Source organism: Babylonia areolata, chromosome 33 (genome assembly GCF_041734735.1).
Source record: "Babylonia areolata isolate BAREFJ2019XMU chromosome 33, ASM4173473v1, whole genome shotgun sequence".
Taxonomy (NCBI): Eukaryota; Metazoa; Mollusca; class Gastropoda; order Neogastropoda; family Buccinidae; genus Babylonia; species Babylonia areolata.
In genome coordinates, this window is record NC_134908.1 from 4,798,652 (window position 1) to 4,870,740 (window position 72,089).

Below are 72,089 nucleotides of genomic sequence, written 5' to 3' on the forward strand. Positions count from 1 at the left end.
GTGTGTGTGCGCGCGCGCGCGCGTGTCTGTGTATGTATGTGAGTATGTGTGTGTGTGTGCGTGCACGTGTGTGTATGTGTGTGTGTATGTGTGTGTGTGTCCGTACGTATATGTGTGCAAGGGTGGATATGTGTGAGTGTTTGTATGTGTATGTGTGTGTGTGTTTGTGTGTGTGTATGTGTGTGTGAGTTAGTTTGTGGATACGATATTACTTGTGTGATGTATGTAAAGTAGCAGTTTGACACGTTCGGTTAGAGGCCAATGACAAACAGATAGAGCGAAAGTTGATTTATTTATTACTCTGCCCTGATAACAAATCATTCACCGCCCCCTCCCTCCAGTCACGTACTTTCACACCCTGGAATGAGTCATGAAGACACCTCCCAGAGATTGTTCGTCGTTATTCTTGGCAACGCTACTGACTGAGACAGAGAGTGGTGTGATGAAAACAGTGTCAGTCTTGTTTTTCTCTCAGTCGCTCGGGACGAAGGCGTCTTGTTCTCACGTTCACTGGTGTCTGTTTCCAATAAGATAGGAATAACTTGTTCTCTGTCTATAAGAAACTACAAGAAGTGAATGACTTATCTCTTTCTGATAAGATAAGAAATAAATACCTTGTGTGTTTCAGATCTTTAAAACAATTAATTTCTTTAAGACATGAATAATTTGTCTGTTTTCGATTTTTGAAAAGAAGACAAGTTATGAGTGCCGTTATTTCCGATCTTTCAAAGGAAACAAGACATGACTACCTTGTATGTTTCTGATCTTTAAAACAAGACAAGACACAACTACCTCTGTCTGTTTCCTATCTTTAAGACAAGATATGATAGGAATAACATGTCTGTGTCCAATCTTAAAGACATGAAAAAATGGGAATACCATCTACATTTATTTTCACATAAACAGAATATACAGAGGATTTAGCAACACAATACCTCAAAACAAATACATATCAAAACTTCAAGAATATATAAACAGGTAAGTGGCAATATGATGACACAATTCTATGTGTTGGATTCTGAGAGATGAATGTAAACTTATTACTTTTTACAAGTAGATGGGTCTTTCGTCTCACATCCTGACGTGACTCAGAGGTACAGTGTAAACGTTTGGTATGTAATTATCAATATATGTGTCCACTCAATTACAATGTATTAAAGATAGGTTCTTAGCGAGAATAGTGTTACTATTAAAGACACACTCATAATGAAGATACCTTTTTTTCAGGCTACAAAGGGTGCAGATCAGACGTATGTTACGATTTTTTTGGTGTTTTTTTTATCCAAAGATGACAGACTGCCCAACAGTTGTTATACATGTACAGAATAAGTATGTGCTGAATCGCCACGGCACAACGGCTTCTACTCTGAGTCCGAGTCTGAATCTGAGTCTCTCAATGTCTCTGTCTCTGTCTGTCTCTCTCTCTCTCTCTGCTCTGTCTGTCGCTCTCTCTGTGTGTCTCATTCGGTCAGAAACAATCAGTAAACTGCGAAGTTCGTGCATTAAAATCACCACACAATATAACTTTTTCTGTCAATGTATCTTCGTTCCACGCAAGTTCGTGCATTAAAATCACAACACAATGTAACATTTTCTGTCAATGTATCTTCGTTCCACGCACGTTCGTGCATTAAAATCACAACACAATGTAACATCTTCTGTCTTTTATTGTTTGTTTGTTTTTTGTTTGTTGTCATTTTTTTATTGTTCCACACTATCCTCTATCTTGTCCCATATGCTCATGCATCTTCCAAATAACGTCCATCTGTTTCTGAAGGAATACAAATATTTCAGCTTTACGTGTCACTGTCGTTCTTTCTCCAAGGTATCATTAAATCATACAAGAACAAGAGAGGCAAGGCCTTCAAGACTCACTTGTGATACACTTTTAAAAAAATCTAATCGTTAAAATGTGTTTTGTATTTGTTATTATAAAGCTTCGGGTTTAAGAAAAAGAAAAAAAGTCCTAACGGCAGATTCGAACTCCGTGTGTTCGGGTGAGAAGAAACTGTCTTACCCATTACCCTATCGTGGCTCCTTAACAGACGTTCAAAAATATAACATGTAAACATGTTTTTTTTAAGGGTGATAAATCGATTGCAGTATTCGCAGTGAGAACGCTGTTTTTTTTTTTTGTTTTTTTTTTTTTTTAGGAGAAATCAGGGGATGTGTTCAAGTTCTGCAAATGTGCAGGGCTGTCTCAGCATCCATGGAAGATTTTCGTGTTTTTTTGTTGTTGTTTTGTTTTTTTTTTCTTCTTCTTTTTCTTCTTTTTTCTTTCTCTTTTTTTTTCTTCTTTTTTTCGTTTTTTTTTTTCCTTTTTTTTCTTCCGTCATCATTTTTCTCCTTTCTTTCTGTTATCTTTTTTTTCCTCTCTCTTCTTTATTTTCATTTCCTTTTTTTTCCATTTCCTTATAACAGATCTTCCCAATGGCATTATCCATCGTCTTCAATATCATGCAACATGAAAGAAGAAAAAACATAAACACACACACAATGACCCCGCACACAATTACAGTGTCTGAAAGAGAAAACTAGGCTCTCTCTCTCTCTCTCTCTCTCTCTCTCTCTCTCTCTCTCTCTCTCTCTCTGGAGGCACTCTGACTATGCAAGAACAATATGTGTATGTATGTTTGATGTGACCACCTGGTCACTCGTTTTTTTTGTTTTTGTTTTTTTTGTGTGTGTTTTTTGTTTGTTTGTTTTGTATTTTGTTGTTGTTGTTGTTGTGTGTGTATGTGTGTGTGTTGTTTTTTGTATTTGTTTTTAATATATATATAATTATTTTTTTTTATTCCTTCCAGATTTCTAAGGTGTAGCTCTGTTTCGATTATAAGTTGAAGATTCTTACATTTGCCGTATCTAAATTTGGAGATAGCAAACCTTGCAACCAATAAGATAATGTTTACTTGTTTTCTTTTTTAATTTGATAATATATCAGTTTTAGTTGCACCAAATAGTGCTATCTTCTCGTTCATTAGGATCCAAGTGTTATACTTAGTAAGTATAAATTGTTTTACGTTTGTCCAGAAAGTGGTGAGCTTGGGACATGCATAGAAGGCATGTTCAATGTAGTCGGTTTCTTGGCACCAGTGGCATTTGTTAGTATTTGTAACACCCATTTTTTGTAGCATGATGTTCGTTGGGTAGATGTTGTGTATGAATTTGAAATGTAATAACCTCAGTCGAGTTTCATGCGTGCATTCATAGGCTAAGCTGAAATAATCTTGAGTATTGATCTCTAATTTTCGTCTCCAGAATTGCACCGCGCAAATCTCATGGTTTTTTTGAAGGGCAAATATTTTCCTGATTTGTTTATTAGACAGGGTGGTTACGTTTCCTTCTTCAGTTGCTATATTATACGGAATGTCTTTCTTTAGATTATCATATGCTAGCTGAAGTTTCCACGCGCGTGGTAGTGCATTTATGATTGCGTTGTACTCAAATAACAGGTTTGGCTGAGGACCAATTCTTTCCGAAACTTCTTGGTACGTTAAGAGGTTTCCATTTAGCCATAGGTCTTGCACGACGGAGAAACCCGCTTTGCTCCACTTTATGAAGAACAAGGCATTTCCTTTGTATTTTATATGTTTATTGTTCCAAAGAGGTTCCGTTTTTATGTTGTCTGTCAGTCTATTCTTGTTAAAGGACGCTACTGTTTTTAACACATCTCTCCAGAAGACTGATTGTACCTTTTCTAAGTGTTTGATTTCTTTTGGAGCGACATTACAGTTAAAAGCACAGTGTGCGTTCTCAAAAGGTGCAATATTTTGTTTTGCAAGGATGCTCCATTGTGCTTTTTCTTCTTTGAGGAATTCTACTGCCCATTTTACTAAGTACATTTGTTGTTGGTGTTCAACATTTATCATATTTAGGCCTCCGTGTGCTTTGTCGAGACTCAGAACTCCCCGTTTCACTTTCTCAAATGCTCTTTTATTGTTATATTTTTTCTTCCACAGGAATCTATACAAGAGAGTATTTACATAGTTTATTGTCTTTTCTGGGATTGATGCTACTTGTAGCAGAAGAGTGAATTGTGACAGGAGGAGTGTTTTTGCAAGTATAACCTTGCCAAAGAGTGATGGGTTCCTACGTTCCCATCTTTTAATAGTTCTAATTACTGTTTCTATTCTAGCTTTCCAGTTCTCTTCAATTTCCGAAATTTCTCTGTCTGCTGAAAAATATATGCCCAGAATTCTTATTTTATCAGATTTCATAGGTATGCCATTATAGGTTCCAACTTCTTTTTTCCTTGAACCCAACCATATTCCTTCGGATTTATTTTTATTAAGTTTTAGTCCTGAAAATCTTTCAAATTCGTCGATAGTATTTATGGCTATCTGTATATCTTTTTCATTTCTAACTGTTAGCGTAGTGTCATCTGCAAATTGCTATATTTTGGAAATATTGGGTTGCCCGTTGTCGTTGAAGCTTTGATGCGAGAGTTTGATTCTTTCAATTTCTTTGTTGTTTCGAATTCGGATGGCAAGGATTTCTACAGCTATAACAAAAAGGAGGGGACTGAGTGGACATCCTTGTCTTATTCCTCTTTCAGTTGGGAACCAGTCGGATAGCCAGCCACCATTGCGTATACAACTTTCTGTATTTTTCATTGCAGTTGCAATTAAACTTGCGAATTTTGGACCAAAATTAAAAATGTCAAGTGCCTGTTTTATACAATTCTTTGATATCGTGTCGAAGGCTTTTGAGAAGTCTAATGCGATCAGTGCACCTTGCTGGTCAGTTCTATCTAAATATTTTGTGAGATCATCAAAGAACCTCAAATGAAAAGCAATGTTTCTACCCTTTATAAATCCTATCTGATCTTCGTTGATTATTGTTTTGATTACGTTTTGCAGTCGTATAGCCAAAGCTTTGGAAAATATTTTGTAATCTGTGTTGGTAAGAGTAATAGGTCGGTAGTTTGCTAGATTGTTTCTTTCAAGGTGTTTTCCTTTATGTATTAGTGTTATGATTCCTTTTCTCCTTGAAAAGGATAATTCGCCTTGCTCCAGATTATACAATTGAAAAGTGGTATTTTCAGTCGGTCCCAAAATTGTTTATAGAAAGATGGTGTGAGACCATCGCTTCCAGGTGCAGAATCTTTATTTAGCACATTGAGTGCATGGGTGAGTTCCTCCACAGTAATCTCTTTGTCACAGTCTTCTTTTTGTTCTTGTGTCAGGACTGGAAAATCTTGATCAGATAGGAAATGTTCCCGTATGTCTCCCCCAGTTAACGATTTGTCTTCTTTGTATTGATTATCAAAATATTCTTTTATTTCTCCAAGTATCTTTTCCGGACTGTCTGTTGTCGTTTCATCTATTTGAAGGCAAGATATTGTGTTTGATGTTGCCTTTATTTTTTCTAACTGGAGAAAGTATCTGGTGTTTTTCTCACCATGTTCTATCCATTTGACTCTGGATCTGACCTGTGCTCCTCGAGCTTCTCTCAGTTCCTGTATTTCTATGTCTTTCTTCATTTTGTGTATTTTTGTTTGGATTTCTTTATTGTTTGGGTCTTGTGACAATTGGTGTTCTGCTTCGTTTAGCATTTTTAACTTGTCTGTTTTTGATTTTTAAAAAGAAGACAAGTCATGAGTGCCTTTATTTCCGATCTTTCATTGAAGACAAGATATGGCTACCCTGTCTGTTTCCTATCTTTAAGACAAGATATGATAGAAATAACATGTCTATGTCTGATCTTAAAGATATGAGAAGATGGGAATACCATGTCAATTTCCGAGCTTTAAAACGAGACAGGTTATAAATACATTTATTATCATATAAAGAGAACATACAGAGGACTCAGCAAGACAACTCTTCAAAACAAAAATATTTCAGAACTTCAAGAATATATATATATATATATATATATATATATATATATATATATATATATATATATATACATATACATATATATACATATATATATATATATATATATATATGATGGAGTGTCCCGTCGTACCGACGGATGAGTAGGCAGCCAAGCTTATCTATTGGTGTGTGTCCTCATATGGGAGAAGAGTCCGATTCTGGATGCGCAGCACTTCCTACAGGTGTTGCAAAGGAAAACGTCTCGAAAAGTTGAGCCCTGCTTCCTTCGCTCATGCTTCTCCTTAATGGCCAGCATTCTCTTGTTTTCATACGTCTTTATGCCACAAGAGTACAGCATCCTCCAGCGAGAGCGATCAAGAGCATCAATTTTCCAGGAAGCGATGTCTATGTCACAGGCGTTGAGGTTTGTTTTCAAGGTGTCCTTGAAGCGCTTGCAGGGTCTTCCAAGTTCGCGGTGGTCTTCCTTCAGCTGGCCATGCAAAAGCATCTTCGGGATCCTGCTGTCTGTCATGCGGACAACGTGTCCTGACCAGCGTAGTGGCACTGGATCAGCAGGCTTTCGATGCTGGGCAGGCTGCTCCTCTCTAGGACCTGTCTTGCCACTTTATGCCAAGGATCTTTCTGTAGGTTTTGATTTTGGTGCTGAGCCTGATGCCTTTGTTGTTCCACAGCCTGTTGTTGAGTCTGCCAAAGGCGGAGCTGGTCTTGGCGATGCGCAGCATCGCTTCTGCATGAAAGGCTCTGTTGCTGCATATGGTGCTGTTCAGGAGTGTGTTGAAGTGCTCTGCCCAGTGGGCAAGGATGTCTTTCTTGTCTGTCAGGAAGGTGGTCTGGTCCAAGGCTCGGACAGAGGTTGATCTGTGACTCTCGGCCCATACACAGCTCGGAGACCATCATGGAAAGTCTTCGTGTCGTGAGCATCAGCAGCGGACTGAAGCTCTTCGAACTTTCTCTCCCACCAGGTGTTCTTCATCTCACGCAGCCTCTTCTGTATGAGTTGCTTGGTTTCCAAGTACTGGTTCTTCTTCCTATGACAGTATGTATCGGAAATGTGATGCTGATGCAGTGTGTTCAGGAGCTTGGAGATTCCATTCTCTATATAGCTCAATATAAAGCAGCTGCTTGTATGGTTAGAAAGGTCAGAAAAACTAAGAAAACATTTAATGACTGGTTTGATATGGAATGCAGGCAGCAGAAGAAACGGGTCAGAAGACTCCTTAAGAGATTCCAAAGATGTAATACAGAAACCGTTAAGAATCAGTGGAACGAAGACTATGTTAAGGAGAGGAAGGATTATGTTATGCTAAAACGGACAAAGAAACGAGCGTACGAAGAAGAAATTTTAGAAAAATTAAGAAACTGCGTTCGTGACCCTAAGCTGCTCCGGTCAATAAGACCAGTTAAACGGAAAGCACTGGTTTATAATGACATTAGCTCCAAACAGTGGCATAACCACTTTTCTAACATTTTTTAATACAGCTGATAATAGTTCTGACCACGAAGAAGTAATGACGAAGAAGCGGCAGATGTTGAGGAAGAACCTCTATTCAATGACCCAATTCCAGAACAGGAAATCATAACAAGTATGAAAAATCTGAAATCGGGTAAAAGTGCCACCCAGATCATTATTGTCAGCGAAATGCTAAAAATGCAAACGGTAATGTCATGAAATTCCTAGTGACCCTATTCAACAAATTATTTGAAAGTGGAACACTTCCGCCAGCCTGGGCAAATTCCATCGTTGTGCCTGTACATAAAAAGGGAAACACAAACAACCCGGACAATTACAGAGGAGTAGCCTTGATAAATACAGTAATTATTAGTAAAGTGTATACACACATCTGAAAAAAAAATGAACAGAATTGGGAGAAAAAAAACATAGAGGAACAGGCGGGCTTTAGAACAGGTTATAGTACTGTCGACCATAATTATATTTACTTTATACGCTTCAGTCCAAAAGCATCTTTTACATAAGACTAAAATATACGTATCATTCGTAGATTTCAAAAAAGCATTTGACTGTGTTAACAGAAACATCCTGTGGAGTACTCTAAGAAAAAGCGGGGTACATGGAAAGTTTTACATGGCTGTTAAAAGTATTTACGATTCTGTGGTTGTATGTGTTCGTGACAAAGGTATTTATTCATACTGTTTTCAGTGTCCACGAGGGGTTAAACAAGTTGTATGCTAAGCCCACCGCTGTTTTCCTTTTTCATAAATGAATTGGCAGTAGAGTTATCAAAGAAGGGTAGACATGGAATACAAATGATAATTGCAAGATATATATCTGAGGTAATAAATTTACGGAAAACGTCCATCATCGGTCCAAATACTTGTTAATCAATTGAGAATTAGTATGGGTTCTATGAGGAAAAGAAAAGCGTAAATAAAAAGGAAGGGCAACATTTGAATGGTCAATCTCGACATTGTAATTATACGATGTGTTCGTACTGATATGATGGGTTTTGATGTTGAGGTATAAATGATTATTTGATGATTTATATGTACGTTAGTGTGTGTTTTTATTGATATGATTTGTGTTGATGTTACTAGGGGTAAATATGATTCATATGTACTTTGTTTTCTGTGTATTGTCCAAACCTTGGGGACGACGGACTGAACAAAAGGCACAGTGCCCCCCCCCCCCCCCCCCCCCCCCCCCCCGCTCCCCCCCTCTCCCCCGCTCCCCCCTTATCTAGGGTTGTTTTTACAACAAAAACGAGTATAAACAAAGGAGTAGGGATTTTAGCAGCAAAAGACAAACATGCATCCATTGACTGTATAAAATATATAACGAAGCTGAATGATATTTCCAAAGGATGTTTTTTCAAAATATTCGATGCTCAGGTACAACCCATTCTTTTGTACGCTTCTGAGATGTGGAGTCTTAACAGACTTGATAATATTGAGAAAGTTCATTCCTTTGCATGTAAACGTTTTTTGAACATAACACTTAGAGTACCTAACAAGTTTGCATACGGCGAATTAGGACGTTATCCACTGTATATAAATAGTGCAACAAGGTGTATCAAGTACTGGTTAAGGTTCCTGAATAAGAATGTGCACCGATTACCCAGACAGGCATATTTGATGTTGTTTAACTTAGACGAAAGGGGAAAAAAATGCTGGGTGTCTTTAGTAAAAAAAATACTTTATTTAGACTTGGGTTTGGATATGTCTGGTTGCAACAAGGCGTTGGTTGTGAGCAAACATTTTTGTCATTATTTAAGCAAAGAATGAAAGATATATTTATGCAGGAGTGGGACGAGTCAGTAATGTCTAAAGATATATATCATAACTACAGACTGTTTAAAACTGGTTTTCATTGTGAGCAATATTTCGATTATGTGGATAAAAAGTGTTTTAGGGACTGTTTAGTAAAATTACGGCTTGGTTTGCTCCCAATAAATGGATCATTTTTTAGAAGAACATTCAAATGTAATTCAAATTACGCATGTAAACGTTGTAATGTAATCGAAGATGAAAACCATTTTATAAACAATTGTGTCCTTTACAATAACCTGCGGCAAAAAACATCTGAACTCTGAAGGTCAATCGTATGTTCACTTGATGAAGAATGGTTCTGTTTACAGTATTCGTAAATTATGCATTTATATATTTAATGCCCTGAAGATACGACAGGAATTCTGTGACAACAATGATGAAAGTTAGAGTTAATTTACTATGCACGAGAAGCACTTTTGTTCTACAGGTTAAGTTAGTACGTATTTTACATTTTGTTGTGGCTGAGTGATCACCATATTGTGTACTTTTGACCTCTTTCTAGGGGCCGGAGGCCTGGAGATTAAAGTTTTGTTCTTGTTCTTGCTCTTGTTCTCTCTCGCTGTGTCTCACTCGCTTTCACGTACACACACACACACACACACACCACACACACACACACACACACACACACACACACACACACACACACACACACCACACACCACACACACACACACCACACACCACACACACACACACACACACACACACACACACACACACCACACACACCACACACACACCACACACACACACCACACACACACACACACACACACACACACACACACACACACACCACACAACACACACACATACACACACACAAAGTTTTGACTTCAATACATGGTCACGAAAATAACCAAACTACAATGGACAGTGTCACCTTCAAGTCTCACCAGAACGGGCAGTGTACATGTCTTTTCCGAGTCAATCTCAGTGTTGTGTGGACTGGCACACTGCCTCCTGTTTGTGTGCGCTGATATAATCACACATCAGTGGAGTGTGAACAGCATATACATGAATACCTGGGCTGGTCCACTGAACATCAGTGACATGTGTCCAGGTGTAGAGCACTTTCTAAACCAAAGCAACACAAACATCATGGTGTTGCAGGTCAATGCGTCAGATTGTAAATGGAAGTTACCACAACACACAACACAACAGGGAGTGGTGTACGGGGTGTGTGGTGATTTCAACACGTTCTGTAAACTGCATGTAAAGGCGCCACAAGGTATGAAGGTACGTGCTTTTATAGAAAGACGAGTGTACTGGTGTGATTCTAAGCACAGAACAACTACAATATACGTGCCATTCCATTCAGAGTATTCTTTGTTATGCAATCGTCATACCCTTGGGCAAATGTTTGTTGAATCACATTTTGGAAACAGCATAGTGATCACAAACGTCAACAGTTCGATGGGACAAGTTTCTTTTGAAGCAATTAACGATCACCAATTTATTGTAGAATATATACTTGAATATTCCGGCTATTTATCAACACCATACGTAAACGTTTTATATGCAGACATGGATTTTAGTGTGGAATGGAGAGTACCCTCTGGATGGATCATGATGAGTATTCAACAGATATGGAAAGTTGAGAGGTGTGCTGGTCATTCCGATAAACGTTACTGGATAAAACTGTGTTTAAAGCCAAATACAACTCACCAAAGTGTTGAACGTATTTGCTGTTTCGATCTACTATCAGCACGAATCATTCACACATCATACCTAAAGATCCTCCTTCACTACTGGCAAGACTGGCATCCTGGTCTGAAAATATATCTGTCTATGGTGTCTGTTGATAATCAACCTGTAAAGTTAACAAACGGCCTTTACAACTGTTCTGTAAACTACTACACTGACTTCCAACGTCATCTGGACTGCAATCTGAAGTCAGAGTGTGAAGATGGACGGGATGAAACAGAACACTGCCCCTTCAGCAGTCCTGACTGCCAGGGGTTGGTGGCTTCACGTAACAAGTGTTACATGTTAGTCTCCATGGACACACACATTCTTGCCCTGTTGTCCCATTATGAGTGTTTGAAAATACGTGGAAGATTAGCTTCAGCAAAATCCAGAAAGGAACAGGTGAATTTTCAACATCTCTTTAAACAATTCAATAAATTTGAAGCACCTATAGGTTTAATGTGTGGTTGGGACTCTGTGCCGTATGCATATAGAAAGTTTTGTAAATGGTCTGACAACACTGTGGTGTACACCATGACTCACTTCAGTTCAGAGACTCCGTACCTGCCCTCAGCAGGTGCTGGTCAAGTTGTACTGTACAACATGCTGTTAAGTTTCAAGTACTCCTTTTATATAAACTACGCAACAATGCTGATAATTTGTGAAGTACTGTTGAGTAATGATCCATACTCACAAGTGCCACTGGCTCATTTACTCTTACCAGAAGCTACTTTTAGACGTACAAAACAGTCGTTATCAATTTCCACAGACAATCAAATTACACATGTGTTTTTTTCACATTATTCAAGAAGTCTGTGTATGAAAACAATGCATGCACCACCTTGTATACACATGAACATTACGAATGCAAAGCATACTGACATGTTTGTGATGGGAAGGAAAACCACATACATGTACACCATGTTTAGTTGTGATGATGGTATCACAAATGTGCATCACACTCTTGTGTGTGACTTCAGACAGGACTGTCCAGATAGTACCGATGAGTCATTTTGTGAACACCCTTCATGCACTGGTTTTCTCTGTTCTAACAGTCAATGTGTATCGCCCAGTCAACGTTGCAACCAATACGCAGATTGTGTGGACGATTCTGATGAGGTTGGGTGTCCTGATGACTCCAGCTTCCTGGCTGATGTCAAAGAGAAAGACATGAAGCACAGGTTTTATGTGAATCTGGATGGGACAGGTTACTTCACTCAACAGGTGGTGACAGCTGATGACTCTTGTCCTCACAGTCATTATCGCTGCACAGCTGAGTGGTTGTACTGTCTGCCTGTCTACACCCGGTGTAACGGATTTTCTGACTGTGTGTATGGAGAAGACGAACAAGACTGTGAGACAGCAACGTGCCCTGGTTTCTACCAGTGTCAACGGTCCAGAGTTTGTGTGCATGGAGATCATCTGTGTGATGGCTGGGATCAGTGTCCACAGCAGGATGATGAACTCTTGTGTGACAGGATCTGTCCTGAAGGTTGTCTATGTCAAGGTTATGTTTTCCTGTGTAACAAACCATTTCCTCCAGATCTGTATCTTCACTTACGATATGTAGACGCAAAAGGTTCAAATATGTCAATGGATTACTTCAATGAAAACAAATATCTTGTTCGATTGACGCTGTCCAAGTGCTCCCTTCATAATATTTCAATCACAAAGCTTGCAAACCTGAAATATTTAGATCTTGCCAATAACAACCTAAGAACCTTCGATATGACAGTTTTTCTTGAGCTTCGAAACTTAAGAGTTCTTCACTTACAAAACAATCCTTTTCGAACAATGAACGGTCAAGCAAAAAAGGACGTCCATTATGAATTGACACGAGTGGATGTATCAAAAACATATCTGAATATCTTTTTCAATAACTTATCCTTTCATTTGCCTGATGTGCAGTTTTTGAATGTGTCATTCTGTGCTATTGAAACTATCGGACCAGTGGGTTTTAAAAATATGCCACATCTCAAAGAGCTGGATATAAAGGGGAATAGAGTTACTGACTTCCCTTCAGATCTGTTTTCATCCTGTGATCAGCTGGATCATATCTTTTCATCAAACTACAGAATTTGCTGTATGGATTTATTTCCCAAGCACTCTGGTCACATTAAGTGTTTTGCACCACACACTATACTCCCTTCGTGTACAGCACTGCTACCAACTGAACTGTACAGAATTTTCTTCTGGTTGATTGGCGTTTCTGCCATGATAGGCAATATTGTGTGTTTGATGATTTCACACACTGTGAAAAAAATTATTGGAAGCAGTTCCATCAGTGCTGTTGTCCATCTTCAGTTTGCTGATATGTGTATGGGAAGTCACGTCAGCATTATCGTGACAGCAGACAATATATTTTACGGAAGGTACATCCAGATTGAAAAGGCATGGACAAATGGTATAATCTGCAAGCTGGCTGGGTTTCTTTTCTCTCTGTCAAGTACAGTTTCAGAACTGGTTATCTGGTTAATAACTTTGTATCACATTTCTGTACTTTGTTTCCCGAAAGGTGGAAAGAGATTACGTTTTCCATCTACAAGCTGTGTGTGGATTGTTGGTCTTTTGTTGGCAACAATTCCATTTCTTCCCGGACTATCTCACTGGGGCCTCCAGGGTCAGTCTGGTCTCTGTCGTCTGGCTTTATCTGATCGCTATCACTCTGGACATTACTTCAGATGGTTCACAGTTATTGTGACAGTCAATTTTATTTTATGTGTGATGATTGTAGCTGGCCAAACTGTCATCTATAAAGAAACACCAAAGTACAGAACAACTCTCAATCCAGCAGAGACACCATTGCATTCTTCAGTGCATGTTATGAGAAAAGTGGCTGTTACAGATGCTGCTTCCTGGCTGGCGTTCGGACTGGTGACGATGATGAGTTCTCATGGTGTTGCTGGTTTCGATACGATCCATGACACCATGGCTGTGTTCGTGTTGCCTTTCAACTCTGCTCTCAACCCACTTCTCTACATGTGGGCAGTCAACTCACAATGGCGACATCAGCAGCAAGAAGAGAAATTGATTCAGGTGTTAAAAGCAAGGCTTGCCCAAACAAGAAATAAAAAATGATTTTTGTTTTTGCAATGCATATATTGAGAGAGAGAAATAGAGAGAGAGAGATCGAGAGAGAGAGAGAGACAGACAGAGAGAGACAGACACAGAGAGAGACAGACAGAGAGAGAGAGAGAGAGAGAGAGAGACTCAATCAGACTGAGACTCAAACTCAGAATCACTTTTTTTATTCACTTCTTTTATTCACCGCATGTACAAAGGGGACAAAGGAAGAGAGACAGGCAGACAGACAGATAGACAGACAGAGACAGAGAGATACACACACGATGAGCAGTACCTTTATGAGGTCTATCCAAAGAATTAATACATTACTCTGATTCATTTCATTACCATGTTGATTACTGTATATCTGTGCAATATGATGTCGACATCTGAAACGTGTTACTCGGTATGAGCGCGATCTTTCGGACTTTTAGACGTTTGAATGAGATCGGTAGTTTCCCGCTTTTGTTTCCAATATTCAGGGACCTCTTTTAAGCGAAATAGTTTTGATACACTTACATTTCTAGTGCTTACTCAAGAGGTGTGTGCCATCACGCCAGATTAGATGACAAACCTTTTAGTCTGGCTCGTCTGTGTGTGGAAACCAATGGCTCCTGGTGAAGATTTCAGAATTGTGATGGATACATATTGATACATTATATTAAATTATAAACACAAGCAGTTGTCTGTCTGTGTGACATGTTCTGTTCTTGACACTGAGATATGTGTTTGTACAACGTTGTTAAAGCATTTTGACTGTGGTATTAAACACAAAATGTCCGAGAATTCGATTTCTTTTTCACTTCGTGGAGGGAGGGGGGAGCAGGGAGAGACAGTGAGAGAGACAGAGAGAGTGAGACAGATTGACAGACTGACACAAGAAAAGAGAGAAAGAAGATAGAGAGGGAGAGAGAGACTGGGTCACTCAGATCCCTGCTGCCTCTGGCTGACCCGCGTCATTCCCCCGATGACGTCACCTGGCCGCTACGAGGGAAGTCCCCGTCTCCACCCCCGCTGCCACTGTCACGCTGACGCTGACCCAGAGTTGGACAGTGTCCAAGGGGTGAGGAGGGGGCAGAGACAGTCCCGCTGACACCTGTTGTACCGCCCTGCTCCGTGTCCACTGCCACCCCTCTGACCACCTCACTGTCAACGCCACGTGATTCCTCACGTTGATCGGCGGAGACAACCATCTCCGCCCCCACTTGGTTCGGAGCTAGAGCACTGTGTACTGGTGAACTGACAGACACGTCATGTGTTACTACTACACACTCTGCACGCCCACCCCTTACAACTTGTGCATAGGTTCGACTGTCAGGGAGCCTAGGCCCGATCACTAGCTGACCTTTCTGGAAATACGCCCTCTTTCCCTCTCGCCTTGCCTCGTCAACAATATGGGCCTGTGCGTTGGTGAGATCATTTGCAATCCTTACCACTCTTTCCTGCAGCCTCCGTAGTGAGAACACGGCGTGCTCCACGCAGTATGCAGAGAGGAGCAGTGGCACGTGCAGTGCAAGCTGACATACACTGTCAATGACACGCACCTCTCTCTCAGCACATGACATTGTTCCCTTTCTGTTTGACAGTCCTGTCAAATATGTACCATCGGGTGACATCAGCTTGTACACATTCCAACAAAAAGTGTTAAACAGCGACAAGACCATGCCACACAGTACAAAAGCAATGCAAACATCAGTCGATGTCAAATGTGTCTCAGTGTCCATGTCATCTCTCACCTGCAAATGTTCACGTGTTCCCCTACTTGACCCAGACTGTAACCGTCCACAGAAGATACCGATAGCAGCCTTCCACCTGCCTAAATCCACCATTTTCAAACACTTTACCTTTCCACAGAACCCTACTGATCCACAGCACATCAAACAAGTTCCGTTCAGTTCAGCACAACTCCTCACAACATAAAATTCGCTGCGTGCATTCATACGGGCTTCTAGCCTGCCGTCGTCTCAGAGAGAGAGAGAGAGAGAGATGGACAGAGAGAGAGAGAGAGAGAGAGACTGACAGACAAGAGAAGGAGAGAAAGAAGAGGGAGAGACAGAGAGAGGGTGAGACAGAGACACAGAGAGAGAGAGAGAGAGAGAGAGAGAGAGAGAATGCATGATGATGATGTGAAGAGTCACTTCAGTTTGTGTATTAACTTTCGATTAGTTGTGAATGGGATTCCAGCCATTTACGAAGTTCAGTTTCATTAGCTTTCCTTCTCTTTTCAGCCAAAGTGTTGAGCGTGTACATGAAAGGATTCACAGCAGAGTTCAATGGTAAAACGAATACAGCCAGGGCCACATTCACTTCTGCAGGAATGGCAATTCCTGCCAAAGCCAGCGTCCCACACAAACCGATGGGAAACCAGCACATAAAATCAGTTACTGCAATCGTAATCAGTCGCCGAGCTATGGTCATGTCCTGTGATACTTTGGTAGAAGCAGTCTTCAAAGTATTGTCCTGTACTGTCCAATAAATAAATGCCTGACCAGCACAGATAAATAAAAAGAGAATCAAGTTAAGGTAAATCAGAATACCAATAGAATACAGTTTTCCTTTGAAATCTCGTCTTGTAACAGGTAAAGGAATACAAATACCTGTCTGGCTATAGAACTCCCAGTGTGATGTGACTGGAAGTAATGGTACCAAGGCTACAAACCAGCCAACCAGCCAAGTACACATACATGCCACTGATGCTGATGTTCTGCCAAACCTCTTGGCGCTAAAAGGAAAGCGAAGGACAATAAAACGATCCAGTGTAATAAGCCAGATACTAAAGGCAGATACCTCACTAGACAACAGAGACAAAAAGCCAGCTGCCTTACAGTTCGCACTGTTTTTCCATGTATCATCATTGTGGAGGTATTGTCCACGGAACCGTTCATCAGCCACTCCAATGATAGCAATGTAGACACCCATCAGAAAATCAGCCATGGTTAGGCTAACGACAAACACACTGAATCCACTAGAAGACGTCATACTCTTCATAACCATACGAGCACAACAACAAAAGACATTACCAGTCAGAGACAGACAGGCGACCAACCACAGAAACCCACGGTATGCCCACGACTGCAACAGATCTCTACAAGAAGAAATTTCATCTTTGGGGGCAATGCAAGCTGATTCAGCATCGTCAAAGGTGTAGGGAAGTATTTCACTGCAGCAAAGTCTATAGTTTTGTGTAGATATAAAGCGTAGTTTAGAAACAGCTTTAAATATGTCAGGCGGAAATATTTTAACAGGGCTACCATCCATGTAGAGCTCAGTTAACTGTGGTGTGAACTGAAATCCATCTGAACTGACTGTGTGAATGGAAGTGAACGTTAAATTCAGTTTCTGTATGTGACGAAACAGTGACAGGACTTTAGAGTCAAACACTGTCAGCATGGTGTGGGACAGATCCAGCTCTGTGAGTGCACTGTGCTGGTTAACAGGTGAGAGACCAGTGTGGAGTGAGGTAAGGGGATTGCTGGAAAGAGAGAGTGCCTGGAGGTTGTGTAACCCAAAAAGAAAAGTCAGGTTGACATACTGGAGTTTGTTGCTACTGAGGTCAAGGAACCTCATATTTACCAAGTGTGTTAGATGAATGTGGGTTACCGAACAGTGTGCAAAAACCACGGCAATAAGGAGGGTATTGTGACTCACATCAGTCAGTGTCATACCTGAACCCGTTGCATCCAGGTAGCGGAGCTGAGGAAAGAGAGCTGCAGAGAAAGGCTGAGGACACAGAAATGAGTGACCTTGACAAAGACAGTTCACAGGACAGGTAACGTCACATGCTGATTCATCATCATTCATTGGGCAGTGAGGCCAGCCATCACACATGTGGTCACTATGTAAACATATTGTTGAAAGTCTACACCGAAAAAGTCCAGGACATTTCAGTTGTTCACATCCCTCTTCATCCTCGTGGTTACTGCAGTCGTACATCCCATTGCACCGTGTGTAGACAGGCAGGCAGTTATTGACTTCACCAGGACAGCGATAGTGACTGTCGGGACAGGACTCACTGGTATTCATTGAAATGGAGATGAAGTGTCTGATGCCGTCAAAGTCAACAACAGCTGGGTGTGGACTGAATTGTCTTCGGAAGTCTGTGAGTCTAGATGCACGACAGTTCTGTTCATCTGACTCATCCAGACAGTGGAACACTCGATCGCAAACCTTGTCAAAGGATACACACTGACTGTTGGCGCATCTGAATGCACTGATACAAGCAGGGTATTCACAAAAGGATTCATCACTCTTATCCTTGCAGTCATTTATAAATTCACATACCAGAGTGTATGATATCATTGTGGAATCATGTTCACACACAAATAAGCGGTCTTCAGAAAGCTGACGATCTGTTGAGTCAGATGCTTTAACCTGAGGTAATTCACCAGAAAAAGTGCAAAGCGTTGTGTATTCTTCGCCACACACTGTATGCTGGTTAGAATCACACAGATAAAAAGAATGAGTCAACTGTCCATCAGGGCATACATGCCACTGTCCCAAAACGTTTATGCTGGTCAAAAAAATTACCTGTGTGTTATAAAGATCTATCTGTGTCTTGGCTCGTGTAAATTCACAAAATGCCCCCTTTTCAAATATGATGGGAGCCATATCACAATCAGAAAGCGTAAAACAAGAATCTTCGCGATGTAAACATACAGGTTTTGGTATTGCAGGAAACACATTACCATCACATATATCAATGCGATGGTGAACGACTGTTCCATCTTTGTGAATCACAGAGTGTGCATAGATGTTTACCACTGACCTGCTTCCCATGGACAAACCTGTCAACCAGAACATGTTTGAAAGAATCTTACTTGTTTTTGTCCCGTTGTGAATATTATACCAGTCAAAAACGCACTTCGGCATACCCAGCCAGCCTCCAATGGATCTGCAGTAATCATCAGCAAACTCGTCCCTTTTCGTTTTTTCACTCACAGTTCCACGCAGGCTGTCAACAATTTTATAACATCGGTCACAGATCGATAAAAGTCCATTGCAATGATCGTCATTGTAGGGACAGGGGCGTGTTTCATTCTGTCCATCTTCACACTCTGTTTTAACATTACATAACACATCATGACAGAAGCTTACATGATTCTTTATTCACCAGTTCCATAGACAATGACGTGGCTTATGAGACACTTCGTCATTATCAAAAGAGAGAATGAACATAGACTTACAACTCCTTTTTTTTGGTGTAAACCTACAGCAAAGGGTGATCCTTAGTTTAGCAACAGATGCCTTCTGTCCATTGTGGTCTGGACCCTGAACTCGTCATTCTGTGTTGTATTGTACTGTATTGTATTGTGTTGTGCTGTGTTGTATTCTTTTGTATTGTATTCTATTGTGGTTATATAGCTCAGGTCAGGGGCATAGCCCTTGCTACTGGTACCATGTAACCCAGTACTACCTGCCCCATGTGAAGTCACCCAACGACGGACCAGGTGGAGAAGGAACCCTTTCCCAACGGCTGCAAAGGCGGAAGAGAATAACCAAAGCGCAGGGCGAGCTCTTGTCCTTGGCTGGAAGTCCTCCTAGGAGACTGAACTCTGAAGAAAAAACCTGCACCTGCCGAGGCCGTCCTACACGTGGCAGTATCTGCACCTGTGGGACTGTGAGCGTCGGTAGGCGAGAGAGTGGGGAAGGGACTGCACAACTCCTCTTCACTAAAAAAAAATAAGTCACCTGTGCTGGTCAGACAGCCAGGCTAATGTCGGAACGTCGAGCTAGCCCATCAACACCCAGCTTTCCCAAACCCTGTGGCGATGGAGAAGTGGTAACGGGGACAGGCAGAGGATGCTGCTGGCAGTTCCTAGTCACGACTCTGCATGCAGGTGGCTGTGGGGTGATGGTCGTCCGCTGTAGACTGGGGCAGATGCGGCGCCCGTATCCTCCCACAGTGTCAGAGCAGCCCTTTTTAGGGACAGCACTGCTCTCCCACATGGGGAAGGGGAGATAAAAGGATCCCTAAACAAAGCCTGCCTCACCTAGTACCTAGTAGGAAACTGCACCTACTTGGACATCCAACACTAGCGGTCGAAAACAACAGAAGAAAAGAAACAGGAGTCATGCCCTGATTCTGGGTGCCTGGAATGTTCGCACCCTTTTAGACAGAGATGACAGACCAGAAAGGCACACAGCGCTCATTGCTAGAATGCTTGATTGCTACCACGTGGACATAACAGCCCTGAGCGAAACCAGGTTTGCGGGTGAAACCCAGCTGGAGGAAGTTGGAGGGGGCTACACTTTCTACTGCATTAGGGAGCCAGATGGCACCCCAAGAAATTCAGGCGTGGGCTTTCCCATACGAACTAAACTTGCACGACAGCTTGACAGCCTTCCACGTGGGATAAACGATAGGCTGATGACCCTGCGTCTGAAGCTGTCCGAGGATCACTTCTCCACAGTCATCAGCTGCTATGCCCCGACGATGACCAACCCTGATGACGTCAAAGAATCTTTCTATGACTATGCGATTGCCTGGCAGAGGGACAGATGTGATGTTTCCATTACACGCTGCATGAGAGGAGCAGTCTGATGGTCGAACTATTGCCTGGTGCGCAGCAAGATGAACATCAGACTTGCATGCAAGCTCCAACCAGCAAGGTAGAAACCCCCAAAGAAGCTGAACACCTACCGCCTCCCTATCACCAAGGACGTGCTGCAGCAGCAAATCCAAGCAGCTCTCCAAGAAATTCCTGCATCGACCGATGTAGAAGAGGTATGGAGCACCTTTAGAGAGGCTGTGAACACAGCAGCAGCTGACACACTCGGCTTTGTACAGAGGAGCCTTAAAGACTGGTTTGACGAGAACGACTCTGGAATCTCCAAGCTCCTGGACACACTGCATATACGGCATCAGGATCACATTTCCGATAACGACTGCCAGAGGAAGAAGGACCAGTTCTTGCAAACCAGGCAACTCTTCAGAGAAAGATTTGTGAACGCCTCATCACTTTCTGGATTATGCCCCAAACTGCCATAAAAATAACAAAATCAGTCGGAATTCACAGTTAAAAATAATAAACCACGAGAGTTAATACCCTTGATGAAACGTAAAAATTTCCAGCCTTGACTTTTCTCAAGATTAAGTCCTTTTCCCTTCAAACGACGTTTAGAAATACTTGAACACTCAATTTTCATATCAACTTTAAAAATATAAAACTAGAATGAATATAAAAGATAAATTGAATGGACCGTGTCATACATTCCCGGCGGGTGTAACTAAACTTGTACATCTATCTGGATCCAGAGAAAACGGCTAAATGTTGCAGTGTGATTGCGGCGATAGCCACGTCTCCTTTACCGCGGACTTAAAAAGAATTCTTAATTGCCCTTAAAGATTTTTTGAATGCCCAAGATACACCAGAATAATATGATTTAAACAGCGTTCTCACTGCGAATACCGCAGTCAATTTATCGCCCTTAAAAAAGCATGTTTAAATGTTAAATTTTTGAACGTCAGTTAAGGCGCCACGATAGTGTATTGAGTAAGACAGTTTCTCCTCACCTGAACAAGTGGGGTTCGAATCTGCCTTCGGGGCTTTTTTTTTTTTTCTTTCTTTCTTTCTTTTTTCTTTTTTTTCTTTTTTTTTTTTAACTCGAAGCTTTATAATAACAAATACAGAACACATTTTAATTATTAGATGTATTTTCTAAAGTGTATCACAAGTGAGTCTTGAGGGCTTTGCCTCTCTTCTCTATCTGCGTTCCACGCTAGTTCGTGCATTAAAATCACAACACAATATAGCAATTTCTGTCAATGTATCTTCGTTCCACGCTAGTTCGTTAATTAAAATCACAACACAATATAACAATTTCGGTCAATGTATCTTCGTTCCACGTTAGTTCGTGCATAAAAACCACAACACGCTGTATAATACTTCTGTCAATGTTTTTTTGTTTTTGTTTTTTGTTGTTTTTCCACGCTATCCTCTATCTTGTCCTATATGCTCATGCTGTTGTCTCTTCCAAATGACGTCCAAATCTTTGTGAAGGAATACAAAATTATGTGTTTTCTTAGATGTTCGCTGTGTGTGTGTGTGTGTGTGTGTGTGTGTGTGTGTGTGCGCGCGCGCGCGCGCGTGTCTGTGTATGTATGTGAGTATGTGTGTGTGTGTGTGCACGTGTGTGTATGTGTGTGTGTATGTGTGTGTGTGTCCGTACGTATATGTGTGCAAGGGTGGATATGTGTGAGTGTTTGTATGTGTATGTGTGTGTGTGTTTGTGTGTGTGTATGTGTGTGTGAGTTAGTTTGTGGATACGATATTACTTGTGTGATGTATGTAAAGTAGCAGTTTGACACGTTCGGTTAGAGGCCAATGACAAACAGATAGAGCGAAAGTTGATTTATTTATTACTCTGCCCTGATAAAAAATTCACCGCCCCCTCCCTCCAGTCACGTACTTTCACACCCTGGAATGAGTCATAAAGACACCTCCCAGAGATTGTTCGTCGTTATTCTTCGCAGCGCTACTGACTGAGACAGAGAGTGGTGTGATGAAAACAGTGTCAGTCTTGTTTTTCTCTCAGTCGCTCGGGACGAAGGCGTCTTGTTCTCACGTTCACTGGTGTCTGTTTCCAATATGATAGGAATTACTTGTTCTCTATCTTTAAGATACTACAAGAAGAGAATGACTTATCTGTTTCTGATAAGATAAGAAATGAATACTTTGTTTCAGATCTTTAAAACAATTTCTTTAAGACATGAATAACTTTCCGATTTTTAAAAGAAGACAAGTCATGGGTGCCTTTATTTCCGATCTTTCAAAGAAGACAAGATATGGCTACCTTGTATGTTTCTGATCTTTAAAGCTAGACAAGATACGAATACCTCTGTCTGTTTCCTATCTTTAAGACAAGATATGATAGGAATAACATGTCTGTGTCCAATCTTAAAGATATGAAAAAATGGGAATACCATCTACATTTATTTTCACATAAACAGAATATACAGAGGATTTAGCAACACAATACCTCAAAACAAATACATATCAAAACTTCAAGAATATATAAACAGGTAAGTGGCAATATGATGACACAATTCTATGTGTTGGATTCTGAGAGATGAATGTAAACTTATTACTTTTTACAAGTAGATGGGTCTTTCGTCTCACATCCTGACGTGACTCAGAGGTACAGTGTAAACGTTTGTTATGTAATTATCAATATATGTGTCCACTCAATTACAATGTATTAAAGATAGGTTCTTAGCGAGAATAGTGTTACTATTAAAGACACACTCATAATGAAGATACCTTTTTTTCAGGCTACAAAGGGTGCAGATCAGACGTATGTTACGAGTTTTTTTGTGTGTGTGTTTTTTTTTTTATCCAAAGATGACAGACTGCCCAACAGTTGTTATACATGTACAGAATAAGTATGTGCTGAATCGCGACGGCACAACGGCTTCTACTCTGAGTCCGAGTCTGAATCTGAGTCTCTCAATGTCTCTGTCTCTGTCTGTCTCTCTCTCTCTCTCTCTCTGTGCTCTGTCTGTCGCTCTCTCTGTGTGTCTCATTCGGTCAGAAACAATCAGTAAACTGCGAAGTTCGTGCATTAAAATCACCACACAATATAACTTTTTCTGTCAATGTATCTTCGTTCCACGCAAGTTCGTGCATTAAAATCACAACACAATGTAACATTTTCTGTCAATGTATCTTCGTTCCACGCACGTTCGTGCATTAAAATCACAACACAATGTAACATCTTCTGTCTTTTATTGTTTGATTGTTTTTTGTTTGTTGTCATTTTTTATTGTTCCACACTATCCTCTATCTTGTCCCATATGCTCATGCATCTTCCAAATAACGTCCATCTGTTTCTGAAGGAATACAAATATTTCAGCTTTACGTGTCACTGTCGTTCCTTCTCCAAGGTATCATTAAATCATACAAGAACAAGAGAGGCAAGGCCTTCAAGACTCACTTGTGATACACTTTTTAAAAAATCTAATCGTTAAAATGTGTTTTGTATTTGTTATTATAAAGCTTCGGGTTTAAGAAAAAGAAAAAAAAGTCCTAACGGCAGATTCGAACTCCGTGTGTTCGGGTGAGAAGAAACTGTCTTACCCATTACACTATCGTGGCTCCTTAACAGACGTTCAAAAATATAACATGTAAACATGTTTTTTTTTAAGGGTGATAAATCGATTGCAGTATTCGCAGTGAGAACGCTGTTTAAATCATAATATTCTGGTGAATCTTGGGCATTCAAAAATTCTTTTTAAGTCCGCGGTAAAGGAGACATGGCTATCGCCGCAATCACACTGTAACATTTAGCCGTTTTCTCTGGATCCAGATAGATGCACAAGTCTCAGTTAGTTACACCCGGTTGACACAGTCGATTCAATTTCTCTTTTATGTTCATTCTAGTTTTAAAGTTGATATGAAAATTGAGTATTCTGTTAAACTACTAACACGTAGAGCCAAGTACAAGTACTTCTAAACACCTTATGAAGTGAAAAGGACTTCATTTTGAGAAAAGTCAAGACTGGAAATTTTTACGTTTCATCAATTCAAGGGTATTAACTCGCATGGTTTATTATTTTTAACTGTGAATTCCGACTGATTCTGTGGATATTTTTATGGCAGTTTGGGGCATAATCCAGTAAGTGATGAGGCATTCACAAATCTTTCTTTGAATAAATATTTAACGGTCTCCTTCTCCAACTTTCCATCACATGTTAACGTGTATTGTCGATTGAATAATTATAGGATTGAACGGGCAGGTCAACAACTTGAAAAAAAATGGCGTCGTTCGCGTTCGCGAAGAATATGAGCACGCGCTTTGAATGTGTATAAATATGTGTACGCAATTGATTTTTGCCCATGACCTTCAGTGCTCAGCCAATAGATCTATAAAGTCAACTCGTCGTATTGATTTTTAGTATTTTCCGAAAAAGACCACTTGGGCAAATGAACATAGCGAAAGCCCTGTACACTGAGAGTAAAACACACAAGCTTTTTATGTATTGAGTATAATTTCAAAATGTAATGTTTAAGATGAGAAAGATCAGTTTAAAGCAAATTAAGTCCCTTAGTATTAATTACAGATTAATTTCCCTTTTTTACTACCTGCACGAAAACGTTTGCAAAATAAATATAACTTCCATGCTTGGCAAAAGAAGTTCTTGTTTGAACAAAAAATGATAACAATGACTGCTCTTGTTGTTGTGTCAGAATATCAGATCAAAGTGCCAAGTTTCGAGAAAAAAAAATATAAATATAACAGTAAATGCAGTTTGCATATAATTTGGCTTTTTTTTTTATTTTTTGTGCCCATCCCAGAGGTGCAATATTGTTTTAAACAAGATGACTGGAAAGAACTGAATTTGACAAAGTATTTGCAGAGAAAATGGCAATGTTAAAGTTTACCACACACACACACACACACACACACACACAACCGAACACCGGGTTAAACCATAGACTCACTTTGTTTACACAAGTGAGTCAAAAATGTTGCTACATTGTACAATTTTGATGTATTTTCTGAGGTGTTCTGTGTGTGTGTGTGTGTGTGTGTGTGTGTGTGTATGTGCGTACGTATATATATGTGTGTAGATAAGTGTGAGTGTTTGTACGCGCGCGCGTGCGTGCGTGTGTGTGTGTGTGTGTGTGTGTGTGTGTGTGTGCGCGCGTTTATGTGTGTGTGTGTGTATTTGTGTGTGTATGTGTGTGTGAGTTTGTGGATAAGATATTACTTGCGTGGTGTATGTAAAATAACACACTCTCTCTCTCTCTCTCTCTCTCTCTCTCTCTCTCTCTCTCTCTCTCTCTCACTTTTCTGTCAGATACAGAATATGTAACGACAGTGATCTGACCTTTCCACTATGTAAAGAATCACAAGAATATGAGATACACTTTGTTCTTTGCTGTCCAGGTTTAAGGAACATTGGAGAGGAGTTTATTCAGCCTAAATAATATAGTAAACCTACGTTGTTTAAATTGAACTTATTGATGTCATCTACTTCCCCTGAAGTTGTTCGCAAATTGTCACTATTTTTATACAAAGCTTTCAAATTCAGAGAAATGGTTATTTCGTGAAAACACTGTTTGCTTTCTTTTTGTTTTTTTCTCTTTTTTTTCTTTTATTGTTCTACACATTGGACTGTAATGCAGGTATATTTTTCTTTCAGTTTCTTGATGCTCACAGTGTCGTGGTGTATGTTTGTAAAATAATGTTCACATTCCCCTTCATAAGAGGCCTAGGCCTATACATGAATAAACCATCTTGAATCTCTCTGTCACTTTCACACACACACACACACACACACACACACACACACACACACATACACACACACACACACACACACACACACAGGCGAGTGCAAACACACACTCACACGCACACACAGACATATGCACGCACGCACACACGCATACACACACACACACACACACACACACACACACACACACATCAGCGTGACTATCGCCACAAATATATGATAATACACCACACAGTTTCGGGCCTAAATTTCCTATCAGGTACATAATTCACATCAAAATACATAGTCACGAAAATAACCAAACTACAATGGACACAGTGTCACCTTCAAGTCTCACCAGAACGGGCAGTGTACATGTCTTTTCCGAGTTGATCTCAGTGTTGTGTGGACTGGTACACTGCCTCCTGTTTGTGTGCGCTGATATAACCACACATCAGTGGAGTGTGAACAGCATATACATGAATACCTGGGCTGGTCCACTGAACATCAGTGACATGTGTCCAGGTGTAGAGTACTTTCTAAACCAAAACAACACGAACATCACGGTGTTACAGGTCAATGCGTCAGACTGTAAACGGAAGTTACCACAACACACAACACAACAGGGAGTGGTGTACGGGGTGTGTGGTGATTTCAACACGTTCTGTAAACTGCATGTAAAGGCGCCACAAGGTATGAAGGTACGTGTTTTTATACAGAGACTAGAGTACTGGTGTGATTCTAAGCACAGAACAACTACAATACACGTGCCATTCTATGCAAAATATTTTTTGTTATGCAATCTTCATACCCTTGAGAAAATGTTTGTTGAATCATATTTTGGAAACAGCATAGTGGTCATAAACGTCAACACTTCAATGGGAAAAGTTTCTTTTGAAACAATTAACTGTCACCAGTTTTTTGTCAAACATTTATTTGAATATTCTGCATATGTATCAACACCATACGTAGACGTTTTATATACAGACATGGATTTTAGTGTGGAATGGAGAGTACCCTCTGGATGGATCATGATGAGTATTCAACAAATATGGAAGGTTATGAGATGTGCTGGTCATTCTGATAAACAATACTGGATAAAACTGCATTTAAAGACAAATACAACTCACCAAAGTGTTGAACGTATTTGCTGTTTTGATCTACTATCAGCACGAATCATTCACACATCATACCTAAAGATCAACCTTCACTACTGGCAAGACTGGCATCCTGGTCTGAAAATGTATCTGTCTATGGTATCTGTTGATAATCAACCTGTCAAGTTAGCAAACGGCCTTTACAACTGTTCTGTAAACTACTACACTTACTACACTGATTTCCAACGTCATCTGGACTGCAATCTGAAGTCAGAGTGTGAAGATGGACGGGATGAAACAGAACACTGCCCCTTCAGCAGTCCTGACTGCCAGGGGTTGGTGGCTTCACGTAACAAGTGTTACATGTTAGTCTCCATGGACACACACATTCTCGCCCTATTGTCCCATTATGAGTGTTTGAAAATAGGTGGAAGATTAGCTTCAGCAAAATCCAGAAAGGAACAGGTAAATTTTCAACATCTCTTTAAACATTTCGATAAATTTGAAGCACCTATAGGGTTAATGTGTGGTTGGGACTCTGTGCCGTATCCATATAGAAAGTTTTGTAAATGGTCTGACAACACTGTGGTGTACACCATGACTCACTTCAGTTTACAGACTCCGTACCTGCCCTCAGCACGTGCTGGTCAAGTTGTACTGTACAACATGCTGTTAAGGTTCAAGTTCTCCTTTTATATAAACTACGCAACAATGCTGATAATTTGTGAAGTACTGCTGAGTGATGCCCCATACTCAAAAGTGTCACTGGCTCATTTACTCTTACCAGAAGCTATCTTTACACGTACGAAACAGCCTTTATCAATTTCCCCAGATGATCACATTACACATGTGTTGTTTTCACATTATTCAAGAAATATGTGTATGAAAACAATGTATGCACCACCATGTATACACATGAACATGACTAATGCAGAGCATACTGACATGTTTGTGATGGGAAGGAAAACCACATACATGCACACCATGTTTATTTGTGATGATGGTGTCACAGCTGTGCAGCACACCCTTGTGTGTGACTTCAGGCCAGACTGTCCAGATAGTACCGATGAGTCATTTTGTGAACACCCTTCATGCACTGGTTTTCTCTGTTCTAACAGTCAATGTGTATCGCTCAGTCAACGTTGCAACCAATACGCAGATTGTGTGGACAATTCTGATGAGGTTGGGTGTCCTGATGACTACAGTTTCCTGGCTGATGTCAAAGAGAAAGACATGAAGCAAAGGTTTTATGTGAATCTGGATGGGACAGGTTACTTCACTCAACAGGTGATGACAGCTGATGACTCTTGTCCTCACAGTCATTATCGCTGCACAGCTGAGTGGTTGTACTGTCTGCCTGTATACACCCGGTGTAACGGATTTTCTGACTGTGTGTATGGAGAAGATGAACAAGACTGTGAGAGAGCAATGTGTCCTGGTTTCTACCGGTGTCGAGGGTCCAGAGTTTGTGTGCACGGAGATCATCTGTGTGATGGCTGGGGTCAGTGTCCACAGCGGGATGACGAACTGTTGTGTGACAGGATCTGTCCTGAAGGTTGTCTATGTCAAGGTTATGTTTTCCTTTGTACCAAACCATTTCCTCCAGGTCTATATCTTCACTTAAGATATGTAGACGCGACAGGTTCAAACATGTCAATGGATTATTTCAATGAAAATAAATACCTTGTTCGTTTGACACTATCCAAGTGCTCCCTTCATAATATTTCAGTCACAACACTCGCAAACCTGAACTATTTAGATCTTGCCAATAACAACTTAAGAATCTTCAATATGACAGTTTTTCTTGAGCTTCGAAACTTAAGAGTTCTTCACTTACAAAACAATCCACTTCAAACGATAAATAGTGAAGGAAGGAAGGACCTTCATTATGAATTGACACGAGTGGATGTATCAAAAACATATCTGAATATTTTTTTCAATAATTCATCCTTTCATTTGCCTGATGTGCAGTTTTTGAATGTGTCATTCTGTGCTATTGAAACTATCGGGCCAATGGGTTTTAAAAATATACCACATCTCAAAGAGCTGGATATAAAGGGGAATAGAGTTACTGACTTCCCTTCAGATCTGTTTTCATCATGTGATCAGCTGGAAAGTATCTTTTCATCAAACTACAGATTTTGCTGTATGGATTTATTTCCTAAGCACTCTGGTAACATTAAGTGTTTTGCACCACACACTGTACTCCCTTCGTGTACAGCACTGCTACCAACTGAACTGTACAGAATTTTCTTCTGGTTGATTGGCGTTTCTGCCATGATAGGCAATATTGTGTGTTTGATGACTTCACATGCTGTGAAAAAAATTATTGGAAGCAGTTCCATCAGTGCTGTTGTCCATCTTCAGTTTGCTGATATGTGTATGGGAAGTCACGTCAGCATTATCGTGACAGCAGACAATATATTTTACGGAAAGTACATTCAGATTGAAAAAGCATGGACAAATGGTATAATCTGCAAGCTGGCTGGGTTTCTTTTCTTTCTGTCAAGTACAGTTTCAGAATTGGTTATTTGGTTAATAACTTTGTATCACATTACTGTACTTTGTTTCCCGAAAGGTGGAAAGAGATTACGTATTCCATCTACAAGCTGTATGTGGATTATTGGACTTTTGTTGGCAACAGTTCCATTTCTTCCCGGACTATCTCACTGGGGCCTCCAGGGTCAGTCTGGTCTCTGTCGTCTGGCTTTATCTGATCGCTATCACTCTGGACATTACTTCAGATGGTTCACAGTTATTGTGACAGTCAATTTCATTTCATGTGTGATGATTGTAGCTGGCCAAGCTGTCATCTATAAAGAAACACCAAAGTACAGAACAACTCTCAATCCCACAGAGACACCATTGCATTCTTCAGTGCATGTTATGAGAAAAGTGGCTGTTACAGATGCTGCTTCCTGGCTGGCGTTCGGACTGGTGACGATGATGAGTTCTCATGGTGTTGCTGGTTTCGATACGATCCATGACACTATGGTTGTGTTCGTGTTGCCTTTCAACTCTGCTCTCAACCCACTTCTCTACATGTGGGCGGTCAACTCACAATGGCGACATCAGCAGCAAGAACAGAAATTGATTCAGGTGTTAAAAGCACGGCATGCCCAAACAAGAAAAAATATATGATATTCTTTGGAATACATGCATGGATATACATTGAGAGAGAGAGAGAGAGAGAGAGAGAGAGAGAGAGAGAGAGAATAAGCAGTATCTTTCCAATAGCCAGGGACCTATTTCAACGGCAGTCTTCATACATAAATGAAGCGGTATTACTCTCCGTTAATATTATGACTCATTTCCTGTGGTTGCGACTCAATTTGAGGGATATTGTTTGTAATTTGATATAGATTCAGCTGCTACACATTGTGCCGCCATCTTGACAGGTCCACCACATCGACGACAGTCACGTATTCATTCAGTCTGTGCCAATCAGACAGCCGCTCTTTCTATACATAGGCCCTCCACTCATGCAAAGGTAAACAGAAATAAACATGGCAGCTTGGGTAAAGACGTGTCTATTTGTGTCAAAATATGGAGCATTTCGTGTCATTGTCAAGCCCGACTCTTGATCAAAGTGGTGGATTACACACACACACACACACACACACACATATATGCATATATATATATATATAGAGAGAGAGAGAGAGAGAGAGAGGTGTATGTATATATCCACCCCTCACGCTACTGACCACAGCCAGAGCTTTTTACAGGTGACAGGGTTGGAAGCAGATCAACAAAGTGGCGGAGCTGAAAAGAAGAGGACTGTTCTGGATGTGTAACCTTGGGACGGATTTTGTAGGACTGAACACGAGAAGCAACATCCATGGGTTTTCGTTGTGAACCCTGAATTCGTGGAGTTTGTCGTGGTGGTGGTTATCACCAAGATACAGAGAGAGAGAGAGAGAGAGAGACAGACAGACAGACAGAGAGAGAGACAGACAGACAGACAGACAGAGAGAGAGACAGACAGACAGACAGACAGGCAGAGACAGACAGACAGAGACAGAGACAGACAGACAGACAGCGACAGAGAGAGATTGTCAATTGAAGGAATATTTAGAACGTGACGTATTAGAAGACATCACGTAAGGTACAGGAAGATGACGTAAAAGTAACATGACATCAACTATTGTGAGCGAAGTCTGTGACCAAGCTGCCAGGTAGCAGCGAAAATTCAGATTTATTATTTTTGATTGTCTCACAAAACAGGTGTCGGTTTTCAAGTGTGTGTGTATGTATGTATATATCCATGCCCTTAAGGCCTGACCAAAGCGTTTGGTTGTGCTGCTGTAGATTTGTCCGAACGCAGTGACGCCTCCTTGAAAAACAGAAACTGAAAACTGAAACTGAAATCTTCCAAGTGGCGCAATCCCCACACCACTTGACCTGAATGAGCATCACGTCCGTCCTGTCACAGTCCCACCATCTGTCAGACCACTCGGCACTCTGCAAGGACGTCGTGAGCTCACCCACTGCAGGAGTCCCAGCATTACTTCTGGGTCACTTTGATCGTGGTCACTGGTGCCATGCTCTGGTTTCACATAACCATGCAGGACGCCTAGCCACAGTTAGTATTTATGTGTTTGTCAGCTGAATTGCTGTAGTCTTGATGCAGTTGTCAGCTTAACTACAATGTTTGCTTTTTTTTATCCATTTATCAGCTTGACTGCAATAACTTTAACACATTTATCAGCTAAGCTGTTGTAGGCTTGATACACTCAGCAGCTAAACCGCTGTAGTCTTGATACATTTATCAGTTTAATTTTTTACATATCTATCAACAAAACTGCAACACTCTTGATTCATTTATTATCTAAACAGCAACAGTTTTGATGGTTTTTGATACTTTTATCAGCTAAACAACAATAATCTTGCTACACCTGTCAGCTAAACAGAAACAGTGTTGATACAGTTATCAGCTAAACCGCAATTTATTCGCAATTTTCCCTGGGTCTTTAGTGCCTCCTCGGAAGGTGTGTGTCTCCACAGCAGATCAGAGGACAAACCCTTCAGTCTGGCTCGTCTGTATGTGGAAACCAGGGTCAGCAGCATCTGGTATATTCTGGTTATTGATGAAGACTTCAGTAACGTGATGGATACATCTGAAAATATGAACACAAGGACTTACCTGTCTGTGTGACACGTTCTGTTCTTGACGCTGAGCTATGTGTTTGTACAACGTTGTAAAAGCATTTTGACTGTGTTCTTAAACACAAACTGTCCCAGAATGGGAATTCTTTTTCACTTCTTGGAAGGAGGGGTGAACCAGAGAGAGACAAGACAAGACAAGACAAAATCTTTATTAACGAGGGTAATAGATAAGCAAGTAACATGCTTTTTTACATCCAGCCCTCGCCCTAAAGAGGGAATAAAGCTAAAAAAGCGAAAATGAGCACAAAATCAAAACACAATCAAAATATACCATCATTTCACAATTCAAAGCCATTCCACAAAAGGAAGAAGAAGAGAAGAAAAGAAAAGAAAAAAAAAATCATGAAATACACACACACACACACACACACACACACACACACACACACACACACACACATACACACACACACACACACACACAAATGCATCCACTCAAGAGAGAGTGAGAAGGAACTCACAAATTGTCGAAAGCAATGTTGGATTTCAGGTGACGTCAATTTTTGTGAATAGGTACATTTTTAGATTTTGCTTAAAGTTGTTGTGGTTAGTAATATTTTTTAAACGTGATGGTAAATTATTCCAATACGTTCCCCCGCTGTAAGTTAGGCTGGACTTAAAAAGATCAAGATTTGGACGAGGTATATGCAACTTATGTACATGTCTTATGTTATTTACTGGGAAGTTATTTATAATTGAAGGAGGTGCGTAGCCGCTTACTATGAGAGAGAGAGAGAGAGGCGCGCGCACACACACACACACACACACACACACACAGACTGACAGATTTACACAAGAAAAGAGAGAAAGAAGACAGAGACAGGGAAGACGTGATAATGTGAAGAGTCACTTCAGTTTGTTTTTTTAACTTTCCATCAGTTCTGAATGGGATTCCAGCCATTTACGAAGTTCAGTTTCATTAGCTTTCCTTCTCTTTTCAGCCAAAGTGTTGAGCGTGTACATGAAAGGATTCACTGCAGAATTCAATGGTAAAACGAATACAGCCAGGGCTACATTCACTTCTGCAGGAATGGCAATTCCTGCCAAAGCCAGCGTCCCACACAAACCGATGGGAAACCAGCACATGAAATCAGTTACTGCAATCGTGATCAGTCGCCGAGCAATAGTCATATCGTGTGATACTTTGGTAGAATCAGTCTTCAAAGCATTGTCCTGTATTGACCAATATATGAATGCCTGACCAGCACAGATAAATAAAAAGAGAATAAAGTTCAGGTAAATCAAAATACTGAGAGAATACACTTTTCCTTTGAAATCACGTCTTGCAACAGGTAAAGGGATACAAATACCTGTCTGGCTATAGAACTCCCAGTGTGAGGTGACTGGAAGTAATGGTACCAAGACTATAAACCATCCAACCAACCAAGTACACATACAAGCCACTGATGCTGATGTTTTGTCAAACCTCTTGGTGCTGAAAGGAAAGCGAAGGACAATAAAACGATCCAGTGTAATAAGCCAGATACTAAAGGCAGATACCTCACTGGACAACAGAGACAAAAAGCCAGCTGCCTTACAGTTCGCACTGTTTTTCCATGTATCATCATTGTGGAGGTATTGTCCACGGAACCGTTCATCAGCCACTCCAATGATAGCAATGTAGACACCCATCAGAAAATCAGCCATGGTTAGGCTAACGACAAACACACTGAATCCACTAGAAGACGTCATGCTCTTCATAACCATACGAGCACAACAACAAAAGACATTACCAGTCAGAGACAGACAGGCGACCAACCACAGAAACCCACGGTATGCCCACGACTGCAACAGATCTCTACATGAAGAAATTTCATCTTTTGGGGCAATGCAAGCTGAATCGGCATCATCGAAGGTGTAGGGAAGTATTTCATTGCAGCAAAGTTTATAGTTTTGTGTAGATATAAAGCGCAGTTTAGAAACAGCTTTGAATATGTCAGGCGGAAATATTTTAACAGGGCTACCATCCATGTAGAGTTCAGTCAACTGTGGTGTGAACTGAAATCCATCTGAACTGACTGTGTGAATGGAAGTGAAAGTTAAGTTCAGTTTCTGTATGTGACGAAACAGCGACAGGACTTTAGAGTCAAACACTGTCAGCATGGTGTGGGACAGATCCAGTTCTGTTAGTGCACTGTGCTGGTTAACAGGTGAGAGACCAGTGTGGAGTGAGGTAAGGGGATTGCTGGAAAGAGAGAGTGCCTGGAGGTTATGTAACCCAAAAAGAGACGTCAGGTTTACACACTGCAGTTTATTACTACTGAGATCCAGGAACCTCGTATTTACCAAATGTGTTAGATGAATGTTGGTTATAGAACAGTGTGCGAAAACCGCAGCAATAAGGAGGGTATTGTGACTCACATCAGTCAGTGTCATACCTGAGCCTGTTGCATCCAGGTAGCGGAGCTGAGGAAAGAGAGCTGCAGAGAAAGGCTGAGGACACAGAAATGAGTGACCTTGACAAAGACAGTTCACAGAACAGGTAATGTCACATGCCAATTCATCATCATTCATTGGGCAGTGAGGCCAACCATCACACATGTGGTCACTATGTAAACATATTGTTGAAAGTCTGCATCGGAAAAGTCCAGGACATTTCAGTTGTTCACACCCCTCTTCATCCTCGTGGTTACTGCAGTCGTACATCCCATTGCACCGTGTGTAGACAGGCAGGCAGTTATTGACTTCACCAGGACAGCGATAGTGGCTGTCGGGACAGGACTCACTGGTATTCATTGAAGTGGAGATGAAGTGTCTGATGCCGTCAAAGTCGACAAGAGCTGGGTGTGGACTGAATTGTCTTTGGAAGTCTGTGGGTCTAGATACACGACAGTTCTGTTCATCGGACTCATCCAGACAGTGGAACACTCGATCACAAACCTTGTCAAATGATACACACTGACTGTTAGCGCATCTGAATGCACTGATACAAGCACGGTATTCACAAAAGGATTCATCACTCATATCCTTGCAGTCATTGATAAAGTCACATACCAGAGTATATGATATCATTGTGGAATCATGTTCACACACAAATAAGCGGTCTTCAGAAAGCTGACGATCTGTTGAGTCAGATGTGTTGTGTGACAGCTCACCAGAAAAAGTGCAAGGCGCTGTGTATTCTTCACCACACACTTTATGCTGGTTAGAACCACACAGATAAAAAGAATGAGTCAACCGATCATCAGGGCATGCATGCCACTGTCCTTGAGACAGCAAAACGTTTGTGCTGGTCAAAGAAATTACCTGTGTGTTATAAAGATTTATCTGTGTCTTGGCTTGTGTGAATTCACAAAATACCCCCATTTCAGACATGTCGTGAGTTTGAAAATCACAATAATGAAAGCCAAAACAAATTCCTCGGAAGTATAAACATAAAAGTTTTGGTATTGCAGGAAACACAACACTTTCGCAGATACTGATGCGATGGTGAACGACTGTTCCATCTTTGTGAATAACAGAGTGTGTATAGATGTTTACCACTGACCTGCTTCCTATGGACAAACCTGTCAACCAGGAAGAACGAGGGAGACTTGTTTTTGTTTTGTTGTGAATATTATACCAGTCAAAAACGCACTTTGGCATACCAAGCCAGCCACCAATGGATCTGCAATAATCATCAGCTATCTCGTTGCCTTCCGTTTTTTCACGGACAAATCCACGCAGGCTGTCAACAATTTTATAACATCGGTCACAGATTGATAAAAGTCCATTGCAATGGTCGTCATTGTAGGGACAGGGGCGTGTTTCATTCTGTCCATCTTCACACTCTGTTTTAACATTGCATAACACATCAGGACAGAAGCTTACATGATTCTTTATTCACCAGTTCCATCGACAACAACGTGGCTTAAGAGGGACTTTGTCATTCTCTTAAGAGAGAATGAACATAGACTTATAATTCCTTTTTATCCGTGTAAATCTAGGCAATGGTAGATCGTAAGTTTAGCAGCACATGCCAGCCGGCCGTGTTGTCTGGACACTGAATTCGTCTTTCTATGTTGTATTGTTGTGTTCTTTTGTATTGTATTGTATTGTGTTGTGTTGTGTTCTTTTGTATTGTATTATGTTGTGTAGTGTAGTGTAATGTAGTGTAGTGTTGTGCTGTGTTGTGTTATATTCTTTTGTATTGTATTCTATTATGTAGTGTAGTGTAGTGTTGTGTTGTGTTGTGTTGCGTGCATTGAGCTACCTAGACAACTCGGAAGGCGGGCCAATGAAACATGAAGGTAAAGAAGGAGAACAACAACAACGGGAAGACATCTTTAGAAAGATGATTACAAAACACACTCCTTTCTGCAAATTGCATTTCATCAATTAAATCAATTGAATTCATCTTCGCTTAGTGCCCAGCCAAACACAGACCTAAAAACATGTCACAAAACAAATGAATTAAATAACAATATGCAAGTAGTAGTAGTAGTAGTAGTAGAAAAAGAAGAAGAAGAAGAAAAGTCACGAGCAAAGAAACATTCCAAAACTGACAGTGACATCACCTCTGTTTCTAAATGTTATGTCTACTTCGAGTTTCTGCATGTTTCCAGTGAATATTTGTAACTGAAACTGTCTCAGTTTCAGTTCAGTATACTCAAACTGAAACTGAAACACTGAAACAGCAACACCAGCAACAATTCTGTTGTTTGTCGTATTTGTATTTCTATAGCGTGGCCAAGAACTGCCAGCAGAGACTGAGGTGCAAGTGACAGACACATGAAAGAAACAAATTATGGTTAACATGCACCAGCCAAAGCAGTCATGTTTGATTTGATGTCTCTCTTTCGCTGATAACAGTCTCTATCAAACCATGCTTTTGCTTATGAAATTTAGCTTGTTTTTAAACAGCATTCACTGCTGAAATCAGTATTACGCAACGAAGTCATAAATAGATAGTAAAGTAAGCAGCAAATGTTAGTCTGAAACAATTCCACTTTTGCTTCAAAGTGCGTGCGTGTGTGTGTGCGTGCCTGTGTGGATGTGTCAGTGCATTTGTATATGTGTTTGTCTGTGCACACATATTTGTGTGTGTGTGTGTGTGCGTGAGTGTGTGTGTGTGTGTGTGTGTGTGTGTGTGCGTGCGCGCGTTTGTATCTGTTTGTGAATGAAATATTACTTGTGCGATTAATGTAAAGTAAACGCTTGACACGTTTGAATTAAAGGCAAAGACAGACAGAAAAAGCGAGAGTTGATTTATTTATTACTCTGCCCTGATAATAAATCATTCCCCGCCCCCTCCCTCCAGTCACGTACTTTCACACCCTGGAATGAGTCATAAAGACACCTCCCAGAGATTGTTCGTCGTTATTCTTGGCAACGCTACTGACTGAGACAGAGAGTGGTGTGATGAAAACAGTGCCAGTCTTGTTTTTCTCTCAGTCGCTCGGGACGAAGGCTTCTTGTTAACACGTTCACCTGTGTCTGTTTCAGTAAGATAGGAATTACTTGTTCTCTGTCTTTTAGAAACTTCAAGAAGTGAATGACTTATCTGTTTCTGATAAGATAAGAAATAAATACCTTGTGTGTTTCCGATCTTTAAAACAATTTCTTTAACTCTCTCCATACGAACGGCGAAAGAGACGACGTTAACAGCGTTTCACCCCAATTACCACCATCAAAATATTGCAAGCGGAAGGCTCTTATACTGAAGAGGTGAATGTTGACAAAGAATACCACAATTCTGACGACGGAAGCTAAAGGTTCCGTCATTCAGACACCCACTAGACATCCGAGCGGTCTGTGTAGAGGAGAAGAGAGGACTGACCGTACTGAGTGAGTTAATACATGAATAACTTGTCTGTTTCCGATTTTTAAAAGAAGACAAGTCTTGTGTGCCTTTCCGATCTTTTAAAGAAGACAAGATATGGCTACCTTGTCTGTTTCCGATCTTTAAAATAGGACAAGATACGAATACTTCTCTCTGTGTCCTATATTCAAGACAAGATATGATAGGAATTACTTGTCCATATCCGATCTTAAAGATATGATAAGATGGGAATACTTTGTCTGTTTCCGAGCTCTAAATCAATACATTTATTATCACATAAAAGAGAATGTGCAGAAGACTCAGCAACACAACACCTCAAAGCAAAAGCATATCAGAACTTCAAGAATGTATATATATATATATATATATATATATATATATATATATATATATATATATATATATATATATATATACAGGTTAGTGGTAATAAGATGACACAATATGATGTCTTGGATTCTGAGAGATGTATGCAATCTTAGTACTTTTTACAAGTAGATGGGTCTTTCGTCTGACATCCTGACCTGACTCAGAGGTACAGTGTAAACGTTTATTATGTAATTATCAATATCTGTGTCCACTCCATTACAATGTATTATAGATAGTAAGGTTGTAAGCGAGGATAATCTTGCTCTTAAGGACACACTCATAATGAAGATACGATTTTTTCAGGCTGCAAAGGGTGTAGATTAGACGCATGTGAAGAGTTGTTTTCTTTTTATCCAATGATGACAGACTGCCCAACAGTTCTAATACATGTACAGAATAAGTATGTGCTGAATCACCATGCCACATTGGCTTCTACTCTGATTCTGGGTCTTTCTCTTTTCTCTGTCTCTGTCTCTATCTCTTTCACACACACACACACACACACACACACACACACACACACACACACACACACACACACTCACTCACACGCACACACGCATGCATGCACTCAAGCACGCACACACACACACACACACACACACACACACACACACACACACACACACACTTCAGCATGGCTATTGCCACGAAAAGATGATAATACACCACACAGTTTTTGGACTAAACTTGCTGTGAAATACATCATTCACATCGAAATGTTTTTACTTCAATACATGGTCACGAAAATAACCAAACTACAATGGACACAGTGTCACCTTCAAGTCTCACCAGAACGGGTAGTGTACATGTCTTTTCCGAGTCGATCTCAGTGTTGTGTGGACTGGTACACTGCCTCCTGTTTGTGTGCGCTGATATAACCACACATCAGTGGAGTGTGAACAGCATATACATGAATACCTGGGCTGGTCCACTGAACATCAGTGACATGTGTCCAGGTGTAGAGCACTTTCTAAACCAAAACAACACAAACATGGTGTTGCAGGTCAATGCGTCAGACTGTAACTGGAAGTTACTACAAGACACAACACAACAGGGAGTGGTGTACGGGGTGTGTGGTGATTTCAACAGGTTCTGTAAACTTCATGTAAAGGCGCCACAGGGTATGAAGGTACGTGCACTTGTAGAGAGACTGGTGTACTGGTGTGATTCTAAACACAGAAAAACTACAATATACGTGCCATTCTATACACGGTATTCTTTGTTATGCAATCGTCATACCCTTGGGCAAATATTTGTGGAATCACATTTTGGAAACAGCATAGTGATTATAAACGTCAACAGTTCTATGGGACAAGTTTCTTTTGAAACAATTAACGGTCACCAATTTATTGTTGAATATATACCTGAATATTCTGGATATGTATCAACACCATACGTAAATGTTTTATATGCAGACATGGATTTTAGTTTAGAATGGAGAGTACCCTCTGGATGGATTATGATGAGTATTCAACAAATATGGAAAGTTAAGAGATGTGCTAGTCATTCTGATAAGCGTTATTGGATAAAATTGCGTTTAAAGCCAAATACTACTCACCAAAGTGTTGAACGTATTTGCTGTGTTGATCTACTATCAGCTCAAATCATTTACACATCATACCTAAAGATCAGCCTTCACTACTGGGAAGACTTTCATCCTGGTATGAAAATATATCTGTCTATGGTGTCTGTTGATAATCAACCTGTAAAGTTAACAAACGGCCTTTACAACTGTTCTGTAAACTACTACACTGATTTCCAACGTCATCTGGACTGCAATCTGAAGTCAGAGTGTGAAGATGGACGGGATGAAACAGAACACTGTCCCTTCAGCAGTCCTGACTGCCAGGGGTCGGTGGCTTCACGTAACAAGTGTTACATGTTAGTCTCCATGGACACACACATTCTTGCCCTATTGTCCCATTATGAGTGTTTGAAAATAGGTGGAAGATTAGCTTCAGCAAAATCCAGAAAGGAACAGGTGAATTTTCATTATCTCTTTAAACAATTCGCTAAATTTGAAGCACCTGTGGGGTTAATGTGTGGTTGGGTCTCTGTGCCGTATCCATACAGAAAGTTTTGTAAATGGTCTGACAACACTGTGGTGTACACCATGACTCACTTCATTTCAGAGACTCCGTACCTGCCCTCAGCACGTGCTGGTCAAGTTGTACTGAAGAACATGCTGTTAAGGTTCAAGCACTCTTTTTATATAGATTACACAACAATGCTGATAATTTGTGAAGTAGTGTTGAGTAATGCTCCATACTCTCAAGTGTCACTGGCTCATTTACTCTTACCAGAAGCTATCTTTAGACGTACAAAACAGTCGTTATCAATTTCCCCAGACAATCAAATTAAACATGTGTTTTATTCACATTATTCAAGAAGTCTGTGTATGAAAACAATGTATGCACCACCTTGTATACACATCAACATTACGAATGCAGAGCATACTGACATGATTGTCATGGGAAGGAAAACCACATACATGCACCCCATGTTTAGTTGTGATGATGGTATCACAACTGTGCATCACACTCTTGTGTGTAACTTCAGACAGGACTGTCCAGATGGCACCGATGAGTCATTTTGTGAACACCCTTCATGCACTGGTTTTCTCTGTTCTAACAGTCAATGTGTATCGCTCAGTCAACGTTGCAATCAATACACAGATTGTGTGGACGATTCTGATGAGGTTGGGTGTCCAGATGACTACAGCTTCCTGGCTGATGTCAAAGAGAAAGACGTGAAGCAAAGGTTTTATGTGAATCTGGATGGGACAGGTTACTTCACTCAACAGGTGATGACAGCTGATGACTCTTGTCCTCACAGTCATTATCGCTGCACAGCTGAGTGGTTGTACTGTCTGCCTGTGTACACCCGGTGTAACGGATTTTCTGACTGTGTGTATGGAGAAGACGAACAAGACTGTGAGACAGCAACGTGTCCTGGTTTCTACCGGTGTCAAGGGTCCAGAGTTTGTGTGCACGGAGATCATCTGTGTGATGGCTGGTGTCAGTGTCCACAGTGGGATGATGAACTCTTGTGTGACAGAACCTGTCCTGAAGGTTGTCTATGTCAAGGTTATGTTTTCCTGTGTAACAAACCATTTCCTCCAGACCTATATCTTCACTTACGTTATGTAGACGCGACAGGCTCAAACATGTCAATGGATTATTTTAAAGAAAACAAATATCTTGTTCATTTGACGCTGTTCAAGTGCTTCATTCATAATATTTCAATCACAACCCTCGCAAACCTGAATTATTTAAATCTTGCCAATAACAACTTAAAAACTTTCAATATGACAGTTTTTCTTGAACTTCGAAATTTAAGAGTTCTTCACTTACAAAACAATCCTCTCCAAACAATAAACAGTGAAGCAAAAAAGGACGTCCATTATGAATTGACACGAGTGGATGTATCAAAAACATATCTGAATATCTTTTTCAATAATTTATCCTTTCATTTGGCTGATGTGCAGTTTTTGAATGTGTCATCCTGTGCTATTGAAACTATCGGACCAGTGGGTTTTAAAAATATACCACATCTCAAAGAGCTGGATATAAAGGGGAATAGAGTTACTGACTTCCCTTCAGATCTGTTTTCATCCTGTGATCAGCTGGATCGTATCTTTTCGTCAAACTACAGATTTTGCTGTATGGATTTATTTCCCAAGCACTCTGGTAACATTAATTGTTTCGCACCACACACTGTACTCCCTTCGTGTACAGCACTGCTACCAACTGAACTGTACAGAATTTTCTTCTGGTTGATTGGCGTTTCTGCCATGATAGGCAATATTGTGTGTTTGATGACTTCACATGCTGTGAAAAAAATTATTGGAAGCAGTTCCATCAGTGCTGTTGTCCATCTTCAGTTTGCTGATATGTGTATGGGAAGTCACGTCAGCATTATCGTGACAGTAGACAATATATTTTACGGAAAGTACATTCAGATTGAAAAAGCATGGACAAATGGTATAATCTGCAAGCTGGCTGGGTTTCTTTTCTTTCTGTCAAGTACAGTTTCAGAATTGGTTATTTGGTTAATAACTTTGTATCACATTACTGTACTTTGTTTCCAGAAAGGTGGAAAGAGATTACGTATTCCATCTACAAGCTGTATGTGGATTATTGGACTTTTGTTGGCAACAGTTCCATTTCTTCCCGGACTATCTCACTGGGGCCTCCAGGGTCAGTCTGGTCTCTGTCGTCTGGCTTTATCTGATCGCTATCACTCTGGACATTACTTCAGATGGTTCACAGTTATTGTGACAGTCAATTTCATTTCATGTGTGATGATTGTAGCTGGCCAAGCTGTCATCTATAAAGAAACACCAAAGTACAGAACAACTCTCAATCCCACAGAGACACCATTGCATTCTTCAGTGCATGTTATGAGAAAAGTGGCTGTTACAGATGCTGCTTCCTGGCTGGCGTTCGGACTGGTGATGATGATGAGTTCTCATGGTGTTGCTGGTTTCGATACGATCCATGACACCATGGTTGTGTTCATGTTGCCTTTCAACTCTGCTCTCAACCCACTTCTCTACATGTGGGCGGTCAACTCACAATGGCGACATCAGCAGCAAGAAGAGAAATTGATTCAGGTGTTAAAAGCACGGCTTGCCAAAACAGCAAATAAAAAATGATATATTTTTGCAATATGTGCATGGATATACATTGAGAGAGAGAGAGAGAAACTCAGACACAGACTTGGACTCAGACATTTGAATATGATCGGCAGTTTCCTGCTTTGGTCTCCTATATTTATGGACCTATTTCAACGGCGATTTTCATACCTAAATGAAGCGACATTACTAGTAGTAAATGTCATGGCATTGTTTGTGATCTTAATATGGATTCAGCTGCTACACATTGTGCCGCCATCTTGACAGGTCAACCACATCAACGACAGTCACGTATTCATTCAGTCTGTGCCAATCAGACAGCCACTCTTTCTATACATAGGCCTTCCACTCATGCAAAGGTAAACAGAAATAAACATGGCAGCTTGGGTAAAGAAGTGTTTATTTGTGTCAAAATATGGAGCGTTTCGTGTCATTGTCAAGCCCGACTCTTGAACAAAGTGGTGGATTACACGGTACACACACACACACACACACACACACACACACACACACATATGCATATATATATATATATATATATATATATATATATACAGGGAGGGAGAGAGAGAGAGAGAGAGATGAATGTATGTATATCCACCCTTCACACTACTGACAATAGCCTCTGCCTTTTACAGGTGACAGTGTTGGAGCAGGTCAACAATGTGGAGGAGCTGACAAGAAGAGGACTGTTCTGGATGTGTAACCTTGGGACGGTTTTTGTCGGACTGAACACGAGAAGCGAGAAGCGATATCCGATATCCATGGGTTTTCATTGTGAACCCTGATTTCGTGAAGTTACCAGTCCAGTTTGTCGTCGTGGTGGGGGTAATGTTCAACTTTAGAATACTAAACTCAGGGGGGCTGTTTAGACGAAAAACAAAGGGTGTCTTAGGCTCACCTCGATGCGCTGAGTTGAATGGAACCCTCAGCTACGCTCTAGGACCACTCCTTTCCCATGAAACTGCGACAAATACACAGTAAGCTGAGTACTCCTTCCCCACCTGCACGCCATTTTGACTGCTGATCACGTGGGTGAACGCGTGATCAGCAGTCAAAATGGCTTGCAGGTGGTTGCTCTGGCTGTGATCGGCTGAGCTTACTGTGTATAAAATTGTCGCAGTTTCATGGGAAAGTAGTGGTCGTACAGCTTAGCTAAGGGTTCCATTCAACTTAGCGCATCGAGGTGAGCCTAAGACACCCTTTGTTTTTCGTCTAAACAGCCCCCCTGAGTTTGGTATTCTAAAGTTGAACATTACCTCCTGGTGGTTATACACAATCACTGAGATACAGACAGACAGACAGACAGAGAGGAGAGAGAGATGTATATAGACAAGTGAAGGAACATTTCGAATATGACGTAGTAGAAGACGTCATGTATGGGCCATGAAGATGACGAAAAAATATCATTACGTCGACTATTATGAGCGTTGTCTGTGACCAAGCTGCCAGGTAGCAGGGAAACTTTATTATTTTTTTATTGTTTAACAAAATAGCTGTTGGTTTTCAGCTATGTTTTATTCATTTTAGATGTGTGTGTATAATATATATATATATATATATATATATATAATAAAACAAAGTTGAAAAACAACACCTATTTTGTAAAACAAAAAAATAAAATCTGAATTTTCCCTGCCACCCCCCAGCTTGGTCACAGACTACGCTTATAACCGGTGACGTAATGCTATTTTTACGTCATCTTTCTTACCTTACATGACGTTTTCTACTACCTAAAGTTATCATGTTCTAAATGTTCCTTCAATTGGCTATGTACACATGACTCTTTTTCACTCTCACTCTCTCTTTCTGTATCTCAATGATCGTGTGTAACCACTACCACGACAAACCAGACTGGCAACTCCACGAATCAAAGTTCACAATGAAAACCTGTGGATGTCGCACTCATGTTCAGTCCAACAAAAACTGTCCCAAGGTTACACATCCAGAACAGTTCTCTTCTTTTCAGCTCCTCCACTTTGTTGACCTGCTCCAGCGCTGTCACCTGTAAAAAGGTATCTGCCTGGCAGATGTGGTGCAGCGTATGTAGATTTGTCCGAACGCAGTTACGCCTCCTTGAAAAAACTGAAACTGAAGTCTTCCACGTGGCGCAATCCCCACACCACTCGACCTGAATGAGCATCACGTCCCTACTGTCACAGTCCCACCATCTGTCAGACCACTTGGCACTCTGCAAGGACGTCGTCAGCTCACCCACTGCAGGAGTCCCAGCATTACTTCTGGGTCACTTTGATCGTGGTCACTGGTGCCATGCTCTGGTTTCACATAATCATGCAGGACGCCTTACCATGGTTAGTATTTTTGTGTTTATCAGCTGAATTGCTGTAGTCTTGATGCAATTGTCAGCTAAACCACAATGTTTTTTTTGTTGTTTTTTTAATCCATTTATCAGCGTAACTGCAATAACTTTGAGACATTTATCAGCTAAGCTGTAGTAGTCTTGATACATTTAGCAGCTAAACCACTGTAGTCTTGCTGCATTTATTGTAGTTTCGACACATTCATACTGCAACACACTTGATTCATTTATTATCTAAACAGCAACAGTTTTGATAGTTTTGATACTTTTATCAGCTAAACAACAATAATCTTGCTAAACCTGTCAGCTAAACAGAAACAGTGTTGATACAGTTATCAGCTAAACCGCATTTTCTCGTTTTCCCTGGGTCTTTAGTGCCTCCTCGGAAGGTGTGTGTCTCCACAGCAGATCAGAGGACAAACCCTTCAGTCTGGCTCGTGATGGATACATCTGAAAATATGAACACAAGCTGCTACCTGTTTTTGTGAAATGATCGTTCTGTTCTTGACACTGTGCTATGTGTTTGTACAACGTTGTAAAAGTATTTTGACTGTGTTCTTAAACACAAACTGTCCCAGAATGCGAATTCTTTTTCACTTCTTGGAAGGAGGGATGAAGTGGGAGAAACAGTGAGAGAGAGAGAGAGAGGTACAGAGAGAGAAAGAGAGAGGGAGAGAGAGAGTGACAGATTGACACCAAAAAAAGAGAGAAAGAAGACAGAGATAGAGACAGAGACAGAGAAGACATGATAATGTGAAGAGTCACTTCAGTTTGTGTATTAACTTTCGATCAGTTCTGAATGGGATTCCAGCCATTTCCGAAGTTCAGTTTCATTAGCTTTCCTTCGTTTTTCAGCCAAAGTGTTGAGCGTGTACATGAAAGGATTCACAGCAGAATTCAAAGGTAAAACGAATACAGCCAGGGCCACATTCACTTCTGCAGGAATGGCAATTCCTGCCAAAGCAAGCGTCCCACACAAACCAATGGGAAACCAGCACATGAAATCAGTTACTGCAATCGTGATCAGTCGTCGAGCAATAGTCATATCCTGTGATACTTTGGTAGAATCAGTCTTCAAAGCATTGTCCTGTATTGACCAATATATGAATGCCTGACCAGCACAGATAAATAAAAAGAGAATAAAGTTAAGGAAAATCAAAATACTGAGAGAATACACTTTTCCTTTGAAATCATGTCTTGTAACAGGTAAAGGGATACAAATACCTGTCTGGCTATAGAACTCCCAGTGTGATGTGACTGGAAGCAATGGTACCAAGGCTACAAAACATCCGACCAACCAAGTACATATACAGGCCACTGCTGCTGATGTTCTGTCAAACTTCCTGGTGCTGAAAGGAAAGCGAAGGGCAATAAAACGATCCAGTGTAATAAGCCAGATACTGAAGGCAGAAACCTCACTGGACAACAGAGACAAAAAGCCAGCTGCCTTACAGTTCGCACTGTTTTTCCATGTATCATCATTGTGGAGGTATTGTCCACGAAACCGTTCATCAGCCACTCCAATGATAGCAATGTAGACACCCATCAGAAAATCAGCCATGGTTAGGCTAACGACAAACACACTGAATCCACTAGAAGACGTCATACTCTTCATTACCATACGAGCACAACAGCAGAATACGTTACCAGTCAGAGACAGACAGGCGACCAACCACAGAAACCCACGGTATGCCCACGACTGCAACAGATCTCTACAAGAAGAAATTTCATCTTTGGGGGCAATGCAAGCTGATTCAGCATCGTCAAAGGTGTAGGGAAGTATTTCACTGCAGCAAAGTCTATAGTTTTGTGTAGATATAAAGCGTAGTTTAGAAACAGCTTTAAATATGTCAGGCGGAAATATTTTAACAGGGCTACCATCCATGTAGAGCTCAGTTAACTGTGGTGTGAACTGAAATCCATCTGAACTGACTGTGTGAATGGAAGTGAACGTTAAATTCAGTTTCTGTATGTGACGAAACAGTGACAGGACTTTAGAGTCAAACACTGTCAGCATGGTGTGGGACAGATCCAGCTCCGTGAGGGCACTGTGCTGGTTAACAGGTGAGAGACCAGTGTGGAGTGAGGTAAGGGGATTGCTGGAAAGAGAGAGTGCCTGGAGGTTGTGTAACCCAAAAAGAGACGTCAGGTTGACATACTGCAGTTTGTTGCTACTGAGGTCAAGGAACCTCATATTTACCAAGTGTGTTAGATGAATGTGGGTTACAGAACAGTGTGCAAAAACCACGGCAATAAGGAGGGTATTGTGACTCACATCAGTCAGTGTCATACCTGAACCCGTTGCATCCAGGTAGCGGAGCTGAGGAAAGAGAGGTGCAGAGAAAGGCTGAGGACACAGAAATGAGTGACCTTGACAAAGACAGTTCACAGGACAGGTAACGTCACATGCTGATTCATCATCATTCATTGGGCAGTGAGGCCAGCCATCACACATGTGGTCACTATGTAAACATATTGTTGAAAGTCTACACCGAAAAAGTCCAGGACATTTCAGTTGTTCACATCCCTCTTCATCCTCTTGGTTACTGCAGTCGTACATCCCATTGCACCGTGTGTAGTTATTGACTTCACCAGGACAGCGATAGTGGCTGTCGGGACAGGACTCACTGGTATTCATTGAAGTGGAGATGAAGTATCTGATGCCGTCAAAGTCAACAACAGCTGGGTGTGGACTGAATTGTCTTTGGAAGTCTGTGAGTCTAGATGCACGACAGTTCTGTTCATCTGACTCATCCAGACAGTGGAACACTCGATCGCAAACCTTCTCAAAGGATACACACTGACTGTTGGTGCATCTGAATGCACTGATACAAGCAGGGTATTCACAAAAGGATTCATCACTCTTATCCTTGCAGTCATTTATAAATTCACATACCAGAGTGTATGATATCATTGTGGAATCATGTTCACACACAAATAAGCGGTCTTCAGAAAGCTGACGATCTGTTGAGTCAGATGTGTTGTGTGACAGCTCACCAGAAAAAGTGCAAAGCGTTGTGTATTCTTCGCCACACACTGTATGCTGGTTAGAATCACACAGATAAAAAGAATGAGTCAACTGTCCATCAGGGCATACATGCCACTGTCCCAAAACGTTTATGCTGGTCAAAAAAATTACCTGTGTGTTATAAAGATCTATCTGTGTCTTGGCTCGTGTAAATTCACAAAATGCCCCCTTTTCAAATATGATGGGAGCCATATCACAATCAGAAAGCGTAAAACAAGAATCTTCGCGATGTAAACATACAGGTTTTGGTATTGCAGGAAACACATTACCATCACATATATCAATGCGATGGTGAACGACTGTTCCATCTTTGTGAATCACAGAGTGTGCATAGATGTTTACCACTGACCTGCTTCCCATGGACAAACCTGTCAACCAGAACATGTTTGAAAGAATCTTACTTGTTTTTGTCCCGTTGTGAATATTATACCAGTCAAAAACGCACTTCGGCATACCCAGCCAGCCTCCAATGGATCTGCAGTAATCATCAGCAAACTCGTCCCTTTTCGTTTTTTCACTCACAGTTCCACGCAGGCTGTCAACAATTTTATAACATCGGTCACAGATCGATAAAAGTCTATTGCAATGATCGTCATTGTAGGGACAGGGGCGTGTTTCATTCTGTCCATCTTCACACTCTGTTTTAACATTACATAACACATCATGACAGAAGCTTACATGATTCTTTATTCACCAGTTCCATAGACAATGACGTGGCTTATGAGGCACTTCATCATTATCTAAACAGAGAATGAACATAGACTTACAACTCCTTTTTTTTGGTGTAAACCTACAGCAAGGGGTGATCCTTAGTTTAGCAACAGATGCCTTCTGTCCATTGTGGTCTGGACCCTGAACTCGTCATTCTGTGTTGTATTGTACTGTATTGTATTGTATTGTATTGTATTATGTTGTGCTGTGTTGTATTCTTTTGTATTGTATTCTATTGTGGTTATATAGCTCAGGTCAGGGGCATAGCCCTTGCTACTGGTACCATGTAACCCAGTACTACCTGCCCTATGTGAAGTCACCCAACGACGGACCAGGTGGAGAAGGAACCCTTTCCCAACGGCTGCAAAGGCGGAAGAGAATAACCAAAGCGCAGGGCGAGCTCTTGTCCTTGGCTGGAAGTCCTCCTAGGAGACGGAACTCTGAAGAAAAAACCTGCACCTGCCGAGGCCGTCCTACACGTGGCAGTATCTGCACCTGTGGGACTGTGAGCGTCGGTAGGCGAGAGAGTGGGGAAGGGACTGCACAACTCCTCTTCACTAAAAAAAAATAAGTCACCTGTGCTGGTCAGACAGCCAGGCTAATGTCGGAACGTCGAGCTAGCCCATCAACACCCAGCTTTCCCAAACCCTGTGGCGATGGAGAAGTGGTAACGGGGACAGGCAGAGGATGCTGCTGGCAGTTCCTAGTCACGACTCTGCATGCAGGTGGCTGTGGGGTGATGGTCGTCCGCTGTAGACTGGGGCAGATGCGGCGCCCGTATCCTCCCACAGTGTCAGAGCAGCCCTTTTTAGGGACAGCACTGCTCTCCCACATGGGGAAGGGGAGATAAAAGGATCCCTAAACAAAGCCTGCCTCACCTAGTACCTAGTAGGAAACTGCACCTACTTGGACATCCAACACTAGCGGTAGAAAACAACAGAAGAAAAGAAACAGGAGTCATGCCCTGATTCTGGGTGCCTGGAATGTTCGCACCCTTTTAGACAGAGATGACAGACCAGAAAGGCACACAGCGCTCATTGCTAGAATGCTTGATTGCTACCACGTGGACATAACAGCCCTGAGCGAAACCAGGTTTGCGGGTGAAACCCAGCTGGAGGAAGTTGGAGGGGGCTACACTTTCTACTGCATTAGGGAGCCAGATGGCACCCCAAGAAATTCAGGCGTGGGCTTTCCCATACGAACTAAACTTGCACGACAGCTTGACAGCCTTCCACGTGGGATAAACGATAGGCTGATGACCCTGCATCTGAAGCTGTCCGAGGATCACTTCTCCACAGTCATCAGCTGCTATGCCCTGACGATGACCAACCCTGATGACGTCAAAGAATCTTTCTATGACTATGCGATTGCCTGGCAGAGGGACAGATGTGATGTTTCCATTACACGCTGCATGAGAGGAGCAGTCTGATGGTCGAACTATTGCCTGGTGCGCAGCAAGATGAACATCAGACTTGTATGCAAGCTCCAACCAGCAAGGTAGAAACCCCCAAAGAAGCTGAACACCTACCGCCTCCCTATCACCAAGGACGTGCTGCAGCAGCAAATCCAAGCAGCTGTCCAAGAAATTCCTGCATCGACTGATGTAGAAGAGGTATGGAGCACCTTTAGAGAGGCTGTGAACACAGCAGCAGCTGACACACTCGGCTTTGTACAGAGGGGCCTTAAAGACTGGTTTGACGAGAATGACTCTGGAATCTCCAAGCTCCTGGACACACTGCATATACGGCATCAGGATCACATTTCCGATAACGACTGCCAGAGGAAGAAGGACCAGTTCTTGCAAACCAGGCAACTCTTCAGAGAAAGATTTGTGAACGCCTCATCACTTTCTGGATTATGCCCCAAACTGCCATAAAAATATCAACAAAATCAGTCGGAATTCACAGTTAAAAATAATAAACCATGAGAGTTAATACCCTTGATGAAACGTAAAAATTTCCAGCCTTGACTTTTCTCAAGATTAAGTCCTTTTCCCTTCAAACGACGTTTAGAAATACTTGAACTTGGCTCTAATTGTTATTAGTTTAACAAAACACTCAATTTTCATATCAACTTTAAAAATATAAAACTAGAATGAATATAAAAGATAAATTGAATGGACCGTGTCATACATTCCCGGCGGGTGTAACTAAACTTGTACATCTATCTGGATCCAGAGAAAACGGCTAAATGTTCCAGTGTGATTGCGGCGATAGCAACGTCTCCTTTACCGCGGACTTAAAAAGAATTCTTAATTGCCCTTAAAGATTTTTTGAATGCCCAAGATACACCAGAAAAATATGATTTGAACAGCGTTCTCACTGCGAATACCGCAGTCAATTTATCGCCCTTAAAAAAGCATGTTTAAATGTTAAATTTTTGAACGTCAGTTAAGGCGCCACGATAGTGTATTGAGTAAGACAGTTTCTCCTCACCTGAACAAGTGGGGTTCGAATCTGCCTTCGGGGCTTTTTTTCTTTCTTTCTTTCTTTCTTTCTTTTTTCTTTCTTTTTTTTTTTTTTTTTTAACTCGAAGCTTTATAATAATACAGAACACATTTTAATTATTAGATGTATTTTCTAAAGTGTATCACAAGTGAGTCTTGAGGGCTTTGCCTCTCTTCTCTATCTGCGTTCCACGCTAGTTCGTGCATTAAAATCACAACACAATATAACAATTTCTGTCAATGTATCTTCGTTCCACGCTAGTTCGTGCATTAAAATCACAACACAAAATAACATTTTCTGTCAATGTATCTTCGTTCCACGTTAGTTCGTGCATAAAAACCACAACACGCTATATAATACTTCTGTCAATGTTTTTTTGTTTTTGTTTTTTGTTGTTGTTTTTCCACGCTATCCTCTATCTTGTCCTATATGCTCATGCTGTTGTCTCTTCCAAATGACGTCCAAATCTTTGTGAAGGAATACAAAATTATGTATTTTCTTAGATGTTCGCTGTGTGTGTATGTGTGTGTGTGTGTGTGTGTGCGCGCGCGCGCGCGCGCGCGCATGTCTGTGTATGTATGTGAGTATGTGTGTGTGTGTGTGCGTGCACGTGTGTGTATGTGTGTGTGTATGTGTGTGTGTGTCCGTACGTATATGTGTGCAAGGGTGGATATGTGTGAGTGTTTGTATGTGTGTGTGTGTTTGTGTGTGTGTATGTGTGTGTGAGTTAGTTTGTGGATACGATATTACTTGTGTGATGTATGTAAAGTAGCAGTTTGACACGTTCGGTTAGAGGCCAATGACAAACAGATAGAGCGAATGTTGATTTATTTATTACTCTGCCCTGATAATAAATCATTCCCCCACCCCCTCCCTCCAGTCACGCACTTTCACACCCCGAAATGAGTCATGAAGACACCTCCCAGAGATTGTTCGTCGTTATTCTTGGCAACGCTACTGACTGAGACAGAGAGTGGTGTGATGAAAACCGTGTCAGTCTTGTTTTTCTCTCAGTCGCTCGGGACGAAGGCGTATTGTTCTCACGTTCACTGGTGTCTGTTTCCAATATGATAGGAATTACTTGTTCTCTATCTTTAAGATACTACAAGAAGTGAATGACTTATCTGTTTCTTATAAGATAAGAAATGAATTATTTGTTTCAGATCTTTAAAACAATTTCTTTAAGACATGAATAACTTTCCGATTTTTAAAAGAAGACAAGTCATGGGTGCCTTTATTTCCGATCTTTTAAGGAAGACAAGATATGGCTACCTTGTATGTTTCTGATCTTTAAAGCTAGACAAGATACGAATACCTCTGTCTGTTTCCTATCTTTAAGACAAGATATGATAGGAATAACATGTTTGTGTCCAATCTTAAAGATATGAAAAAATGGGAATACCATCTACATTTATTTTCACATAAACAGAATATACAGGGGATTTGGCAACACAATACCTCAAAACAAATACATATCAAAACTTCAAGAATATGTAAACAGGTAAGTGGCAATATGATGACACAATTCTATGTGTTGGATTCTGAGAGATGAATGTAAACTTATTACTTTTTACAAGTAGATGGGTCTTTCGTCTCACATCCTGACGTGACTCAGAGGTACAGTGTAAACGTTTTTTTATGTAATTATCAATATATGTGTCCACTCAATTACAATGTATTAAAGATAGGTTCTTAGCGAGAATAATGTTACTATTAAAGACACACTCATAATGAAGATACCTTTTTTTCAGGCTACAAAGGGTGCAGATCAGACGTATGTTACGATTTTTTTGGTGTTTTTTTTATCCAAAGATGACAGACTGCCCAACAGTTGTTATACATGTACAGAATAAGTATGTGCTGAATCGCCACGGCACAACGGCTTCTACTCTGAGTCCGAGTCTGAATCTGAGTCTCTCAATGTCTCTGTCTCTGTCTGTCTCTCTCTCTCTCTCTGCTCTGTCTGTCGCTCTCTCTGTGTGTCTCATTCGGTCAGAAACAATCAGTAAACTGCGAAGTTCGTGCATTAAAATCACCACACAATATAACTTTTTCTGTCAATGTATCTTCGTTCCACGCAAGTTCGTGCATTAAAATCACAACACAATGTAACATTTTCTGTCAATGTATCTTCGTTCCACGCACGTTCGTGCATTAAAATCACAACACAATGTAACATCTTCTGTCTTTTATTGTTTGTTTGTTTTTTGTTTGTTGTCATTTTTTATTGTTCCACACTATCCTCTATCTTGTCCCATATGCTCATGCATCTTCCAAATAACGTCCATCTGTTTCTGAAGGAATACAAATATTTCAGCTTTACGTGTCACTGTCGTTCTTTCTCCAAGGTATCATTAAATCATACAAGAACAAGAGAGGCAAGGCCTTCAAGACTCACTTGTGATACACTTTTTAAAAAATCTAATCGTTAAAATGTGTTTTGTATTTGTTATTCTTCTTCTTCTTCTTCTTCTGCGTTCGATGTTTTGGCTGCGTCAGACGGTCACCCCTGTCGCCACGATGTAGCCCACGGTCTTCTGCAGGTCGTGGCGGTCTCCCCAAAGCTGCGCCTGTAGCTCCGTGCCCCCTGGCCAGGTTTGACGCCGTAGAGCTTCATGGGTTGGGCAGTGTTGGAGGATGTGTTCAGGGGTCTGGGGTCCAGTGCCACATGGACACTCATCAGTGTGGGCGATCTTCATACGGTGAAGGTGACTCAGTAGTCGGCAGTGGCCGGTTCTCAGTCTGAAGAGGACTGTCTGCTGGTGTCTCTGGAGCTGGTGGATTGGATCGACACCACTGTTTGCACCCAGCCTTCTCTTCCACTGGTTCTGGTAACGGTTGTGGATGATGGTCCTGGCCTCTCTGTAGGTCACGGGGTGGCTGAACTGCTTCATTTTGCTGCCTGCCTTGGAGAGAGCATCGGCCTTTTCGTTCCCCATGACCCCACAGTGAGAAGGAACCCACTGAACAGTGACAGTCGACCGTTTTGAAAGGTCATGAAGGGCTGCTTTGATGTTTGTCAGCTGCTGTTCGTTTCTGGTTGACTGGAGTCCCTGCAGGAGAGATCTGCAGTCAGTGAAGAAGGCTATCTTTGGTGGTGGGTTGACTGACGTCCTGAGGCCTTGTGCAGCATGGAGTAGTGCTGCTGTCTCCGCTCTGTAGTTCGAGGAGATTCTTCCTGTGGGGAAGGCTCCAGGGGTCAGTCTTCCATCTGTGTGCCTGATGAAGATGCCTGCTCCTCCATTCTTCACCGCTCCCTCCGAGGATCCATCTGTGAAGACGTGCGTCCATTCGCTGGGGTTGTACTGAGTCTCAATCATCTCCAATGTCAGAGCTTTCAGCAGGGGAGGGGCTTGGCAGTCCTTTTGGTCGATGCCAGGGACTTTTGTGATGACTGAGACTCCTTCCAGTTGGTCGGCCGGTTCCTCGAAGTCGGGGAGTGTTTCCATCTCGGCAGGGGACGAGGGCAGCAGGTCTTCATGTTGGCGGTGCAGGGTCTTGGAGAGGTGGTTGAAGCTGGTCCGCTTCAGTCTGTTCTTTGTTGGGTGCTTCAGTTTTTCGTGCATTGGGTGAGTTGGCATGCGCAGGAGCTTCTCGCTGTGGATGAAGACTTTTTCCTCTCGTCTATCTTTGAGTGGGTGGAGGCCTGTGTGTTTCTCCATCGCCTGAACTGGAGTCGTCTTTATCCCGCCAGTGATCAGCCGTAGCCCTGCGTTTGTTATTATAAAGCTTCGGGTTTAAGAAAAAGAAAAAAAGTCCTAACGGCAGATTCGAACTCCGTGTGTTCGGGTGAGAAGAAACTGTCTTACCCATTACACTATCGTGGCTCCTTAACAGACGTTCAAAAATATAACATGTAAACATGTTGTTTTTTTAAGGGTGATAAATCGATTGCAGTATTCGCAGTGAGAACGCTGTTTAAATCATAATATTCTGGTGAATCTTGGGCAATCAAAAAATCTTTAAGGGCAATCAAAAATTCTTTTTAAGTCCGCGGTAAAGGAGACATGGCTATCGCCGCAATCACACTGTAACATTTAGCCGTTTTCTCTGGATCCAGATAGATGCACAAGTCTCAGTTAGTTACACCCGGTTGACACAGTCGATTCAATTTCTCTTTTATGTTCATTCTAGTTTTAAAGTTGATATGAAAATTGAGTATTCTGTTAAACTACTAACACGTAGAGCCAAGTACAAGTACTTCTAAACACCTTATGAAGTGAAAAGGACTTCATTTTGAGAAAAGTCAAGACTGGAATTTTTTACGTTTCATCAATTCAAGGGTATTAACTCACATGGTTTATTATTTTTAACTGTGAATTCCGACTGATTCTGTGGATATTTTTATGGCAGTTTGGGGCATAATCCAGTAAGTGATGAGGCATTCACAAATCTTTCTTTGAAAAAATATTAACGGTCTCCTTCTCCAACTTTCCATCACATGTTATCGTGTATTGTCGATTGAATAATTATAGGATTGAACGGGCAGGTCAACAACTTGAAACAAAATGGCGTCGTTCGCGTTCGCGAAGAATATGAGCACGCGCTTTGAATGTGTATAAATATGTGTACGCAATTGATTTTTGCCCATGACCTTCAGTGCTCAGCCAATAGATCTATAAAGTCAACTCGTCGTATTGATTTTTAGTATTTTCCGAAAAAGACCACTTGGGCAAATGAACATAGCGAAAGCCCTGTACACTGAGAGTAAAACACTCAAGCTTTTTATGTATTGAGTATAATTTCAAAATGTAATGTTTAAGATGAGAAAGATCAGTTTAAAGCAAATTAAGTCTCTTAGTATTAATTACAGATTAATTTCCCTTTTTTACTATCTGCACGAAAACGTTTGCAAACTAAATATAACTTCCATGCTTGGCAAAAGAAGTTCCTGTTTGAATAAAAAATGATAACAATGACTGCTCTTGTTGTTGTGTCAGAATATCAGATCAAAATGCCAAGTTTAGAGAAAAGAAAATATAAATATAACAGTAAATGCAGTTTGCATATAATTTGGCTTCTTTTTTTATTTTTTGTGCCCATCCCAGAGGTGCAATATTGTTTTAAACAAGATGACTGGAAAGAACTGAATTTGACAAAGTATTTGCAGAGAAAATGGCAATGTTAAAGTTTACCACACACACACACACACACACACACACACACACACACACACAACCGAACACCGGGTTAAACCATAGACTCACTTTGTTTACACAGGTGAGTAAAAAATGTTGCTACATTGTACAATTTTGATGTATTTTCTGAGGTGTTCTGTGTGTGTGTGTGTGTGTGTGTGTGTGTGTGTGTGTGTGCGCGCGTGCGCACGCGCGTGCGCGCGCGCGCGTTTATGTGTGTGTGTGTGTATTTGTGTGTGTATGTGTGTGTGAGTTTATGGATAAGATATTACTTGCGTGATGTATGTAAAATAACACTCTCTCTCTCTCTCTCTCTCTCTCTCTCTCTCTCTCTCTCTCTCTCTCTCTCTCTCTCTGTCACTTTTCTGTCAGATACAGAATATGTAACGACAGTGATCTGACCTGTCCACTATGTAAAGAATCACAAGAATATGAGATACACTTTGTTCTTTGTTGTCCAGGTTTAAGGAACATTCGAGAGGAGTTTATTCAGCCTAAATATTATAGTAAACCTACGTTGTTTAAATTGAAATTATTGATGTCATCTACTTCCCCTGAAGTTGTTCGCAAATTTTCACTATTTTTATACAAAGCTTTCAAATTCAGAGAAGTGGATACTTCGTGAAAACGCTGTTTGTTTTCTCATTGTTTTTTCTCTCTTTTTTTCTTTTATTGTTCTACACATTGGACTGTAATGCAGGTATATTTTTCTTTCAGTTTCTTGATGCTCACAGTGTCGTGATGTATGTTTGTAAAATAATGTTCACATTCCCATTCATAAGGGGCCTAGGCCTATACATGAATAAACCATCTTGAATCTCTCTGTCACTTTCACACACACACACACACACACACACACACACACACACACACACACACACACACACACACACAGAGGCGAGTGCAAACACACACTCACATGCACACACAGACATATGCACGCAAGCACACACGCATACACACACACACACACACACACACACACACACACACACACACACACACACACACACACACACATCAGCGTGACTATCGCCACAAATATATATTTTAATACACCACACAGTTTCGGGCCTAAATTTCCTATCAGGTACATAATTCACATCAAAATACATGGTCACGAAAATAACCAAACTACAATGGACACAGTGCCACCTTCAAGTCTCACCAGAACGGGCAGTGTACATGTCTTTTCCGAGTTGATCTCAGTGTTGTGTGGACTGGTACACTGCCTCCTGTTTGTGTGCGCTGATATAACCACACATCAGTGGAGTGTGAACAGCATATACATGAATACCTGGGCTGGTGCACTGAACATCAGTGACATGTGTCCAGGTGTAGAGTACTTTCTAAACCAAAACAACACGAACATCACGGTGTTACAGGTCAATGCGTCAGACTGTAAACGGAAGTTACCACAACACACAACACAACAGGGAGTGGTGTACGGGGTGTGTGGTGATTTCAACACGTTCTGTAAACTGCATGTAAAGGCGCCACAAGGTATGAAGGTACGTGTTTTTATACAGAGACTAGAGTACTGGTGTGATTCTAAGCACAGAACAACTACAATACACGTGCCATTCTATGCAAAATATTTTTTGTTATGCAATCTTCATACCCTTGAGAAAATGTTTGTTGAATCATATTTTGGAAACAGCATGGTGGTCATAAACGTCAACACTTCAATGGGAAAAGTTTCTTTTGAAACAATGAACTGTCACCAGTTTTTTTGTCAAACATTTATTTGAATATTCTGCATATGTATCAACACCATACGTAGACGTTTTATATACAGACATGGATTTTAGTGTGGAATGGAGAGTACCCTCTGGATGGATCATGATGAGTATTCAACAAATATGGAAGGTTATGAGATGTGCTGGTCATTCTGATAAACAATACTGGATAAAACTGCATTTAAAGACAAATACAACTCACCAAAGTGTTGAACGTATTTGCTGTTTCGATCTACATTCAGCTCAAATTATTCACACATCATACCTAAAGATCAACCTTCACTACTGGCAAGACTGGCATCCTGGTCTGAAAATGTATCTGTCTATGGTATCTGTTGATAAACAACCTGTCAAGTTAACAAACGGCCTTTACAACTGTTCTGTAAACTACTACACTGATTTCCAACGTCATCTGGACTGCAATCTGAAGTCAGAGTGTGAAGATGGACGGGATGAAACAGAACACTGCCCCTTCAGCAGTCCTGACTGCCAGGGGTTGGTGGCTTCACGTAACAAGTGTTACATGTTAGTCTCCATGGACACACACATTCTCGCCCTATTGTCCCATTATGAGTGTTTGAAAATAGGTGAAAGATTAGCTTCAGCAAAATCCAGAAAGGAACAGGTAAATTTTCAACATCTCTTTAAACATTTCGATAAATTTGAAGCACCTATAGGGTTAATGTGTGGTTGGGACTCTGTGCCGTATCCATATAGAAAGTTTTGTAAATGGTCTGACAACACTGTGGTGTACACCATGACTCACTTCAGTTTACAGACTCCGTACCTGCCCTCAGCACGTGCTGGTCAAGTTGTACTGTACAACATGCTGTTAAGGTTCAAGTTCTCCTTTTATATAAACTACGCAACAATGCTGATAATTTGTGAAGTACTGTTGAGTGATGCCCCATACTCAAAAGTGTCACTGGCTCATTTACTCTTACCAGAAGCTATCTTTACACGTACGAAACAGCCTTTATCAATTTCCCCAGACGATCACATTACACATGTGTTGTTTTCACATTATTCAAGAAATATGTGTATGAAAACAATGTATGCACCACCATGTATACACATGAACATGACTAATGCAGAGCATACTGACATGTTTGTGATGGGAAGGAAAACCACATACATGCACGCCATGTTTATTTGTGATGATGGTGTCACAGCTGTGCAGCACACCCTTGTGTGTGACTTCAGGCCAGACTGTCCAGATAGTACCGATGAGTCATTTTGTGAACACCCTTCATGCACTGGTTTTCTCTGTTCTAACAGTCAATGTGTATCGCTCAGTCAACGTTGCAACCAATACGCAGATTGTGTTGACGATTCTGATGAGGTTGGGTGTCCTGATGACTACAGTTTCCTGGCTGATGTCAAAGAGAAAGACATGAAGCAAAGGTTTTATGTGAATCTGGATGGGACAGGTTACTTCACTCAACAGGTGATGACAGCTGATGACTCTTGTCCTCACAGTCATTATCGCTGCACAGCTGAGTGGTTGTACTGTCTGCCTGTATACACCCGGTGTAACGGATTTTCTGACTGTGTGTATGGAGAAGATGAACAAGACTGTGAGAGAGCAATGTGTCCTGGTTTCTACCGGTGTCGAGGGTCCAGAGTTTGTGTGCACGGAGATCATCTGTGTGATGGCTGGGGTCAGTGTCCACAGCGGGATGACGAACTGTTGTGTGACAGGATCTGTCCTGAAGGTTGTCTATGTCAAGGTTATGTTTTCCTTTGTACCGAACCATTTCCTCCAGGTCTATATCTTCACTTAAGATATGTAGACGCGACAGGTTCAAACATGTCAATGGATTATTTCAATGAAAATAAATACCTTGTTCGTTTGACACTATCCAAGTGCTCCCTTCATAATATTTCAGTCACAACACTCGCAAACCTGAACTATTTAGATCTTGCCAATAACAACTTAAGAATCTTCAATATGACAGTTTTTCTTGAGCTTCGAAACTTAAGAGTTCTTCACTTACAAAACAATCCACTTCAAACGATAAATAGTGAAGGAAGGAAGGACCTTCATTATGAATTGACACGAGTGGATGTATCAAAAACATATCTGAATATTTTTTTCAATAATTCATCCTTTCATTTGCCTGATGTGCAGTTTTTGAATGTGTCATTCTGTGCTATTGAAACTATCGGACCAGTGGGTTTTAAAAATATACCACATCTCAAAGAGCTGGATATAAAGGGGAATAGAGTTACTGACTTCCCTTCAGATCTGTTTTCATCTTGTGATCAGCTGGAAAGTATCTTTTCATCAAACTACAGATTTTGCTGTATGGATATATTTCCCAAGCACTCTGGTAACATTAAATGTTTGGCACCACACACTGTACTCCCTTCGTGTACAGCACTGCTACCAACTGAACTGTACAGAATTTTCTTCTGGTTGATTGGCGTTTCTGCCATGATAGGCAATTTTGTGTGTCTGATGACTTCACATGCTGCGAAAAAAATTATTGGAAGCAGTTCCATCAGTGCTGTTGTCCATCTTCAGTTTGCTGATATATGTATGGGAAGTCACGTCAGCATTATCGTGACAGCAGACAATATATTTGACGGAAAGTACATCCACATTGAAAAAGCATGGACAAATGGTATAATCTGCAAGCTGGCTGGGTTTCTTTTCTTTCTCTCAAGTACAGTATCAAAACTGATTATTTGTTTAATAACATTGTATCACATTTCTGTACTTTGTTTCCCGAAAGGTGGAAGGAGATTACCATTACTGGCTGTAGGCTGTGTGTGGATTGTTGGAATTTTGTTGGCAACAATTCCATTTCTCCCTGGACTATCCCGCTGGGGCCTCCAGGGTCAGTCTGGTCTCTGTCGTCTGGCTTTATTTGATCACCATAACTCTGGACATTACTTCAAGTGGTTTACAGTTATTATGACTGTCAATGTCATTTTATGTGTGATGATTGTAGCTGGGCAAGCTGTCATCTATAAAGAAACACCAAAGTACAGAACAACTCTCAATCCAGTAGAGACACCATTGCATTCTTCAGTGCATGTTATGAGAAAAGTGGCTGTTACAGATGCTGCTTCCTGGCTGGCGTTCGGACTGGTGACGATGATGAGTTCACATGGTGTTACTGGTTTCGATACGATCCATGACACCATGGTTGTGTTCGTGTTGCCTTTCAACTCTGCTCTCAACCCACTTCTCTACATGTGGGCAGTCAACTCACAATGGCGACATCAGCAGCAAGAAGAGAAATTGATTCAGATGTTAAAACCACGGCATGCCCAAAGAAGAAAAAAAAATGATATTCTTTGCAATACATGCATGGATATACATTGAAAGAGTGAGATAGAGAGAGAGAAAGAGAGAGAGAGAGAGAGAATAAGCAGTATTTTTCCAATAGCCAGGGACCTATTTCAACGGCAATCTTCATACATACTTGACTTACTTGACTTATTCCTCTTGATTCCGTGGGGAACATAGGGCCGCAACAACACTCCTCCAACGCACCCGGCTCTGGCTGGTCCTCTTCAGTTCGGCCCACGTCATTCCGGCCGCCCTTGTCTCTGCCTCAATGCTTCTCCGCCAGGTCTGCTTCGGACGGCCAACTTTCCTTTTCCCCTGTGGGTTCCAATCAAGAGCCTGTCTTGTGATGTTTGTTGCAGGCTTGCGTAGTGTATGGCCTATCCATCCCCATTTCCGTTTCTTGATTTCCGTCTCCAGTGGGGCCTGTTTTGTCATGTTCCAAAGTTCTTCATTGGAGACAACCTCTGGCCATCTGATGTTCAGGATGTTTCTTAGACATCTGTTGGTGAATGTCTGAAGCTTGTTGGTGCTGGTCTTTGTCACTCTCCACGTCTCTGAGCCATAGAGTAGAACCGACTTCACGTTGGTGTCAAAAATACATAAATGAAGCGGTATTTCTATGCGTTAATGTTATGACATTTCCTGTGGTTGCGACTCAGTTTGAGGGATATTGTTTGTGATCTGATATAGATTCAGCTGCTACACATTGTGCCGCCATCTTGACAGGTCAACCACATCAACGACAGTCACGTATTCATTCAGTCTGTGCCAATCAGACAGCCACCCTTTCTATACATAGGCCCTCCACTCATGCCAAGGTAAACATAGATAAACATGGCGGCTTCAGTAAAAAGAAGTGTTTATTTGAGTCAAAATATGGAGTATTTCGTGTCATTATCAAGCCTGACTCTTGATCAAATTGGTGGATTACACGGTACACACACACATACAATCACAAACACACTCACATATATATATATATTTGTATTTCTTTTTTTCACAACGGATTTCTCTGTGTGAAAATCGGGCTGCTCTCCCCAGGGAGAGCGCTTCGCTATACTACAGTGCCACCCATTTTTTTGCAATTTTTCCTGGGACGGTTTTTGTCGGACCAAACACGAGAAGTAACACCCATGGGTTTTCGTTGTGAACCCTGATTTCGTGAAGTTACCAGTCTGGTTTGTCATGGTGGAGGTTATACTCCATCACTGAGATAAACAGAGAGAGTGAGATAGATAGATATGTATATATATATATATATATATATATATAGAGAGAGAGAGAGAGAGAGAGACAAGTGAAGGAATGTTTCAAACATGACGTAGTAGATGACGTTTTGTAAGGTCCAAGATGATGACGAAAAATTAACATTACGTCAACTATGATGAGTGTGGTCTGTGACCAAGCTGCTGGGAATAAACAAAAATTCAAATTATCATATTTTTTTTTATTGTTAAATAAAATGTTGGTCTTTAACTTTAATCTATTAAATTTAAATGGATATATATATATACATATATATGTATGTATGTATGAGCAACGCACCACGCGAAAACCCAGCTGAAGTAGGAATTTATCATTTTTACATTTGTATATACCCCCTAAAAGTTGTCAAATCACAGATCAAAATTTTTAAAAACCAGATTTGATCTATCTGTCATAGTATTTTTCTATGTTTTTTTTTCTTCTAAGTTCGTGTGCCTAAGGAGTAGAAATGGAGAAATCAGCTCATGAAAAAACGACATATTTATGTGCCTGTGACATAAAAACAAGAATTATCCTGAATATCTATGTGGTGTCAAAAGATTCAGAACTGAATCAACTTCAAATTTCCATATGAAAGAGGCACACGAAAATTCGTATTCTCTCTCTGCACTACTCAAAGTTCGTCCATGTCCATATCCATTTTGTGAACGTCTCAGTATGTGCGCGTATGTGTGTATCGGAGAGTGTGGAAGAACATTTTACATGTGTTTTGGTGCTTTTGATTTCCCATTTCCCCCCTCCCCTGATATGAGCAAGGCTTAAGTCAATAAACCATTTGTCAAAGGAAGACAAGTATGGCAAGAAGAGGAGTGACGTCATGCAACAGAGAAAATTCAGCCACATGGGAAAACCCACATATTTGTCTGCTGTAACTTTAAAACAATAATTTTCCTGGTGTGGCATGATTCAGAATCAAGAAAATTTTAGATTTCGATATGTCAAAGGCACAGGAAAATTCGTATTTTCAAAGACAAGAATGGCAAGTGGAGGAGTGACGCCACAAGAGAGCCGACGGCGACAGTGAATGTTCAAATATTTTACGCCCATAAGCTGATGCATGAATCTTTGGAACATCGGCTTAGATCCATATCAAACTAACGTTTACTGACTGCAGTCATGTGTATTGCCACATAATCAGCTGTACATAGACTCAATGACCAGTCTCTGTGGCCTGGAAGCCCAAATCCCTTGAATGTTACAACTGAAGGAGATCATGTCGATCATGTCGTTTGTATCCAGCATTACCAACAGCTCCAGTGTCTTGACAAGGATGGAGATCGTGTGTGAAAGTGGTGGAGGGAGTGAGAGTACGTGCGTGTGTGCGTGCGTGTGCACATGTACATATGTGTGCACGTTGGTGCATTGTGCATGTGTACGTGTGCGTATGTGCGTGTGTGTGTCCGTGTGTATGTGTGTGTGCCCACGTGTACGCGTGCAGTTTATTAACGTTTGTGTGTATAATATGTGAGTGTGCACATGAACGCATGCACGCGCGCGCGTACACACACACACACACACACACACAAACACACACATAGAGCCGTGGGCAAATCCATACGCTCCCGAACACAAGAAAATCTTCTCTTGTTCAGAGCGGAAATACGCGTTTGATCCGCCAATCACAAATTGTTGAAAGAAGTGGACTTGCCCAGAGTGACCACGGAAGATATTTCACCAGAATTTGCTTTTGGTTAAGTTAGTGAAGCCGGGAAAGTCACAACAATCATAGAGGAAGTTTTCTACTTTGACAGATCTAAATAATGACTTTAAAACAATGAAATAAAGATGGATGTGGGTTGTTGAAGATAGGATCGTTTCGTTTGCAGCACACAGCATGGCTTCGAAAAACACTAGTATCAGATAGTGGTAAGAAATATGATATGTACCAGTACTGTTAACTGCCCCCCTCCCTTCCCTTTGTCACTTTTGATTTTGTTGTTGTTCAGCAGGGATCTCGCATAAACCATGGCTTTGCTTGTTGGCAGAAGTAAAAGAAAAGCAAAGGACACATGAACAGTGTAAGCAAACTACGAATGCTTTCCTGATGATGATGGATAACCAGTCTAAGTTCCTGAGTAAATCGTTGAGCAGTTTGTTGCCCTGTTGTTTGATTCTCTGAGCAATCTGAGTGTCGTCAGCATGGTCAGACAACCTCTCCTCACTAAAGAAAAGAAAACTTTGGAAAATACTCCACCCACATCAGCAGCTCTTGAACGGCACACACACAGAGCAGTTTATCCGAGAAGGTGCTTACATCTGGAGGTAGAACGGCGGGGATTGCAAAAAGGAGAGGGAAAGACCTTAGTGGACCATTCTACAAAAGCTCAAGAAACTTGATGTGAACTGATTCACTGCTCCTGCACAGTGGTGTGCAGAGAAAGGTGCAAATGCTGCAGGACCAACTTAAAGTGCAGATCCTTGTGTACAAATCGCAGGGACTGTCACAAAGACTAAACATTGCCCAGCTGGAAACCTCATTTCAGTAACTTTGTGATACCAGCTTGATGTTTTAGTTTTTCAGTCATGCTGAAACTATCAGAATTATTTATTTGGCTTTATAGAGTGCACATTATGTACTTCATGACTCTTGTAACCGCACATCCGATGACATGCCTGTGGGATTTTCATCTCAAGAAATCGTCCCCCACCCCTACCCCCAAACTCATCATCCCTCCTTTTACTTTGATGTCTCGTGAGAGTGATGACTAAATCAACGCCCAACAACCCCACCTTAACACCTGTTCAGAGCCATAAGTCTCTGCTACAGATCTCCTTTACAATTTCTGTGATATGGCCTGGTAGGTTTTGATTTTGGTGCTGAGCCTGATTCCCTTTTTGTTCCACAGCCTGTTGTTGAATCTGCCAAAGGCGGAGCTGGCTTTGGCGATGCACAGCATCACTTCTGTATCAAGTGCTGCATAAGGTGCTGCCCAGGTAGCAAAACTTGTCTACTGACCATCTCTGTGTCATCGATCTTGATTGCAGGTAGGGGGGAGGCACTGGCGTTCTGTGAGCTAGCTGGTTGGTACATAGACTCGGTCTTGCTGAGGCTGATGGCGAGTCCAAAGTGCCTGCAGGAGGTTGAGAACCTGTCCATAATGAACTGCATGTCCTCATGGGTGTGTGCAGCAAGCGCACAGTCATCAGCGAAGAGGAACTCTCTCAACAGTGCCTCAAACACCCTGGACCTGCATGGAGTCGCCGCAAGTTGAAAAGTTTGCCATCTATGCGGAACTGAATGTAGATGTCCCAGTCACAGTCTTGGAAGGCGTCAATCAGCATGGCAGAGAAGAGAATGGAGAACAGTGTGGGTCCAGGACGCAGCCCTGCTTCACTCCATTTACCACAGGGAACGGATCCGACATGGCAGAAATATATATATATATATGTGTGTGTGTGTTTGTGTGTGTGTGTGTGTGTGTGTGTGTGTGTGTCCATACACTCAAGGCCTGACTAATGTGTTTGGTTATGCTGCTGTCAGGCATCTGCCCAGAAGATATGGTGAGCTATGTGTTTGTACAACATTGTAAAAGCATTTTCACTGTGTTATTAAACACAAACTGTCCGAGAATGTGAATTCTTTTTCACTTCATGGAGGAAGGGGGGAAGCGGGACGAGAGAGTGAGGGAGACAGAGAGAGGCAGAGACAGAAAGACAAAGAGAGAGACCGAGAGAGAGACACAGAGAGAGAGAAACTCACAGACTCACTTAAGGAAAGAGAGAAAGAAGAGAGAGAGAGACAGAGAGAGAGAAAACATCATGATAATGTGAAAAGTCACTACAGTGTGTGTATTAACTTTCCATCAGTTCTGAATGGGATTCCAGCCATTTACGAAGTTCAGTTTCATTAGCTTTCCTTCTCTTTTCAGCCAAAGTGTTGAGCGTGTACATGAAAGGATTCACAGCAGAGTTCAATGGTAAAACGAATACAGCCAGGGCCACATTCACTTCTGCAGGAATGGCAATTCCTGCCAAAGCCAGCGTCCCACACAAACCGATGGGAAACCAGCACATAAAATCAGTTACTGCAATCGTAATCAGTCGCCGAGCTATGGTCATGTCCTGTGATACTTTGGTAGAAGTAGTCTTCAAAGTATTGTCCTGTACTGTCCAATAAATAAATGCCTGACCAGCACAGATAAATAAAAAGAGAATAAAGTTCAGGTAAATCAGAATACCAATAGAATACATTTTTCCTTTGAAATCTCGTCTTGTAACAGGTAAAGGAATACAAATGCCTGTCTGGCTATAGAACTCCCAGTGTGATGTGACTGGAAGTAATGGTACCAAGGCTACAAACCAGCCAACCAACCAAGTACACATACAAGCCACTGCTGCTGATGTTCTGCCAAACCTCTTGGTGCTGAAAGGAAAGCGAAGGACAATAAAACGATCCAGTGTAATAAGCCAGATACTAAAGGCAGATACCTCACTGGACAACAGAGACAAAAAGCCAGCTGCCTTACAGTTCGCACTGTTTTTCCATGTATCATCATTGTGGAGGTATTGTCCACGAAACCGTTCATCAGCCACTCCAATGATAGCAATGTAGACACCCATCAGAAAATCAGCCATAGTTAGGCTAACGACAAACACGCTGAATCCACTAGAAGACGTCATACTCTTCATAACCATACGAGCACAACAACAAAAGACATTACCAGTCAGAGACAGACAGGCGACCAACCACAGAAACCCACGGTATGCCCACGACTGCAACAGATCTCTACATGAAGAAATTTCATCTTTTGGGGCAATGCAAGCTGATTCAGCATCGTCAAAGGTGTAGGGAAGTATTTCATTACAGCAAAGTTTATAGTTTTGTGTAGATATAAAGCGCAGTTTAGAAACAGTTTTAAATATGTCAGGCGGAAATATTCTAATAGGGCTACTATCCATGTAGAGCTCAGTTAACTGTGGTGTGAACTGAAATCCATCTGAACTGACTGTGTGAATGGAAGTGAAAGTTAAGTTCAGTTTCTGTATGTGACGAAACAGTGACAGGACTCTAGAGTCAAACGCTGTCAGCATGGTGTGGGACAGATCCAACTCTGTGAGTGCACTGTGCTGGTTAACAGGTGAGAGACCAGTGTGGAGTGAGGTAAGGGGATTGCTGGAAAGAGAGAGTGCCTGGAGGTTGTGTAACCCAAAAAGAAAAGTCAGGTTGACATACTGCAGTTTGTTACTACTGAGATCAAGGAACCTCATATTTACCAACTGTGTTAGATGAATGTGGGTTATAGAACAGTGTGCGAAAACCACAGCAATAAGGAGGGTATTGTGACTCACATCAGTCAGTGTCATACCTGAGCCTGTTGCATCCAGGTAGCGGAGCTGAGGAAAGAGAGCTGCAGAGAAAGGCTGTGGACACAGAAACGAGTGACCTTGACAAAGACAGTTCACAGGACAGGTAACGTCACATGCTGATTCGTCATCATTCATTGGGCAGTGAGGCCAGCCATCACACATGTGGTCACTATGTAAACATATTGTTGAAAGTCTGCATCGGAAAAGTCCAGGACATTTCAGTTGTTCACACCCCTCTTCATCCTCGTGGTTACTGCAATCGTACATCCCATTGCAGCGTGTGTAGACAGGCAGGCAGTTATTGACTTCACCAGGACAGCAATAGTGGCTGGCGGGACAGGACTCACTGGTATTCATTGAAGTGGAGATGAAGTATCTGATGCCGTCAAAGTCGACAAGAGCTGGGTGTGGACTGAATTGTCTTTGGAAGTCTGTGAGTCTAGACACATGGCAGTTCTGTTCATCTGACTCATCCAGACAGTGGGACACTCGATCGCAAACCTTGTCAAAGGATACACACTGACTGTTGGCGCATCTGAATGCACTGATACAGGCATGGTATTCACAAAAGGATTCATCACTCATATCCTTGCAGTCATTGATAAAGTCACATACCAGAGTGTATGATATCATTGTGGAATCACGTTCACACACAAATAAGTGGTCTTCAGAAAGCTGACGATTGGTTGAGTCAGATGTTTTAACCTGATGCACTTCACCAGAAAAAGTGCAAGGTGCTGTGTATTGTTCACCACACACTTTATGCTGGTTAGAACCACACAGATAAAAAGAATGAGTCAACTGTCCATCAGGGCATGCATGCCACTGTCCTTCAGAGAGCAAAACGTTTGTGCTGGTCAACGAGATTACCCGAGTGTTATAAAGATTGATCTGTGTCTTGGCTTGTGTAAATTCACAAAATGCCCCCTTTTCAGACATGTCGTGACTTTGAAAATCACAATCAGAGAAGCGAAAACAAATTCCTTGGAAGTATAAACATACAGGTTTTGGTATTGCAGGAAACACAACACCTTCGCAGATATTGATGCAATGGTGAACAACTGTTCCATCTCTGTGAATAACAGAGTGTGTATAGATGTTTACCACTGACCTGCTTCCTATGGACAAACCTGTCAACCAGGAAGAAAGAGGGTGACTTGTTTTTGTTTTGTTGTGAATATTATACCAGTCAAAAACACACCTTGGCATACCCAGCCAGCCTCCAATGGATCTGCAATAATCATCAGCTATCTCGACGCCTTTCGTTTTTTCACTGACAAATCCATGCAGGCTGTCAACAATTTTATAACATCGGTCACAGATCGATAAAAGTCCATTGCAATGGTCATCATTGTAGGGACAGGGGCGTGTTTCATTCTGTCCATCTTCACACTCTGTTTTAACATTACATAACACATCGCGACAGAAGCTTACATGATTCTTTATTCACCAGTTCCATAGACAGTGACGTAGTTTATGAGACACTTCGTCATTATCTAAAGAGAGAATGAATATAGACTTACAACTCCTTTGTGTGTGTGTGTGTGTGTGTGTGTGTGTGTGTGTGTGTGTAAACCTACAGCAAAGGGTGATCCTTAGTTTAGCAACAGATGCCTTCTGTCCATTGTGGTCTGGACCCTGAACTCGTCATTCTGTGTTGTATTGTATTGTATTGTATTGTATTGTGTTATGTTGTGCTGTGTTGTATTCTTTTGTATTGTATTCTATTGTGGTTCTATAGCTCAGGCCAGGGACATAGCCCTTGCTACTGGTACTATGTAACCCAGTACTGCCTGCCGCATGTGAAGTCACCCAACGACGGACTAGGCGGAGGAGGAAACCTTTCCCAACGGCTGTGAAGGCGGAAGAGGATGACCAAAGGGCAGGGCGAGCTCTTATCCTTGGCTGGAAGTCCTCCTAGGAGACGGAACTCCGAAGAAAAAACTGCACCTGCCGAGGCCGGCCTACACGTTGCAGTATCTACACCTGTGGGACTGTGAGCGTCGGTAGGCGAGAGAGTGGGGAAGGGACTGCACAACTCCTCCTCACTAAAAAAGTCACCTGTGCTGGTCAGGCAACCAGGCTAATGTCGGAACGACGAGCTAGCCATTCAACACCCAGCTTTCCCAAGCCCTGCAGTGATGGAGAAGTGGTAACGGGGACAGGCAGAGGATGCTGCTGGCAGTTCCTAGTCACGACTCTGCATGCAGGCGGTTGTAGGGTGATGGTTGTCTGCCGTAGACTGGGGCAGATGCGGCGCCCGTATCCTCCCACAGTATCAGAGCAGCCCTTTTTAGGGACAGCACTGCTCTCCCCACATGGGGAAGGGGAGAGAAAAGGATCCCTAAACAAAGCCTGCCTCACCTAGTACCTAGTTGGAAACCGCACCTACTTAAAGGTGCACAGCGCTCATTGCCAGAATGCTCGATCGCTACCAGGTGGACACAGCAGCCCTGAGTGAAACCAGGTTTGCCGGTGAAACCCAGCTGGAGGGTGCTACACCTTCTACTGCAATGGGAAGCCAGATGGCACCCCAAGAACCTTGGGCGTGTGCTTTGCCATATGAATCAAACTTGCACGACAGCTTGACAGCCTTCATCGTGGGATAAATGATAGGCTGATGACCCTGCGTCTGAAGCTGTCCGAGGATCGCTTCTCCACAGTCATCAGCTGCTATGCCCCGATGATGACCAACCCTGATGACATCAAAGAAGCCTTCTACGAGGAGCTCAGCCGCACCATTTCAGCGGTGGACAGAAAGGACAGGCTGATCATCCTTTGGGATTTCAATACCCGCGTCGGCGTGGACTTCTCCTTGTAGCCAAAAGTCCTAGGACAGCATGGCACTGGCAAGTGCAACTCCAACGGACTGCTTTTGCTCTCGTTCAGTGCGCAGCATGGACTGACCATCACCAACACCCTCTTCCAACAAGCGGACAAGTACAAGAACACATGGATGCACCCCGCTCTAAGCAATGGCACATGCTGGACTATGTGATTGCCCGGCAGAGGGACAGAGGTGATGTTTCCATTACACGCTGCATGAGAGGAGCAGTCTGTTGGTCGGACCATCGCCTGGTGTGAAGCAAGATGAACATCAGACTTGCACGCAAGCTCCAACCAGCCAGGCAGAAACCCCTAGGAAGCTGAACACCCACCACCTCCCTATCACCAAGAACGTGCTGCAGCAGCAAATCCAAGAAGCTCTCCAAGAAATTCCTGCATTGACTGATGTAGAAGAGGTATGGAGCACCTTTAGAGATGCTGTGTACACAGCAGCAGCTGACACACTCGGCTTCGTTCAGAGGAGCCACAAAGACTGGTTTTGACGAGAACGACTCTGGAATCTCCAAGCTCCTGGACACACTGCATATACAGCATCAGGATCACATTTCCAATAAAGACTGCAAGAGGAAGAAGGATCAGTTCTTGCTAACCAGGCAACTCGTACAGAAGAGGCTACGTGAGATGAAGAACACTTGGTGGGAGAGAAAGTCCGAATAGCTTCAGTCCGCTGCTGATGCTCACGACATGAAGACCTTCCATGATGGTCTCCAAGCTGTGTATGGGCTGAGAGTCACAGGATCAACCCCTGTCCGAGCCTTGGACCAGACCACCCTCCTGACAGTCAAGAAGAACATCCTTGCCCGCTAGGCAGAGCACTTCAACACCATCCAACACAGTCATCCCTGAA